The sequence below is a fragment of the Sebastes umbrosus genome, chromosome 6 (assembly GCF_015220745.1).
Source record: "Sebastes umbrosus isolate fSebUmb1 chromosome 6, fSebUmb1.pri, whole genome shotgun sequence".
Taxonomy (NCBI): Eukaryota; Metazoa; Chordata; class Actinopteri; order Perciformes; family Sebastidae; genus Sebastes; species Sebastes umbrosus.
Genome location: NC_051274.1, coordinates 26,802,452 through 26,874,540, shown reverse-complemented (window position 1 = coordinate 26,874,540; position 72,089 = coordinate 26,802,452). Strand labels below are relative to the sequence as shown.

Here is a 72,089-nt window from a genome sequence, read left to right as displayed (position 1 = left end):
GCATCGATCGGTTAGTTAGTTTGTGTTACTGTGTGACTTTCGGATCCGAACCAACGTGCACAGCAGTACATTGCTTAGCTTCCGTGCCAGTACTCCTGTCTGCTTCTCCAAACTGGGAGCGTGCCGACCGCCATCCAAGTTACTGTATGTAACGTTAATACTGTACATGTAGCAGCGTCATCATGCAGAAAACTACATCAGGTCACAAAACGTTTTAGAAGGTCTTTGAATGTTTGTGTTTATGAATACATCAGGAACACCACTGTGAAGCTACAGAATGATATGAAATCCTCAAAAAACTCAAAAATAATGGACCTGCCCTTTAACAATATGGGGGCAAAAAAATGGACCCGCACAGCCTGAAGCACAGGAAAAATCATTCGCTTGTTGCCGTGTACAATTTGGTACATGCTAATTTAAAATGAAAGAAATCTTAGCCTCTCAAACTCAGCGTGCATTTGCCAATATGCAGCGCAAGTGTATTATTTTTCATAGTTCAATAAAACTGCCCCTGAGAAGGACCAAAAGTCACCCTAAAGGCGATCAAATCATCAGACCCTTTGAAAATAACAGCTCACACACACTCGCGGTCCAATAATAGAACATTAATTTCCCAATTTATTTTGTCTCTAGTTGCCAGCCTGCCAGTCCTTCAGGTGTTTTCATTGAGGTTCAGGTTTCTCAGACACTCCGTGAACTGGTAATTAGTTTCCCCTGGCTTTCTGTCTCATAGCCTCTGTGTATGTGTGTGTGTGTGTGTGTGTGTGTGTGAGTGTGTGTGTGTGCGTGCGTGAGTCACATCCAGACAGAAATCAATTTCAGGCGGAGATCTATCAGCTTTTGTAGCCAGCGATCCAATCATCAAATAATGCATCTGATATCACGCTGTCGAGGTGGTCTGTTCAGGGAATGATTCACTCTCTCTCTCTCTCTGTTCACTTTCTCATTCTCTCTCTCTCCGTCCAATTCTTGTCTCCACCACCCACACACCTGCAGTATCTCACACATCCTGTCTCACACACACACATTCACACACACACACACACACACACACACACCGCGAGGTGATGGATAGTATTTGGAAACGCGTCTTTACCTCAATATCATCAGAGGGAAAACCCTCCTTCAGATCCTTTTACACAGTTAGATATCATCAGCCTGAGATGTTCGCAGCACGCCGGGAGATATTTCCAGATGAAGTGTTGTGATGTATTTATTTTTCTCCTAAACCTGCTTTGTCTGCCTCTAATCCAGTTCCTACATTTCCCAAGATGCACTGAAATTGCATCCAACTGCTTTAACAACAGGTGGAAAGAGCAACAGTCAGAGTGATATTAGCATAGTAAGAGGAAGAAAGAGGTTTGTTTTGAAGAGTAGAGCTGCTCTTTAAACAGCCTATTCACAGGAAAAGGAGTATGAATACAATAATGCGCAAGGCATTTAGCGTGCAATAAGAACGCCGTTCTTGCATTTGGCGTGTTTCATTTGTACACCATGTAGTCTGTACTGACTGCAACGTAAATGCATCTTGGTAAATATGCTACGCTCAGAGCTAGTGACGTAGAATAAAAAGTGAGAAAGACCGCTTATAGTGGGGAGGTGGATGGGTCCAACAAACACGACTTTCAACCAGGAGACCGGTGTTTTGTATTGTAAGTTATGTTTGTTGACCTTTGCTGCGTGGCATACAAATGACATGCGAAAAACATAGAAATGGCGTCCTCACATGGAATTTCCGAGAAAGTCCGATAAGGACGGTTGTTCTTTATTTACGTTAGTTATGTTGTTACGGTTGTTAATTCATGTTGTTTATTTTAACACAAAACTATGATCTTTTTTCTAACCTTAACCAATTAGTTTTGTTGACTAAACCTAATCAACCATGTGATATTATGTATTTCTGTAAGCGTGATACGAGGCTGATATGAAATGTATTTATGAAACATAGTTTTGGTTTAGAAATGTCCACATTCAACGTATCACGTGTTTTTTTCTGGCGACTGGGGTCAGCTGTACTTTGAGTTTAATACTAATAATGCTAACATACTAAACATTGTGAGATTCGGTTTTAAACATTGTGAAAATGAAACGTTTTTTTTCACATTTCTTTAATTGCATTTTTAAAAACCAGACATGTATTCCTTGTATTCCTTCCTTGCTTCTTCATTATATGTATTCTGATGAAGATCCATATGCAGATTAAAAATGCCTAAACATTTTTTATAACTGAAAAAACAAAAGACTCAGAGGACTGACGTATGCACTTCCTGAGTGGTTTCTAGTTAGTGAAATATGTTCTGCAAATATGTAGGAAAAAAAGGCAGGCTCACACACACACACACACACACGCACACACAGCGTATTACCACTCTACAATGTGTTCTGAAAGTACTTCAGAGACCGGCATGCTTCCCTCTGAGTGTTAACAGGTTTTCTTCCTGCTCCATTTCAGTGTGTGTACGCATCTGTTTATGTGTGTGTGTGTGCGTATGTGTGTGTTAAGAGCTGTGCGCGTTTCTCCACTTGGAAACTGGAGTGCCGCACACCTGCAGCTTGGCATCATGAGGGTGTGTTTGTATGTATTTTTATATAAATGCGTGGTTTTTGTGTGTAGCCAAGCAGCAACTGTGTGTGTGTTTACCAGTTGTATTCAGTGAGAGTATGTGTGCTGTGTATAGCGTGTGTGTCTGTGTGTGTGTGCGTGTGTTTGTGTGTGTGTGTGTGTGTGTGTTTTGGGGGTTAAACATTGATGTCATAATGCATTGAGACAGACAGCCTCTCCCACTGTGACGTCGTCATGGTAACCACATGAAGACACAATGCTGTAAATATCTCTATTTACCATCAGTTAACCACACACACACACACACATACACAAGCCATGGACATATGGTATGCATGCTCACGTACAATCACACCCCCCTTTTTTCTCCCTCTCACTCGCACAAGTGTGACACACACAAACACATAAGCACTTTCACACATATGTTCAAAAACAGACACACACAAACTCACCATACATTTCACCATCCATCCATAGCAGACCTTACACGGTACGCACGTCTCTGTCTGACAACACACAAACAATTATCTTTCTATCCCAGCAAATTATCATTCGCTCATTTACACACATCACTAGCTCTCTTGCTTCGTTTGCTGCCTCTCTCTCTCTCTCCTTCAGGAGAAAGGTCAGCTCTCACCAGGAGACCCACCGGCCTGTCAGAGAGACAGAGAGAGAGAGACGGGGGAGGGATGATGCACGGCCAATGCTCAGCTGGCTAAGTCTGAAAACGCCAGTTCTGTGTTAATATGACAGAGAGATCAGAAATATACCCCACCACACTGAAACCAAGCCTTCAGGAAGAGCGCCGGCCTTTGAAGCAAATTTTACAGAGTGGCCAAACGGTAGAATTACAACTTACGTGTCGGTAACGTGATGCCATTGGGCCCAAAAAGACTGTTTCCCATTGACTTAAATTAAGAAAGAGACTTCTGACCATAAGCGGATAATTTTTTTTGCGGTAAATCAATTTCCCAGTACGAACTTGAATAGTTGAGGTCCTAAAAGTTGTAAGATGCACTAATTGCCAAAACCAGTTGTGACATTGGTGTCACAATCTTTACGGACACATTACATTGTAGTCAAATCTTTAGTTGAATAATGTTAACATAACGCCAGCTAACGTATAGCTACATCAAGAGGAGTTAGCCTCATGTCAGATCACCAACTGGTTTGCATCCTTATTTCTGCGGTAACGTTAAAGAGATTTGGAAAATGACAGATTGGGTTGGTTGCTGACATATTCATAAGATGACATGAATTATTGTTTGCAAGAAAAGATCAATGCTAACGTTCCTTAGTTTATATTATCTCTGTCAGGCTACGTGCCGCCCTGAAGTAACTCTTGGTCTTTATTTATTTGGATATAAACAACATCTAAAAGGAAGAAGTTACCTGAGTGAAAGTTATAATCGTGAATATGTCGTTCCATCGCATACTGTAGTCCTTGCTGTCGGCTGTTGATCTATTACACACTGCGGCACCCGGCTAAACGGAACTGGCATCATCATGTGTCTTTTTGTCAAGCTTGTCCAACCTAGCAACAGTAACTAAGGGGGGTGCGGGACTTAAGTTCGGTCAGTTGACTTAATGTCTTCTTTTTCGTCCTATTTTGATTCCCACATAAACAAAGCTATGCATCGCAGCCAACCTGTGGTAAAGGGTATGGACAGACCTGGTTACTCTGCTGAGTCTCGGATGGAAGAACCTCTGCTCGCTGTGATTACAGATGTATTATAAACTGGACAGTTCCGGTCCTTGATTATAATTGGCTGAGCTGCATTCAAAGCCATTGTAAAATACTCTATAAACACACAGCTATAAGACCGCATTACATCAGCATTACTGCGCCAAACAAATAGTTACAAAATGTCAGATTTTGTTGTTAATTTTGATTTAACGGGTGGGCTAAGTGTGGATGAGTGGTGGAAAGAGATGGACAGGATAGAGGAGAGAGATAAAAAAAGAAATGAGACATACTGAAATTACTGAGAGAGAAATTGAAGAGCTGGAAAAGCCATGACTGTTTTCAGACCTGGTGATTACAGTGATTATTTGTGAATTTCTTGTTTTTAAAACTTGGTCACAACGATGTAGACGGTACTGTGATGGTTCTAATCCGGCATTATCTGTTGATGAATTTTGAGTTGGTGTTGCTGATTTCTTTGTTGCTAACCCGCCGTGGCCATCACTGCTCAGACTAATTATCTTTGTTCAAACTAAAACTTAAACTGGAAACATACCACAAAATGCATCACTTCCTTTCAAAACCTCATGAAGACAAACAAACTTACAGAGAAATGCTGCCGCACTGATGGATGTCATTTTAAATGAGTATGATCACTCTACCAAACATGATTTTACCACACAGCTTCTGTAATTACCAGTTAGGTACCGTAAAGGTTTGAGGCGTGTTCATGCTCCCTGCTGATTCACTGGTGATTCATACATACGTAGCTACTCGACCGCTCTTTAGTGTAATTGGTCAACATCAAAACGAACAGAATGGGAAACTGTCGAGGGAGTAGATGTACCCGCTGAGTTCATGTAAAACGAGCGAAGGCAAGATATGAGAGACTATTATTACTGCTTCAAAACAAAATGTTGAACTCCCCGCTGCTACAGAAAACAACAGCTGTCAGTTACAGTGACTAAATAAGCCTGTTCTGCGTCTTAAATACATACAAAAAGCCAAACATATTTCCAAATGTGGTGCTTTTGTTTCTGATTTAGTGAAATGCATTTGGATGGGCAGATAAATTCCAATTTCATCATACTGGAAACCATAATTGTTGATTGTTATGACACAAACTAAAATTGTATTGAAACATGTAAGCATAAACTTTCCATTGCTTTGAACGTGGAAATTAATTCTTGATCTCGGAAAAATAATCTTGGCTCTACTTACGAGCTTTTGGAGATTTCAACCACATCTCACAGTCTTTATTCAGCAACAGCAGTCTGCTCAGGTTTCATCTCTTAACCTGTGGTTAAAAGCTGTGAAAGCTCGTTAATGGCCCTTGGCTCTTAGATTATTTTATTTCCATCGCCCCTTTCATATCATATTGAAAAACCAAGACTACTCAAGGCAAAAAGGCCACCTCTCACTACACTTTAAAGGAATACTTCACCCACGAAATATATATTTGCTTATCAATTACTCATCCCGTGTTACATTGAATTCTTCACAAATTCAAGGTAACATGGGGTGAGTAATTGATATACAAATTGTAAATTTGTGGGTGAAGTATTTCTTGAAGTTTACTTTACTGCCCACGGAAGTGTGTAACCAGCCTGGTCGCACCAATTGTCGTATGAATGACACGGTAATTTGTAAGTCATTTCACATGCAATAACAACAACCCGATATCACGCTAAAGTGTGTAATAGACCCGCCTGTCCACCAGAGAATAGCGAGTCAATGTCACGTTCTGCCTTGCCGAGAATATTTTACATATATTAATATTACACACGTGTATGAAGGTGCAATACCAGCAGGGGGCGACAAAACCACTCACTTAGGTTTAGGAAAAACATCATGGTTGACCTTACAATAAGTACGTCAACTAAGTACAATACTTACGGAAACAACATAACATAAGTAAGGAAAACCTGTCATAAACATCACTAATGTAACTTACAAAACAGGCAAAACGTGACACTGACACGCTATCCTCTGGTAGACAAGCGGGTCTATTACACACTTTGGCAAGATGTCCGGTTGTTCGTGTCCCAAAGTGTTGATGAGTTATTTTGAAGTTACATTAGTGAAGTTTGTGACGTGTTTTTTGTACTTATGTTACATTGTTTACGTATATATTTTACTTATTTTACGTGCATATTTTAAGCCCAAACCTGATGTTTTGCCTAAACCTAATTGTGGCTGTTACCATAGTCTTGTTGCTTAAACATAACCATGACTGTTTCATGGTAATGAAATGGCGTTAAATGACACATGAAAAGCCGTTTCACAACAATATGCCTGTATATGACACCCAAAAAGCCTAAAATGCGTTATCATGACACGCAGAATGTCCTTAAAATGTCATGCTATTTATACGCCTTCCCATGAGATCAGCTCGGGGTAACAGTGCTTTCTAATGGAAAAAAGAAAATAATCAAATAACACTGGTGATACCCTTTAAAGCTGCAGGCATCCTTGACTGTCCTCTACAGAGACTAGACAGGATTTTCCTCTTTTTCATCCTGTTTTTTTTTCTTCTTCTTTCTTACATTTCACCTTGTCCTTTTCTGTTTAATCTTCTGCTTTTAGGGAGATGTATTCAGGATGTGCAGATACCGAATGTACGTCTCCTGATTGTGCTTTATAAACAGTGTATATGTGAGTATTTTTGCATCGGTGTAAACAACAAAATCTAAAAGTAAATCTACATCGACCATTATACTTACTCACTCACTCACCCAAACATGCACTACAGAGCGGAGAAGAATAGAGAAAAGAATAAGACCTTGAGTCGGAGAGGGAATAAGAAGAATAAAAAGATGAATTTGAAGGTGGATTTGATTCCCTCAGACAACTCCAAGGAGACTGACACAGGTGGAATATGAATGAGGAAAGACTGTGTGTGTGAGGGGTGTGTGTGTGTGTGTGTGTGAGGGGTGGAGGGATGGGGGGGCAACGAGAGCGAGTGGTGGCAGAGAGACCCAGAGAGTGAAAGAAAGAGCCGTTGAGAGAGAGAGAAATGTCAATGAGAAGAGGGAGAGAGGAGAAAAGGAACAGAAAAAGTGGAGAGAGAAAAGAGGGGAAGGGGGGTCAAAGAGCCTTAAAGAAAAACTGACGAAGAGTGGAGAGACAGACTGGTAAGCTAATGACAGAAGACAATAAGAGAGAGACAAAAGGAAATGATAGACAAGAGGTAAAGAAATAGTGCTGGCATTAAAGAGACAGGAGGGAGTGAGGGAGAGAATTACTAAAATGGTGGAAAGGTCGTAGAAGAAAAAGTCAGACGATGGGGACTTAAAGACCATGAACACACAACACAGTCTCACGGCAGTTTGTGAAATTTAAGTTACGTTTCAACAACTACTTAGTTAGGTTTAGGAAAAGATCGCGGATTGGGTTAAAATAACACCCCAAAATGGCGTAGCTTAAGTACGGAAGTTACGTGAAATAACTACTTAGTTAGGTTTAGGTAGAGATCATGGTTTGGGTTAAAGTGACGCTGGAAGTGGAGTAACTTAAGTACAGAAGTTACATGACAAAAACTACTTAGTTAGGTTTAGGTAGAGATCTTGGATTCTGTTAAAGTAACGCTGGAAGTGGCGTAACTTAAGTACGGAAGTTACGTGACAAACAAATCAATGTTGGCCTGTGGTTTCACATGAGACACAAACATCGGTCTCCAGGACGCAAATCCTGTTTTTAGACCCACTCATCCACCCCGACCTCCTCCCTACGCGGCGTTTGCCGCTCTTTATTACATACGTATTGATTTCAGGCTGACCATCAATAAAAAAATGTGAAATTCGTGTCTATGTACACGAATCAATACATTAAATTTCGTGACTTTGTCACGAACTGCTGCGCTACTGGGCTGGTACACAACAACATACTGTAGATTCATTTTAACATCATTTTCAACTAGTGATAATGTTCAGAAGTGGTTAAATATGACAATGCTGGTAGTTCGGGCAGGAAAAACTGAGCATTTGGAAAATTCTGACACATGATTGTCGTGTGATAAACCCTTGTGGCCTTTGTGGAGTTTTTTTTGCCAGCAATGTTCAGAAGCCAACATTGTGTCAGATGGAAAAGTTCAACGTAGCGTAATGGAGAAAGTCGGATGGAAATGCAGAAGATGAAGAGGATGAGAAACAGTAAAGTGGAAGAGTCAAAGAAGGGAAGAAAGAGAGACTTTTAATGTCACAGAAAAGCAACGGGAGAGAAATGGAGAAAAGATGGGAATAGACAAAAGAGTTAGAAGAGGAAAAAAAGACATGTAAGGTGACAAGAGAACAGTAACAAAAGAGAAAGACAGAGTGAGGAAAAGGCAGCCAGATGTGCATAAGAATGAGAGAGAGAGTACAAAAAAAAAGGCAGACAATCAGGAATAGAGCGAGACTGACAGGTCGACGGGAGGGATGGAGGAAGGGAGCTGGTCTGGGGATCAAACCGGTCTCAGAGATCATTTGACAGGAGATGAAAAAAAAGGAGGTGATGAGGAGCGAAATGGTTCAGATGAGCAGACAGGGAAGATGAATGTAGAGGAGGAGTGGAGGTGACGAGATAAAAGAAAGACAGGAGGAAGAAAAAAAAAAACAGCGACGGAAGACTTAAGTACCTGGTGTCACCTCTGCTGGTGCATGACGCCACCACTCTGCAACAATATGAATGAGGACAGCGTGGGCTGCCTCACCTGTATAGATATATGTGGTTTTGTTTTTCATGGTGTTCCTGCTTTATTAAAGGCTCTGTTTTAGTGCGGAGAAAGAGACAGGAAGAGGAAGAAAGGGAACACAAAGTAGCAAAATTTCCCCTCATGTCACAAATTACTTTAATTGCTTGACCGAAAAATGAGCAACAAAACTGGTGTTAACTTTGATTACAGGTTTTAGTTGACATTTTGATTTTTAGTGGTGCTATCAATACATCATTAAAACCACTATAATTAGGTTTAGAAAAAAACAACATACTGTAATTGGGCTTAAAAACTACTGTTTGTACAGTGAAGGCACGGGACACGGAAATTGGTCTTCTGGATGAAAGCCTTGTCTTTGTAGGTTGGATTGCAATTACTCGCTAAATGTGTTGCTGCTTGTCGCTTTTTAGAAATACAGTCGCTAAAAGGGTCTGAAAAGTCACTAAATCTAGCGAGAAAGTCGCCAAGTTCGCACAACTGACCACATCAAAACAGGAAGGAAGTGGTAAAGTAAAGCTCATGTCTTGCTTAATTTAATTGGCAAGTGTGACATTGACGAGCGGTGCGACTCCATGCCTGGCTGAAAATTTGAGAATATATTTAAAGTTTTATGTGCATAAAAAACCCACTAGAAAAAAAGTGACTCAAGGCACAAGCACCAGATTCAATTGTTATCAGTCCATTAAATAGACGTTATTGGTCTCATTAGGGGCCTACTATGCCTACTACGTTGTAAAAAGTGAAAGCGAAACTTAAAAGCAACACATTCTAAGACATAAAACTGAATGAAACGTTACGCTTTGAACACAAATAAAATGACTGCTTTAGGTTTAGGCAACAAAACTACAACTTCTTTAGTTTTAGGCAACAAAACCACTTAGTTAACAGGCTGTTAGTGGCTTAAAATAACTGTGTTTCAAACAAAGACAACAGCCCTGTGTTTTGTGTCTCATCCTTCGCCCCCGACCTCCAAACCCATATGGAGTTTCACGTTGTCTATAATACAATGCCAGACTTCCGCTTCTGCTCCGGTCATAATTAAAGTCTCTAGAGGTCGCTGTCATGTTCTTTTATACCTTCTTTCAGTGATCTACTCTGTGAAAAGATGATAAAACCTAATATTGGGCGTAATAGGCCCCTATTGACCCACATATATGGTGCTTATAGCGACCGATAATGCCTATTCAATGGCTTGACAACAGTCTAATCAGCTGGCACGAGAGGAGCACAAGAGAGGATTGCATGAATTCTGTGATACAGGGTTGGATTTGGAGGAAAATGTGATAAGACAATGGGTGTTCAGACAGACAAAGCTTTTAATTTCCTGCAAAGACAGACGGTGGAGTTTGTTATATGGAAATTGAAAAATCCTCTCAAGTAGAGAAATAAACAAAAACGTACAAACAACCTTGACAGGGGCACTGATGTTGAGCGTTGGATAGAAGCAGAGACAGATTTTGAAGAGAATTTAGTGTCAGTAAAATAATCCATTTGTTCCGCATGGGACATTTTTTAAGCCTGGAGTTACCACATCAAACTTTAGGAGACAGAAAATCTATCATTTGGGCAACGGAGCGGAGCCTGAGCAGAAGTGAGGTGGCACAAGAAAGCACCAACTTCTAAGTCTGAGTGTGATCAGCTGAGACACCTGTCAATCATTCATTCTGCCATTTAACCTGGTTTAGTAAACAAATTATTCAAAAATGTCCACTGAGACACACATAAAAACACATATACTAGTGTTTAAAATGTAGTCAGAGTATAAGAGTAAGAAAAAGAAACTAAATACTAGGGGCTGGACACAAATATTCGGTTATTGGGTAGGTAAGCGATTTTCAATTTTGGTATTCGGATATTCGTTGTTGTTATTTTTTAACCCCTCGGGATTACAAACATGCATAAAACACACCAAACCTTTTGTAAAATGCTTATTCAACAATACAAACAAAAATACTTATTAATAGAATAACAGAATCCTTAAAAATTAATACCTTTATTTGAACTCAAAGACAAGTGTTGCAGCGCTATGCCGTCCATCTCAGCTGAGAACAGGGAAATGTCTGGCTAAGTCCTTTTTGAATCATGTCATAGAGACGAGCAAAGAGCCCACGTCACCGTTGCTTATGTCAGAGCAGTGCCGGGATCGGCGGTGCGTAATGAGACAGCAGCCTGGAAACGCTGCCGTTTAGGGGGTAAAGAGCCCGCAAACGTGACTACACCAAGCAACAAGCTCCGGTGCTGAGAAATGAAGCTGATGGCAAAAACTGCAGTTCTTCAAATGGCCACTTGAAGCTGACTCCAAAAGCAAGTTAATCCCCATAGACCCCCATGTTAACATAACCCAACTTTACAGCAGAAATAAACATGTTTACAGCCTGGTACAAAAAATGTTTTTGGTCTCTATAGCTAAATTACCCGTTCATGACAACCGTACGGGGGTGAATGTTTATATAACTCACCCGTTTAAATTATATAAAGGCTTAAAGTTTGGCATAATGAGAACGTGGCAGCTTTGAGTGACAGATGGGTGCCGTACCAGGTCGCTAGCTGCTAGCTGTCTGCTCTGCTGCGTCACCTGGGCCGCCTCAGCTCCACCGACGATACACCTCTTTGCCCATTTTTGGATAAGCTGTGAGCTATGCTGTGTCATCACTGCTAGGTTGGCGACGGCTGGAGCCACCCATTTTGAGCTTCAGAACGGCTCTTCGGAAACCTATGGGTGACGTCACGGAGACTACGTCCGTATTTTACACAGTCTATGGTCTACACTGAAGAAAGGAGATGCTTGGCGTAGACACAGCAGCCTCAAAACAGTGCCGTTTAGGGGGAGAGAACCGGCAAGACGCTGAGCGCAGACAGAGGCGTTTGCGAACTCATCATGACACATTTTTGTTCAGAAAAAGCATGTGTGGGGGAAGCCTCTGATTGTGTGACAGAGGAACTGTACTGCCTACAAGCTCCGGAGCCCAACAAAATGGTATTTGGGAGAAAATACACATGACAAGCAACAATCCTGAGCAGATGAATGAGATGAGACAAAAGAAGTAGGCTGGAATCACACTTTGTCACAACACGGTACTGGCCTTGAACCACTGACCCGCCCTGATACTTCCCAGGCTTGTTCGCCTTTTGACACATTGAGTGTCATTTCCACGTCACACCATCGTAAAGGTGTGAAGGATGTGTCAATGTGAGCAGATAGCAACACAGCGTGTGTCCGTAAAAAGCTGAACATGACGTTGGATTTCCATCCTTTTGTTTTTAATTAGACACAGAAAATCCTTTATGATTATGAACTCACTGCTGTTGACATAATAGCTGCAACATTAATTGAAAAGTGACACAAAGATAAGGTAAACAACATGAAGCTGTTGGTGAAAAAAGGTTGCTGCTCGCATTTCACATTTTCAGGTTTTTCTTCGATCTGGATTTTCTTTTTTTTATGTGGTGTTTTATTGGTAGTGCAAGTTTTCTGACCCTCAGGCCGGCAAAATCCATTCAGTATCCTTAATAAGATTTCAAAGATTCATAGTCATCAATCTTCAAATGAGCCTGCCTTTCCAAATTTAAGAAAAATTGACTTTTTGAAAGCACAGCGAACAGCAGGTGAAGAGAGAAGGTGTTCACCTCTGCAGACACACAAAGGAGCAGCTCATCACTCTTCTTACCAATTCAATTTAGGGGACAACCGAGGAAAGACTTCTCTTACGGCCCATTTATTTAACATTTGCTAAGGATGAATTCTGCTGATAACTATATGATTATGAGCCACCCTCGACAGTCTGCCCTGTCTGCGCTGTAACATACCTCCAGGACATCCTGTCTGAAGAGTCACTGAGTGAAGGTCAGACATTACCACCCACAAAAACCAGATCAGTCACATTAATGTGCGGAGGCCAGGAAGTAGTGATTCAAGATGTAGTGACAGCTAAGTGTGGGTGGACTGGTTGTGTACGTGCACAGGCAAAGTAGTAACATTAGAAATCCACACAATGCCCTTTAGCAATGTGCCTGCTACTTGCCTCTGTCACGGAGGCATTGTTTATAGTGCCGTTTGTCAGTTATCAGGACATCTCGAAAAACTTGCTCATAGATTTTTGTTGGAAACTTAAACCACGTGACACAAGAAGAGCGATTAGTTCAGATCCAGAGACAGCTAGTCGTAACTAGCCCTGCGAGGAGTCACTACGTCATTAAGGCTGTCGCGGAGAAGGAATTTCCCCTGCGGTGACAATGATTGGCTCAACAGCGCGGTATGCGGTATTATTGACACTGCAAAGGACTTAATTTATCCTGACTTTAGTGCTCTATAAATAAGCTTTATAGTTTTTAGGTATATGGCTGCTTTATAAAAGACAAAGATGACAGTTTTAATACACAGAAGGGCAGTGAGGCGCAGCGTTTTTTTTCAGCTGAGACGCTTTGGTTGCAACTGGTTGCTATGATACGGAATCTCTGCAGCAGTAAATATGTCGTAATTGTAAATGTAGGATGTGACAGACTTAGCTAGGTTTAGGAAAAGATCATGGTTTGAATTAAAATAGCTATGGAATTGGCGTAACTTGAGGTATGGAAGTTAAGTGACAAATAAATCAACGTTGAGTTTTGGTTTCACACAGGATACGAACACTGGTCTCCTGGGTGAAAGTCTGGTGTATTTGGATCCACTCATCCACCCCGACCTCCTCCTTCCTACGAGGCATTTGTCGCTCTTCACACTATTGATTTTGTGGGATATATTCGAATTACAGTGCATTTCGTAGGTATAGCTACGTACGGTGTATGAGAACAACCTGAACATCTCAAAAACTGACAAATTTGACGACCTAAATCATGAACTGGGGCTCACACAGTCTTCACACTGATTAAGAAGCTGTAGATTCACGCTAGATGTCAGCTATGATCACTGGTGGGAAAACCTGTTGACTCACAGAAAGTGACAAAGTGACAAAAACAGAAAGCTCGCCAGTGTCAGATCTTTTTCCTTTGAGTGAGTCCCTTTGGTTTTCTTTGGAATAAACAATCACAGACCAGCCAGATTGGTAAGCATCAAAGTGTTGTTTGTGGTTTGCAAATGTCACCTCAGACTGTTACCTGGTGCTGCTATTCGAGGCTGCCAATGCTCAGAGGTGCCTTTGAATTTGAACGAACCATGTGCTGTTTTCATCCACTCATTAAATTTCTTTTTTGATAAAACTCTTGCTAAGAAACGTAGAAAACAACAGTTCAGTTAGTCTATACTGTGTGTTCCTTTTATGGTCAACAAATCCCCTGAAAAGACCAAAACAAACAGTGCGTTAGTTCCTCTCCCAACACTCCACAACGTCCCTAACCTGTCTGTGCGTTCACCTCCAAGCCTATTAACTATTAAATAGAATTACAACAGCTTACATCTGTGTCTGTCCAAAATATCATCACTTCATCATTTTATCCCGTCATTTTAGACATTTCTGTTAAATTGCCATAATTAGTATATCAATTCTTGAGTTATGGCAAAAAAAGTGTTTTGTGAGGTCAGAGACCTTTGACCATCAAAATCTAATCATTTCATCCTTGAGGGGAATCCCAAGTGGACGTCTGTGCCAAATTTGAAGAAATTCCCTCCAGGCATTCCTGAGATATCGTGTTCACGAGACTGGACCGGACGGACGAACAAACCAAAAACAAAATGCCTCCAGCTATGGCTATCGCCAGCATAGAGCCATAAAAAACATGAATATTTGAAAATAGGTCCCAAATACATAGTTAAAATCTTTTAAAAAAGGCTGAACTATTTCCTCAAACAGCTGGGTACTGCAGTTTTTAGCAAATATTACTCAAGCAGGATTAAAAAAGTGCATTTGCTGGGAACTATTTTCAACGTTTAATACACATTTGGTGCTCTAGTGTGCACCAAAGCAGGAGGACGGTGTATGTGGGATCAGCTCAAAATAAACTACTGTGTGTGTGTGTGTGTGTGTGTGTGTGTGTCCCAGGCGGCAACCTCCAGGGTTTGAGAAGTGAAGCCAATGCTTAAGTCTCTTAAACTTGTATTCTTTTTAAACAGCCAGCAGGGGGCGACTCCTCTGGTTGCAAAAAGAAGTCTGATTGTATAGAAGTCTATGAGAAAATGACCCTACTTCTCACTTGATTTATTACCTCAGTAAACATTGTAAACATGAGTTTATGGTCTCAATCGCTAGTTTCAAGTCTCCTTCGATACAGCATGATGTTCATTTAGTAAATTATGGTCCCATTTAGAGTCAAATAGACCATAAAGCAGAGGATGCTTTAGGGCGTGGCTACCTTGTGATTGACAGGTCGCTACCACAGCGTCGTCCGGTCTGACAGTTGTCCGTGTTTTTGTCTTACATCTTTAACCCTTTCACTGTTCAGTTCATGAAAATAAATTGTGTAACATTTTGGTCGCCTAAAAATGTCTTATTCCGGTTGTACTCAGCTCCATCCTCTCGTGTCACTTCTGGTAGCAAAAAATCCCAAGATGGCGACGGCCAAAACACGAACTCAAGACTTCAACATGGCAGTCCGCAAACCAATGGGTGACATCACGGTGCCTACGTCCACTTATTATATACGGTCTATGGTCGACCCAGTCTTTGGAAAAAGACTGCTTTAATAGAACTATTATTATAAAGAAATAGTGGACACAGTAATTGAGTGAAACACGCTGAATCAAGACGAGAGGAAAGAAGGAACGTGAGAGAAAATAGAAATGCAGGGGGGGGGGGGGCGAGGAGAGATGGACAGTGAGAGCAACAGAGTGATGGTGAGTACACCTGGCTGGTGTTTTGAGGATCGACTGGTATCACTGGTGAACAGAGGGAGACACTGAGGGAGGCGAACAGGATGGGGGGGAGTAGGGAGAAAGAGAGGAGGAGGAGGAGGAAGAGGAGGAGGAGAAGAGGGCGAGTAAAGGGAGTAACGGTCGTCTCCATGGTGAAGCAGTGGTCGTCATGGTTACCCACAGAGCCCGGGTCAGCGGCTCCAGGAATGTGCATGCTGTTTGCACACACACGCTCACACATACACACACACACACACACTGGTCATTATTTTCTCCCCCTCTGTGTGTGTACATGTGTGTATTATGTGTGTGTGTGTGTGTGATGACAGATGAGCTCCGTTGTCAGAGTCGCCGACGGGTGTGAATGTCTACACTTCAGGAGGTAAGAAAAGAGGTGTGTGTTTTTAGTGCGTGTCAGGATGAAAAAGAGCCATTGAGTGTTTGTTATTTCATCTTTTTTTTTTTTTTTTTACTTCCTTTAGGGGATACTAATACATGTTTGCCTCTGGTGAGTGTTGCGTTTTGTTTGTGTAGGTGTGTGTGGCCGGGTCAAATAGGTTCATAGCAAGGAGGGGTGACAAGACAACTGTGACTCAACTGAAGCTACCACATGCAGGCACCATGTGTGTGTGTGTGTGTGTGTGTGTGTTTAACACAGCATGGAGCGTGAGTTAACCAACATGCACTGCTGTGCTGCCATTGCTGTATCAAAAAACAACCAAATCTTGGTGGTTTAGCATACACACACACACACACACACACACGCACACACACACATACACACACACAAACACACATCTCCGCCTCCAGACATGCTCACCCGAGCACAAAATCAGAAGTTCAAGCAAGAAATTCGCTCACTATTTTCCCAACGTCTTTCCACAACATTTAGGTTTCAACTACGATTCACATGGTTGCCGTGACACGCAGGCACGCCACACACATGCCACACCACACTGCTCTAACGTGCTCTAATGTGTTTGGATGCATGTGACTGTTTCTTTGTGATGTGCCTCCCAGTTGAACCGGCGCACCACCGGCTCTACTTATTCTAACACCCCACCTGCTTCTAAAGCCTCTGGATGCACTGAACTGTGCAGCCGTCTACAAACACACACAGCTGAAACACTGGAGGATTTAATGACCAGAAACACTTTAGTCTATTAAAAACTGTAATATGAACAAATCTCACACTGGAGTAACTGGAAGGATAAGTGTATGATAAACGCCTAATTGGCTTTTTTATCCATACTACCAGTCATTTTAGTAGCATGACTAAAAGAAAATAACCAACAAGTTGCTAATTATAGGCATGTTAACTCGCTAATGTCAGTGTTAGTTTACTAAAATTAGCATGTTACCATGGTACCACCAACACATTTACAATGATATCCTCACTTGATAACAGCCTACACATAGGTGGAATGTACAGTATAAAAGCGGAGCCAAGTTTGACAATGTACTGTAGAGATAAGCACATAGACTGTATATAAGAAGTAGACGTAGTCACCATGACGTCACCCGTTGGTTTGTGGACTACGGTTTTGAAGCCTCAAGTTCGGCATTTTGTGTTACAATTAGCCAACAGTTGGCGTCGAAACGTTAGTATTTAATAAAGTTTACTGCCTTAAATCCGTGTGCTCCAGTATGCTTTGGAACTGCTCTCTGAAGTCTCTCCTGGTACAAAAGCTGTTGTTGCCTGTTGGGCTTCAGTTTGCCATGTTACTGTATGAGTTGAGCATATTTTTATGCTAAATGCAGTACCTGTGAGGGTTTCTGGACAATATTTGTCATTGTTTTGAGTTTGTTAATTGATTTCTGAAAATAAATATATACATACATTTGCATAAAGCTAATATTTGCCCACTCCCATGTTGATAAGAGTATGAAATACTTTACAAATCTCCCTTTAAGGTACATTTTGAACAGATAAAAAAATTTGCGAATAATTTGCAATTAATCGATTGACAGCCCTATTATAGAATCTTTTTACACATTTAGTGTCTATAGAACAGCTGACCTGTTCAAACGCACGGAGAACGTCGGCTTTTTCTTCCATACTGCAGCCGTTACATACATTTATGAAAGATCAGTTCATCTACTCTGACAGGTTTCATGACCTGGGGGCAAAGCGAACCTATCAAAAAGGTTTGGTGAGAAGTCATACATCCACAGATAATCAACAGGGGGGTGGTTCTGTACTTCCTGGATAGTCTCATGTAGGTCTGCGGTGCTTTGAAGGTCACTGACAACAATACACAGCATGCCTGGTTGAGCCAGCCAGAGTACTACTATTAGTACTCAACCTGCTGCCCTTTAAAGCGCTGACTGAACATTCAGGAGGGATTTCTACTCCAGTAAGTGTTGCATTGTTCACTCACTTCCACACATCAGACCCCGAGAGTTATTTGAGCACTTGAATAATTTCAAAAGAGCCAAAGGACGGGAAGAAATTGTATTTAACAAGTGAACAATAATACTGTTGTCTCCTTTAGTTAGAGCTATGAAATTAGGTTTTTCCTTGATGAAAAAATATTTTCAGTGCAGAAATCATCATTCCTTAGACATTTTCTTGTTACCTATTAAAAGCCACAATTTTCAAAGCAATGAGAGAAATATAACTTTTGCAATTTGCATCAAAGAGTTCTCACGTTTTTTTTTTTTTATCTGTGACTTTGCTAGATTTCAACACTAGTAAGACAATGTTGAAAAGCAGTGACAATGAAAACAACAAAACCTTGAATTGGGGATCCATTGTGTGGCGAATCCAAATCCTTAAAGCACAAATTATACTTTCCTTATCCACGTAGCTGCAAGGGTCAGGTGTCTAAAGCTTTACACAAGACTCTTTCTTATTAAAGGTATAATATGTTATAGTTGTTGGTTGGTGTTTGTAAACACACGGTATTCAAAATTGGCCACTCCTCCACGGCTCAACAAAAGAGAGAGAGCAGCATTGGTCGAGCAAGCTACAGAGTGAATGAAGAGAGGGAGCGGCGTTATGATGGGTACACACTACACGGGAATCAAGGTGATTTCGGGTCTGATTCCCCCTCCTGACAATATATATATCCTGACAGATATTCCTCTGTGGTGTGAGGTCTGTTAAGAGTGTTTTTTCACATTCCCCGATCGGTTCCGAAGTCCATCCCGGCCGCACCGATTTCAAATCATAAATATTAAACATGTTCGATATTTACGATCGGCTACCCTGTTATGTGTGGGGAACCCCGAGGACAGCTGATGATGCAGTCATGTGGGATAGAACAATAGCCAGTTGAGAACCAAGCTGGCTGAAGCGGAATGACAACAACCGGCCGCCGCGGCTCATGCGAAATGCGAAGCATAAAGTAGTAGTAAGATGGATTCAGAAATGGAGGACCAACTTGTTGATTTGTAGCAACAACCTGAGTTGAACAAAGTTCAAAGTAATGCAAAAACTAACATAGCTAATTCTTCCTGCCAGGAACTCTTTTTGTTCATTTGCTCACCACACACTATAGGGACAAAACTGTTATGTTATGTAAATTTAACATAACAGGTCGTTATGTGTGGGTTGTGTGGGGTCACTCACATTTTCAACATCTGTTAAGATTTGAAAAATGTTTTCGTGGGCCAACCTTTAGTGAGAACAAAGCAGTGAATCTGATTGTTTCACTGTGGTTATGTTCTAAAGCACAAATAAACACGACTACACTTCGGCACAAAGGCTGTTTACAGACGCCCAGAAACATCCAGAACACAGAAAAATAAGAAGAAAAGAGAAAATACAGGCAGAGGGCTGAGGCACACACTTCTAGTGGGTCATAAGCGATGATTGAGAGGGATTATTTTAGTCTATACATAGTTTTTTAGGGAAATTCCTGCATGTTATACTCTCTAAACCTTTACCGACAACAAAGTTACACCTGAACTTGAACTCTCTTCATCTTGACCTTGACCGCGCTCTGACACACAACTCTGTGACCCTACGATCAACCTTTGACCTTTGTGACATCATTCATCATCAAACCCTTGTGTGTGTGTGTGTGTGTGTTTGTGAGAGTCCTTTGAATGGGCCTGAATGGACCTCCCACTTCACCTTTATTGTCACTCTATTCAGTCCTGATCTGGGCTCTCAATGGTGCGTCGGGCCCCATCTGTGAATACCTTGGGCCACACTGCATGATAGACACTGAAAGGCATTAAATACATCAACATAGACATCAACAGTCTTTCTGAATGTCCCAGTTGGCGTATAATGCCGATCCTTCCATTAAATTTTGGACAAGGAACTCAAATCTAATGTCTCGTGTGGCGCCGAGGTTGGCCCCTCTGCCAGTTTTTTTTTTATGTTTGTAGGGTCACACTGACTGTCTCCAGTGACAGATATTGTAAAGCATTAAACACGTCAAGATTGATGTCTGCATTCTTGGAAATAAAAGGCAAATCAGACATTTTAGTCAAACGTCATTTGTGGTGCCAAGTTGACTCCTCCAGGGTCGCCGCCTGTCCTCAGAGAAACATAGAAAAACAACAAAAAACTGTCACAACTGAGGACAATTATTTAAAGTCAATAAAATGTTTGACATTCATGTCACTTGAGGCGCCGAGCACATTCTGGCTTTGTTTGTGGTTACTGGGCCACGTTTTCAGCAGCCGACTCATAAAATGCTGATAGATCCCATTTGAATTTTTCAGCACCAAAACCACTCCACTGTTGTTCATTTAATGATATTGATCTTTTCATTCTCACACTGTTTGGATAAGTTGTTGGTGACAACACCAACACTGTGAGCCCAGAGTCAGATTTGTATCTATTCTCAAGCTGTCACATTTTGTTTACTTTTGTTTTGTCTATATAAAAAAAAAAAGAATCAAATAAATCAAATGAACACTTTATAATAACCATCATTAATAAATGGTAAAATGATAGTTAATTAAACTTAGTTAATACTTCTTTTACTGTTGACAAACAATGAAATGATAATTAATAATGACTACTAACTATTAGTAATGCTATAATTTACGTTATTTATAATGTAATGGAATTTATTGTTGCACGCATTACAACATTTTATGTACTACATTAAAGCTGAAGTAGGCGAGATTGGAGCAAATATGATTAAAAAAAGTTATTTTTATAAAACGGTCGCTATATCGTGACAGTAGTGCATGAGACAGGTAACCTGAAAAAAATCATGTGCCTCTGTGTCCTCCGGTGCTCCTAACGGCATCTGCAAGATTTCACAGACTGGAGGAAAACAAGCAGTACGAGCTGATCTGAAGTCTGCTGTCCATCTGCCGTCTATGAGAGTCGGCTGTCAATCACTCGCGAACTCCGACCAAATGGTCCAACTTTGCAGCACTGATCAAATATGTATCAATATTCTGTTACGTTAATGCCTATTTCTCGCCTCAAATGTTTTCAGAATCATCTTGTAGTGCACGGTTTAGCTGTAAAATGTGAAAGTTTGTGACGTGGCCGCCATTGTAAAATCTGTTGAAGGAACGCCAAGTTCCGGCCAATAGGAACGCTCTCTCTCTGAAATGGCCTGTGATTAGTCAAAGTCTCCCGTCACGGGCTAGATTTTCTAAAGCCTGAAAACAGAGTCATGAGGAGGAGCAGAAGTCTAGTTTTCTCTCAGAGCACTTGAATTACAATATGCTGAAAGGTTATTATGGATTTTTTGCCCAATGATGCCACAAATATACTGCCTACTGCCACTTTAATGCATTTAAGAAATTATGGCATTAAAACAAATTTGCGTTAATGAGTTATTATTGCGTTAACTTTGCCCTAATAATTTATAATCTAATTATTTTATGTTATACAAAGTAATGATAAATTAACAGAAACTATAGCATTACTAATATTTAGTAAGCATTATTAATTATAATTTCATTGTTTGTTAACAGTAAAATACTATTAATTAAAGTTTAATAACTATCAATTTACCGTTTATTATTGACGGTTATTATAATGACGGCCTGGTGTGTTTGAGGTAAACAACATTCCAGTCCGTTTTCAGCACTGGGAGGAGGGCATGAACCATTAGCTCCCAGAAGCAGAGCCCATTCCTCCACTGTCTGTCGGCCTGAGAGGAGAGAGAGCTGGCAGGCAGGCGGGATAGCTGGCTTCCTGGTTCATTGGCTGGATGGCTGGCTGTTACACTCTGGTGCACAGAGATGCCAAAAAAGTGGGCATGGGAAAGCCTCGGGGGGGGCCGGGGAATAACAAATGATGCAAAAAAAGGCGACCTTGTAATTTAAATGCAATTGTGAGGTTTTTTTCTGTTTTGTCTGAAATATACAGCCGCACACAACAAAGTGAGGTTTGTCTTAAGGAGGTAATGACTCGTGCGTTGTACATTTGTGCTCCACAAATCACTCAAAGATGAAAAGCTGTGCTACGCTTTGAAAACCGCATTATTATTTGTATCAACACTTTAGTGAAACAAAAATTGCATTATGTTGCAAGGACATTCTGTGTGTCTATTTTTGTCACACACAACTTCGTCCTCCGCTGCATTATGAGAGCCGGATAAATTGGATTTTTTCTAACCAACTGGTGGAGGAAGTGGAGGATTTCAAGGTAATGTGCCAGAGAGGGAGAGATGCAGAGATGAGCAGGATTTAAACAAGCACAGAAAATGTGATTTTTAACTCTGTGCATTTGCAGATGTGAACATTTCATTGTTGTGTAATCAGGGAACACTGTGTGGATTGTCTGACGGTGAGCCAGAACGAGTTTAAAAAACAGAAACTCTTGATCTTAATCCTTTCGTTTGAACTGATGTATAGGGAGAAATCTATTTTAGAGGAAGCACAGAGACCAATTTGCCCCTCTACCACACACTGCTGGTCTCAGCCAGGTCTGGTGCAGCATCCTCTCTGGACTCAACAAGTTTTGGCTGCAGACTCACAGCGTTTTTTCCTCCATAACATCTCCATGGTTAGATGTGTGGCGTTCCGGCCAGCCAGCTGGCGCAGAGACACAAGTTACTGAGCAACATCCACAGAGCAGGACTTTGGAGCTAAGATGGCTGCCGCGTAATACTACAAAGGCCAAAGTGTGGGCGCTTACACTGACTGGCGTGGTGAGTGCCAATCCGCATTCTGGCACCAAACCGGACTGTTTGTAATTACAGAGTTGTGGCTCAGAGTGGACACCAGGTGCTCTGGGCCAAACAGTAAAGAGCAACAAAGCATTTGAATGCTGCCAAAGTCCCTGACGACATTTTGCCTCTTCTATACCAGGATGAAAATGACTCTTCTTCATGTTTGCAGCTCTTCTGTTTACTCGCCAACAAGTGGGTTCAAACAATTTGACATATTTCATCTTCACATTTTCATATCCGTCCAAACTGTCCATAAAGGGCTCCATTACTCCTGCACTCACTCTTCTTTCTGTCCTTTTTTCTAAATTGAGGCAGGATCGGTTGGCAAATGGCAGCAAATTGCAACTATTTGATGTTGAGAATGAAAAAAGATTTTATTTTGCATATTTAGGGGTTTAGGGAGGGTTGTATGAACTTCACCTACCAGATGGTTGGATACACAGAACCATCTGAGAAGCCGTCATTGGAAACTGTTTAGAAAAGGGCAGGCACTTTCAAAAAAAGTACTTGGCAAGTGATTGGATGAACCATCTGTCAATCAAACTCTCGCCGAAGCCAGTCGGGAGAAGAGAGAAAACATTGTTTTCCACTGAGAAAAGCGTTCAGTGCCGTTCATTCTCTCTTCTTTCAATGAAGAAATATTCTGCATTTCTGATATAACTGATGCTATTGCAGCTCAAACCACAGTGGCCTAAAGGCAGTCATTAATCTTGTATTTTGGTGTTATTGTATCTCTTGTAGCAAACAAATGAACTTCAGATGTATAAGAAGTCTAGTTTCTATGTAAAACTTGGGAAAAAGTTTATCTACCGTGACTTATAGACAAGCATTTTCTATAATACTTCCAGTGCGTCTCCTGTTTCCACGGGGAGAGGAGCGTTGCTGAACCGTGTGTTTGATGACTTAGACTCGACAAAATAAGGAACAAAGATTTGCTGTGACTTCAACAACCGTAACTAGTGATTGCCCTGATGCACACAGCCTACTACGGACTGGAAACAGTTCAATACTTGCTTGTTTTGCTCCATGCATCACAGTATGTTAGGGCTGTTGTACAAAACATACTTTGCTTTCAAATTAAATGGATCTCTGTGATCTTTGTTTGGGCTGCAATCTGGAGCGTGTCATACAGGATACCTGGAGCCTCAAGTTTGGTCCATAGGATTGCCGACACAAGTGTAGTCTAGAGTCCCCGTCACACATGCAGCCCACCCCTGAAATGTTAAGGAATATTTTCTGCATGGGGTCATGTGTGAATGGGAGCAGGGATGTATCTGTACCACGTATTTCCCACCTCAAGACCTCGTAACATTTCAGGGAAAATGCCAGTATGGCTGTGTTGTGAATGAAAGCAGTGACATTGCAGGGACAAGCATGTAAATTGTTATGTCCATCTGACAAAAGACACTTTCACAAGACTCCGCTGATTATGGTTTAACAGGTGATTTGACTTGTCTCGCAAATTTGTTGAATAATATATACATTACAAGAACATAAGCACCGGACAAAAACAGCTACACGACCTCTATGTTAATAAGAAATGTTCTCCAACATGTATACGTACGGTACATCTGACCTTGCACCATCTTCTTCTGTTGAGTTGTATGGCTTTTGGCATCCATAATGCTGTGTTCACACTACGAGTGACAAAAGCAACAAAACGACCAAGCCTGGCCAGCTAAATTGTCAGCGAGTCGCTGTTGAAGTGTTGCTCGAGCGCTCGTTGACATATTATGTCGTTAAATAGCACTGGGAACTGGCTAATGGCATTTTTTTAGATGGAAGGGAACAGGGTAAAGCAAAAAAAATGTGATTGGTTGACGTGTGTTGGCCGTCAGTTTTTAGCTTCATTTCAACGGCTTCTATTGAAAATGACTTGTAGCCTGTTGCTGTCGCTCGTAGTGTGAGCACAGCATTAGTGTTGCATTACCGCCATCTTCCGGACTGTCCCTTGCCACATCTATTCCAGCATTGCCATGCTTGTGTGAAAAGGCGCAAGACGGAAATGTTCCTGAATGTAGTGCATGTGTGAATAGAGAAAATCACTAGCGCTGCCTGAAAGGTTATCCCAGTAATTTACAGAGAAAAAAAAACACATGACCGACATTTGACGAGTGACAGTGCACCCGGTATGTGTTGATCTAAATTTCTATGTCAGCTTGGCAGCGTAACAGATGGAGAGCTGACCTGTGGAACCTCAACCACGGTTTCCCTGCGACCTTTTGGGTGCTTTAAACCACATAAAACACGGTTGAATTCGTCACAGATAAGTGGTTTCTGTCTGACAACAGAGATGGGCACTGTGGCCAAAAACTGCAAATAGCAGCAGAGGGAGTCTGGCCAAACAGGCACTTTGGAGCTGAGCGCTGCCCAGGCTTCATGCTTCTCACTGTGAGTGAAGCTTAAAATTGTTTATTTCACTGTAGAGGAAACCACTTTGTGCTAAATATTGCTATACCTGCTAAAAATAACTTGAGAGTGTAGCTACCTTTAATGAAACGTCTTATCTTCGTATCCTTCAGTGTAAATTAGTTAGAAAGACAGACACAGTTAAACGGTCCCCTGGTGTCCTTAAATTTGTCATCCACTCAGCATACATCAGTATGAGAACACTTCAACAAATTACATTAAAGTGCTGCTAGCGAGCAGCATCTGTCAGAAAGTTGTCGTGTTTGGTCTGCTGCTGCTGAGCCTCTCCATGAAACACACAGATGGGGCATCGCTCGCCTCCGTACTCAAGTGCTTGTTCCTTAAAAGCTGAACCGCCTCTTGAAAATCTCACAGATCGGCTGCTGTCGAAACGAGTATTTCGCTCTTCAGCTCCTCTCTTCTTCTTCTCTCTCTGTGTTTGGTGTGAATTAATTTGAAGAAGTTCAGACACCTCACCTCATCGCAAAGATCTGTAGGCAGGAAAGTGGTATCTTCTTTTCATGTGACGCCTCATCGGTCTCATCTTCAATCACACCCACAGACAGTTTGTCGTCTTTAGTCACAACGACTGTGGATCGGTTCATGTTATTGCATTTGTGTACTTAATTTGTTTAGGCCCAGTTACACGAATACAAGCCAGCCCGGGGGTTGTTTTCAAAGTGAAAACATTATTTTCCTGTGGAATCTGTGGAAGACAACATTTTACAACAGAACTGTTTGCTCCCAGTCAGTGGGAGTGAAAAACCAATACATCCTCTGTGAAACCCAACAGAGCAGTGATGTATGGAGACACGACAGTGTTCCCAGCAGCAGCTTATGCATGAAGCACATTTTACACCATTAGAGCAAACGTGAACCTTTCAAGGTTCTCTGAGAAGTCGAAGATGTTGCACACACATCTGCACTCATCTGCCTCATACTCATCTCATCGTCAGGGCTTACAAACGTTTGCCACCTACAGTGGTCGAAACATGTTGGCCTTTTAAATGATTTAGCCACTACAATAAAGGCTTTTTAATATATTCTCTTACACGTTGCTACTTTTTTTTATATTTTTGAGTGCCTGGATTGTCTTCCTGTTTATCCTGAATTTTTCCAAGAGCACCCGACACGTTTTGCCTTACGATTGAACACAACCAGTTATCTCTCTTTCCAACAAAACCATTTAGTTCGGTTTTGGAAAAACGTCATGGTTGGGCTTAAAATAAGTACGTAAACTAAGTAAAATACTGACAGAAACTACATACCATAAGTACAGAAAACACATTACAAATGTGACAAACTTCACGTAACTCACAAAACAAAACACAACAAAATTTAATTTGTCTAGTACTTTAGGTTTATGTTAATACCTTAAAATCTAGTGAACTCATCGCCCTCAGCTGTACTTATGGTGTTTGCTACCTAGCTGTGGTGTTAAAGATCAGAGTGGAAACATGTCAGAAAATGTATGTTGTTTTCTTATTGACATCAGAGCTGAAGTGTATCTGTGTCAGTGTCTGACTCTATCAAATAAACTAAACCAAAACTAAACTCATCAAGTTCAAACTGCATTTTCCACGCCTGGTTTAATGAATCAAACTGATGATGTAAACGGTCTAAAGTTGAAATAATCCCCTTCACATTCACCCTAAACATGCTCCGTCTATCCAGCAATAATCCTTTTGTATTTTGTGTCTGTGTCTCTCTCTGTCTGTCACTTTCTCAATTTAATTTCTCAGCTTGAATCGCTGCACTGGCACGGCTGTTAACCAGACGAAACAATGCCAAAGTGGTTTACGAAATGTAGAATTTCTGCCAGCCTTCCTTCCCCTCCCTCTCTCTTGCCGTTTCTCTCCTCTCCCTCCTGTTTACCCCCCTGCCAGCTCCCCCCCCCTCACCCTCCTCCTCCTCACCCCCCGCCGTCCCGTCTTGAAGACAGCGTTGCGTTGCGGCTCTGTGCTCCTAAAGAGCTGAAACTGTCGGCCGGGGAAGCGGTGAAATGGAAAAATTTAATCGCATTAAGAGAAAAACCTTCTCTTTTCATTTGTAAATTCCTGGGACACGCTTTTTTTTCCACCCTCTTTTTTTCCCCTTTTACACCTACCACTCCCTCTCTCTCTCTCTCTCTCTGTCCTCACCCCGACACGCCGGCTGAGCTCAGAAAACATCCGCCTAGGCCTCAACACACACACACACACACACACTTACTGTATAGTACACACTGACACACACAATACATGTATGAACACACACTCAAACACTCAACTCCCCACTTTACTTTAGTCGAGGATTTGACAAACCAGGATGGAGGCCTGTTGGATGGGCGCCCACACACGCACACACACACACACACGCACACACACACACACACACACACACTCACACACACACATTGTAATTCCTTTCCTTTTCCCCTTTAAATGAAACAGAGATCAAAGAACATTTCACTGACTCCTCCTCTGGTTCCTCCCTCCATCTTGCTTTCCCTCCTCCAAATCAGTCATTGTACCTCAACGGTTTTTCCTTCCTCCATCCTCCCTCCTCTTCCTCCTTCCTTCCTTCCTTCCTTCCTTCCTCATTTTTCCCCCACTTCTACTTCTTTTCTCCGTCCTCAATAGAGAGGCGAAGTCCCACCCCTTCCGGTGGACCAGCGTGGGACCTTATTTTCAAAAAAATATAGTATAGTATAGTTACGGCGAGAGACAAATATTTTTTTTATCCTGTTTGAATTGCGCCATGAATCACACAAATGATATTTGTCAATTTAAAAGATAATTTTACAAGTCAAAAAAGTGACAGTTTGTTGTAAAACTGTTGAAGTATCAGACTGAAAATACGTAATTAGAAAGACGACACACCCAAAAGTCACACAAGTGTCGTCTCTCTTGCTGAAGCTTCGATGCCTGTGTGTTTCGTACTGGGATGTACTCACACCAGCAACGAGTCTGATCGTTCTTTCTCTTCCCGACTGATAAAAAGAGGAGTCGCTGTTGAAAATGATGATGGCATGGGACATGTTAGCTGTTAACGAGCTAATGTTAGCTGTATTAGCAAATGACTATGCCCTACTTAGCTAAAGCACCTGCAAACATAATAACGTTACTGCATAGCTCTCTGATGTATCCACATTCCACAAGTTACACAAGTTGCATCCTGTGAAAATGCTCTTCATTTACAGAAATATATAGTTGCACGTGTAATGTTAGGCATACTGAGTGTCAGGATCCCACAGCTCCCATTCTTCCTGCTGATGCTTCACGTCTTATTGTCTGTATCCTCAGTTTTTCGGTTCGGCAGCTTATAAAAACTTATTTACCCTGTTAGTAGTGCATCCCGCCATTATTCCTCTCTGCTTCCTTTCTTTCTGTTCCTTCTTTCTTTTTGAAGAGCCGTGTTCCGGTTTCACGTTGTGTCCACATCCGCCTCTATTGTGAACCAGCTCCAGACACACACACGCACGCACGCACACACACACACGCACACACACACACACACACACACACACACACACACACACACACACGCACACACGCACACACGCACACACACACACACACACACACACACACACACACACACACACACACACACACACACACACACACACACGCACACACACACACACACAATCTTCATTCCAACAGTACCCGCCGTCCCCACCTCTCTGTGGTTATTGACCTCTTTCCTCTAAACACATGCACTCACTCACACACACACACACACATACACACGCTCACACACGCACGCACACACACACGCAAACACACACTCACACACACACACAGTGCTTCCATGGGGACGAGCCACCTGAAGAGTTGAGGATTAACGGACTAGTTCAAACAGCGTCAAGAGCTTTTTCTCTCAAACTCCCCTGTAGAAACCCCCGACACGGGCGCACGCACACACGCACACACGCACACACACACACACACATACACACACAGATCGCATCTTAGGAGTTTGCTTCCAAAATGCGATGTTCTGTTATGAAATTATCTCCAACAGAAAATTAAACTCATCTTGGATTAAGAGTTTCAGGAATTTGCCTTTGAACTATCACCTTTAAGGCTGCGATCAGTAATGTTGTTAATCTTCCTGCAATTATGATTTGCAGCTTTAATTCAAGTTTGATTAAAAAAGGACAGCCTGTCCTGTTCTCGAAAATATGTTTTATAAAAACATTTCATATCAGTCTCGTATCACGCTTGCAGAAACACTCAATGCCACGTGGTTAATGTTGTGAAACAATTGATTAGGTTTAGGCAACAAAACTACTTGGTTAAGGTTAGAAAAAAGAAGGGCTGTTCCGAATACCATTTTTTGGGCTTCGAAGCTTCGGTAAGAATTATTCGAAGCTATTCGAAGCTTCGCAGCGCAGCATGCTGACATGTTCTTCTCAATCCACGTTTGGTAACTTTCTTCTCTTCACAACAATAGTTTCTGAAAACATTTTAGGTTAGAAATAAGCCATGCAGTTGCTGAATCTTTCTTTATTTTAGATCTACAGTGGTTAGTTTAAACATTTTTTGGGAGTTTCCAGAGGTGGCGAGTCGCGCCGGACACCCCTGATTTGCATCAAGTAGCCTCGACCTCAACTTCATGCAAATGAGGAGCGGCTGAACGTGATGTCCCGTCTCTCAAATCGCACCGCAACACTACCAGAATGCATTTCCCGGCTGCTTACATAGACAATGAATGGGAAGCGTGGAAAGGACGGAGCGTGTAGAGATATGTACCATGAGTATGTGAGTAAGTTGGGATGAGAATGTGTTGAAAAGGAAAGCTTCCTTTTCTCCTTCAAACTCTTGAATTTATAATTCAAGGTCTGTATTTGAAGAGATTTTATTAGAAGCACCCTTAAACCTGAATAAAATGGTCTCATTCTGAAGTAAAACGTGTTGCCATCTAACTGTTGTCGGTACAAGTTGAGATGACAACACACAAGCTGCAGCTTCCCCCCCTCCCGCCTCCGGTTTCTCTCTTTTCTCGTTTTTTTTTTGTATGTCAGCTCTAAACTCTGCGGCTGGTGTCCCCGCTGAACTCGATGGTATCTATTGTGTGTAAAAAAGACCAGTTAGCTTCACATTCCTACTGGATACTGTCACACTAAAAAGCACAATAGAGGTGCTTTCACACTGCAAATCTTTTAGTTCAGAGCCGCAACGTCAGCCAAACTGTAATACCACTCACTCTGCTGTGTGTGTCTGTGTGTGTGTCCCTGCTCTTTCATTTGCTCGATCCATCCCTCTCTCTCTCTCTCTCTCTGTCCATCAGAGGGAGCTCTCATGCAGCCACATCACTCCATACGACTCCACCTAAATGTTGTTCTGTCACCATCAGAAATCATGCCATGTGTATCTTTACTGTCGCAACAACACTGTTTAGGAAGCAGGTCGTAGTCAACAAGCGTGTTTTTTTTATGACGTTGGACAGTGTGCACTCTGGGATGGGCTGGGACATAAACAATATGACATAAAACCAGTATGACATCACTTCCATCCCCTCTATCCACATGCCTGAGTCCAGCTTCCAGGAGTGTTGAAAATGCCACATATAAAGGTCTCGGCGAGCAGCTCAGCAGCTTCGTCTGAGGCATCTGTGCAGCCTTTAGGTTTCTATTAAACAGTAATAACTGGAATCAAACATCAGGATCTCAAACGCTGATATTTCATCATCCGGCTATATGTGAATTGATTTAATTGTGCAAAAACCTGCAAATCCTTCCCTGCAAGCTGCTCAATGCCTCCTAGCTCCTTATCTCCCTTTCTCCTTTCTTATCTGTTTCCTGCCTCCTTATCTGCCTCCTGTCTCCTTATCTGCTCCCACTGTGTCCTACTTCTATCCGTATACGCCGGCTTTTGAGATCACCATCATCATCATCATCCCCTCGCTGATCTGCTTCCAGGGAAACATGGCCTCAGGGCAAAGCGGATGACCTGAGGGTATTGAATACATATAATCTGACTGGCGTGCGGGTGTGTATGTGAGTCTATGATGGTCTTTGTGTGTTTAACCTGAAGGTATTGTTGGTCACCTTTGTATAATCCCCGTACTCCGAGTGCCGTCTGCTCCACCTCGAAGAGGGCAGAGGACCTCCTCACGCCAACATGACACGGCTACAACGTGCTGTACAAGTTAAAACACCTCTACATACTTGGCTGTGACACACAACGCAATCAGAGCAGAACCAAGAGGGATGAACACGCAATACAGAGTCAGATGGACATAAAACAAACACTGGCTCAACATAAAAGGCACTAAATAAAACCAACAGCACACTCAAACACACAAAAATGTGTTATGCTCACAAACGTAAAATAATACAACTTAAATAATCAAATTTCACGTTTAGAAATTTGAATTAAAAATGTGCTTTTTAATGTCAGGGCTGACAAGGTGAATATCCCTCCCTTATAACTCTCATACACCCTCCGTACCGAAAATAAATGCACTGTAAAGGCCTTTTTTGTGCGACTATTTTGCAAGCAATATATTTTTTCAAACTGTTGTTTTTGTCATCAGTACTTTCACACAGAACTTGATTATTATGCGGTGAAAAAGCAACGTCATTTTTTTCCAAATCAGGTAGATGTTCTGAGCTTTTGCACTGCAAATAAAGGCATCAACCAATCATGTTGTGTGGAAGGGGTTGAGTTGCGCCTATATTTATAAAACAACAACATGGAGTAGTCCGAACCAAGGCGGCAAACTTTATTATTTCTTTCAACCTTGACAAAGGCAGCGCAGACCAGATCTACTCCTTCCATTCTTACCTTTCACAATAAAAACAAATGCCAAGTAGGTCATAGTGGACGAATGGGTAAAAAACACCAAACTTTTGCCCAGGAGACCGCTGTTCGTACCCCGTGTGAAACCAGAAGTCAACATAAAAGCCATTTATTTGTCAAGTAACTTTCATACTTAAGTAACGTCACTTCCGGTGTTATTTTAACCCAAACCAAGATTTTTTCCTAAACCTAACCAAGTTGTTTCCTGTGAAGACGGAAGTTTATTCAAACGCACGAAAAATTAGGAATAGCCTTTTGTAAGATATCATACGAAACCGTTGTATGAGGGTATGTTGCAGATTCCAGATATGTAGCAGGGTAAACATCATTTCTGCACATGTATTCAAGATTTCTTCTTTCCTTTTCCCTCTAACTTCATGTAATATTTTTGAATATGACATAAATATCATTTGTTTGAGAAGTATGATGTATGATGTACTTTTTCTCTGTACTTTATTGAATTGTTAACTGTGGATGTTTTATCATGCTGGTGTTTTGGATGAACCACACCTACCCCTGCATACTGATGTGCTGGATGTATAAATATGGTTGTGGTTTCAACTTCTCAATCATTTTGACCCGATGAAGATCCAAGTAGGATCGAAATGTAGTCAATAAAAATTACCTTTTTCTTTACTGACGCTGTTCTGATAGCCTCGCACCTATATGATGTGTATATAATCAATCTTCTTCATCGAATATGTAGCAGGGTGTCATCTACCCTGGTTATTTTACATAGAAACAGATATAACTGCAAATTATCCACATGCACAAAGACAAGCAAAGAGATAAATGAAATATATCTGGAGCGCAATGCAACAAATACAAAAGCACTGATGCACAGAGAGGAGACACGCTGGATACAACAACTGGAAAACATGCAAGCACGCAGGCACAACACAAATGCTGACATTAACATAGGCAGTATCCATGTATCGCCTGCTGCTCAGCATGTGGTGGATGCTTTTATCCAGAATTCCCTTTGGTGCAAATGCATGTATTTTTAGTGCAGGAAACCTCAGTGGGAATAAAATAAAAGGTTGGAAAATGTAAGAACCATGCATGAGCATTAGCGAGCTGCTGATACTGTGAGGAACGCACTGAACTCCTCAAATACAAAAATATGCACAGGGAAGGGTGCTAATATATAAAACCTTATATATGCAACATTTTAAGTGGAATAAATCACTGCCATATTCATGTTCATGTTATGTGTTGATATAAAGACCTTTTCTTTGCAATTCTGTTGCTAGGGCAACAGCTTTGGTCCATGTTTACTTCCTGTCAGCTACTGCATTAACAAACATTACAAATACAAAGAGACCCACTTAGAATGTTTATGTTGTCAAGTTTGAAAAGGTTTATAGAAATGAGTCTATCAAAAAGAGGACTGCCAGCCTTTAAATTGCATTTTGTGTTAACTACATTTTAATTAATGTGCCGCAGAAAACATGTACAGCACTAAGAGAATCACAAACTGTGCCAGTTAATAGGGTAAAAATCTAAAGAAAAGACCCGCAGCGAGACAAGGAGGAGAGAAAAAAAATGGGAATTTATAGAAAAAGCATGAGAGCACAGGTGCGATTCTTTGACCAGGTTATTAGCTATTGTGTGCAGTGACAGCTCTAATGGAAAAAATGACAGGTAACTTAACGGAGAGAGATGGAATGCGAAAGGTATGGAGGCTAAATAAAGGACCGGGAGGGAAATATAAGAGGCAAAATGAAAAAAGACAAAAACAATGAAGGAAAAGATGATGTAGTGAGGAACAGAATATAGGCAGAAATGAGGCTGGTAGATGGAGAATATAAATATGTGATTTGTTGCACAAAAGCCAGACATGGTGGAGCTGCATATTTCTATATTTTGTGCACGTTGACCAGTCTCCAACACAAATAAAGCCCAAATAAAGTATGTAACATGTGCCCATTAACGCTGACAGTCTGCATGACAGACGTAAGAAAATAATCAACTTATAATAATGTCAGCTTAACCTAAAACCACAAAAACAAACATGATACAACCATTTGAACAGGATTGAAGACGCAATGAAATAAAAATAGATTCTCCAAATTATATTCCAGTGTCCCTGTTTTAATTGTTCAGTTGTCTTATAAATACTAATTATATGTCAAAAAGATCATTTTTGGGTAGTTCTACAACAAAATCCCTCTTCTCTTCTCTTCTCTTGTAAAACAGTAAACAATTACAATGATTAATAGCGTCTGAAATATCAATACTCTAGTGTATTTTGAAAGGGGTAGTGAATGACTCAGCACAGTATCGTGCTGTATTCAGCCACACCTGCTTCAAGCAATCCAATCAAATCCTTAAAGGGATAGTTCGGGTGTTTTGAAGTGGGGTTATATGATGCAGTAGATGACGGTCGGCACGCCCCCAGCTTGGAGAAGCAGACTAGCACAGTGAGTAGAGCGGGTCGTCCTTCAACCCCAAGATTGGCAAAGTGTCCTTGAGCAAGACACTGAACCCCAAGTTGCCCCCCTGGGCACTTTACAGCAGCTCATCGCTCTTAGGGATGGGTTAAATGCAGAGGTCGAAATTCATGTATGTACCTGTATGTATATGACAAATGTATTAAAGTTTAAGTTTGAGTTACCGCACGAAAGCAAAGCAACGTACTGCTGTGGACGGGGCTGGCAGCAAAACTTATTTTAGCCATCTAAAAGAAAGGCCCACCTAAAAAAATCACTATCAATTTAAGTGTACGCTATATTTAAAGTGTGTTCTGCTGGTTTACCTTGCCGTGAGACGGCTTTACAGTCTATGTTTCCGTCGGGGAACTGAAGCTGTTATCTCTGCTCTCGCCAAAGCAACCAGACTTCACTGAAAAAAACTGTAATTTGACTTCACAGAACACGGGATGTTGCTGGTCTACCGCTGCCTCGATCGGTTAGTTGTTTGTGTTATAGTGGCAACAGCATAGATGGATACAACGGCTTCAGTTCCCTGTCAGAAAGACTGACCATACACGGTCTGGCCATATACTCGGTTTTGACCGAGTCTTGTTAATCAAGCACCACCAACAGGTCAAGATCACCACTGGTTCAAATCCTCACGGGGGTGCTAGTGTGGCTCTAGACTTTGAGTCTTGTGTAAACCGGAGAGCTTTCTGATCATACATTGTGTATGCAAATGACAATAATACATGAGGGCAGGAAACTAGGGAGGAAAAAGATGCTTCAACAAAGAGAGAATGTAAAAAAAAAAGTAAGGATAGAAGAAAGTGAAAGAGCAGAGGGAGGAAAGAGTAAAGAGGGAGCGGTGGTTTATTGCTGTGTCACACCAACCCAGACGGTGTTTTTTTTTCGTGGCTGCTGAATCCTTGAAGTAAAAGTTCAATATGAAACAACAGAGAGTCAAGTGTGGAAGAAAAGAGATTAGGGAGAGAGGGATTTGGGAGGGAGAAAAAGGAGCTGGAGGGGGAGAAGAACGAAGAAGAGGGGTAGGGGGGATAAGGAAAGAAAGAAATTTAAAAAAGAAATACAGGTAACTGAAAAAGAACAGAGGGCGACTGAGAGGAGTTAAAAAGATGAGGAAGAGGAGGGCTAAGGAAGTGAGGGGGAGGAGGAAGAGGAGGACAGGTGTTATCCTCCACAGCTCGGGTGTTTGTTTAGCCAAGAGTGGTGGTAGAGCAGAGGATTATGGGATTATGGTCAGTGTCGCTGGTCATGTGAGTTGGCGTGGTCGCCACTGACCCCGCTTACCTTCTCTCAGTAAGGAAGCTTAGTTTGGCTGTGAAGGTGAGGTCACACACACACACACACACACACACACACACACACACACACACACACACTGCCCACCCATCACTCTATCTCCTGCTCAGACGCTCAACTCCTCCTCTACCTCTCTTTCCTGTTTTACCTCTTTTCTTTCTTAATTTCCCTCCCATCATCCCCTCCTGACACTTTTATCTCTCTTTTTTAATTCTCCTGTCTATTTCTGTCTCTTTATCTCCCTCCCTCTCTTTCTTTATCTCTGTCTTCCAGATGTCAGGCTTCTTTTTGCTGCATGTTATACATGCGCAGCTTATCCATGCCCTCACAAATCCAGCAGGATTCCTTGTTTTTTCTATCTGGAAGAATAACGAATAAAACAGAAGAAAGAGGGATAAAATATCGTGGTATCAGGAGCAGTGGCTCAGATTATGTCCAGACTGTGAGGAGTAAATACAGGAACAACTCCCGGCCTTGGTAAGTTTGTCTTGACTTGATATGGCGGTAGACATTATGGCATTTATCTCATTTTAGTATTATTTTTGGTCAGTTAAATTCAATTTATAATGATGATTTGATAATCTATTTAAGTAAATTAAGAAAAAAAAGCGATAAAGAAATGATGACGATAAAATGCCGAATTAAAACACAAAGATCTATTAAATCAAATGCAGTCGTATTGTTTTATTCATGACATCTGGTCAGGGGCGAGCCTCATAATCGAACTGAATTAACATTTTGTTGCAAGTCATTATTCTGTTTGAATCACTGAATACAAATCTGAGACGTGGGCAGCCATTCAGAGGTCTGGAGCCAGGCCGGTCAGGGAGACAAAATGTTTCGCAAGAGCTACACAAATCAAAATCATGACATAATTAAGGTAAAATCTGTAGTCCTAAAAGAAGACGTTAATGTCTTAAAAGTAAGAGCTGAAAAGAGCAGCCATTAAAAAAATGGTGTTAAATATGACTTATTTTTATTCCATGTACCCTCATACAATGGTTCAAATCATATCTTACGAAAAGTTGTTTCTCATTTTTCGAGTGTTTTCATACGAATGTCCAACAACACGTGTCAATTTCCGCTCATTACATGCATACAGTCTTTTCAAAATAAACTTTCGTCTTCACAGGGAAGTGCTTAGTTAGGTTTAGGAAAAGATTGTGGTTTAAAATAACTCCGGCAGTGGCGTAACTTAAGTACGGAAGTTACGTGACAAATAAATCAATGTTGACTTCTGGTTTCACACGGGGTACGAACAACGGTCTCCTGTTAGAAACTCCAGTGGTTTTTGATCCCAGAATTCACCCTGACCTCCTCCCTATGTGGCGTTTGTCACTCTTTATACTTCCTGGTTCACAATTACGTGGATTACATGCAAATCAATTTTTGTGGGATATACACGAAGTACAGGTCATTACTTCTCGTAGGTATAGCTCCGGACGGTGTATGAGAACAGCCTGTTTTATTAAAGTAAAAAGGTTTTAATAGAATAGTCACTGACATCGTGGTTCATATTTAACAACTATTTTGAGAATTATTAAATTATTATTATAGATCCTGTTGAAGTTACTCTTTAAGTATTAGAACTGTTTAATTTCAACGTGCCAGTTCTCCTCCTCGCTCTCACCTCAGTAGTGTCAGCGGATAAACGTCTGAACATTTTGACATGAAAGCATTTTTCATCAAGATGTACACGTCAACACATCATATTCAACGTATCATCCTGTAGCTACAGTATCTACTTCTGAAACTGTTCGAAGCTTGGAGACATGAGTGGCATTTCTGATTTAACACAGGTGTAAATTAATGGGTGTCCAGTATATGGGGGTTGATACTGGACGTGATTTTATCTTTGGGGGCAACGAAGATTAACAGCAAATTTTATGGAAGTCTGACGCTCGCTGTTTGTGGTAAAATGGACCAAAGTGCTGGACAAGGAGAAATTATGACCCATGACTAGTATCGATTGGATACATACATCGATACAGAGTATTTGAAACGGTTTCATTACTCATTTTCTGCAGCTTCGACACAGGTACAAGCTGTGCTTTCTGCTCTCTTCTCTCCGACAGCGAGTTGACACACACACACTGCTATTTATCTTCTGATAAAAATCTCAAATTTTATTCCCTCAATGTTGAGTACATTTTTCTCTGTGGTATCGAAAATAGTATCAAATATTGATATTTTTAAAGGTATTGTGTCGAAGCTAGAAATTCCAGTAGTGTGACAACACTAGATGTGATCAGTGCTGGACTGACATCTCCATCCTTTGACTCCAACATCCAGTGGCTCCTACTTTTACTGATGTTTAAAGGTCCCATATTGTAAAAAGTGAGATTTTAATGTCTTTTACATTATAAAGCAGGTTTAAGTGCCTTATAAATACTGTGAAAGTATCAAAACACTCAATACACGGAGAAATACACACGGCCCGTATTCAGAAATTGTGCATTTGAAACAAGCCGATTTCTGTCCATTTGTGATGTCACAAATATACAATATTTAGACCATTACACAGTTCTAAACATAAACATTCTAAATGTGTCCCAGTTTATTTCCTGTTGCAGTGTATGTAAATTACATCAGTTAACAGGAAGTAAACATGGACCCAAGCTGTTGCCTAGCAAAGCAATTCCGTTGCAATTCTGTTGAAATGCACTAAAACGGAGCGTTTCAGACAGAGGGTAAATACAGGTATATTCAGGCAGACAGTATGAGGAAAATAATGTATTTTTTTTAATATTACAGCATGTAAACATGTTCTGGTAGAAACACAAAATACAAGTATGAACCTAAAAATGAGTATGATATGGGACCTTTAATATCCAACATTTTCTAAGCAAACAGAAGGAACTGTCACTTTCCTAACTACGTCCAAGCAGTCTAACGATGCAGTTTGCATGAACATACATCACATATATACTCTACACACACACTGCTCAGATAATATAAATGATATAAAAGATATAAAATCTTGAGGCTGTGAGGACAACTTGTCTACGACCAAATGTACTATAACTCCTGAACACTTAAACCGATGTACTATATGTTGACTTGCTGTAGCATGGCTGCACTGGTTCTTTTCTTGGCGTTAGATTGGAGTGACGCAAATATCGTCCTAATCTCAGCTGATTTCACACCCTGATTGGATCCTACCGGCGTTTCCTAACGGTTCATTGAGCAGCAGCAACAAACAGAGAACATGGGGAAGTAGAAAACCAGTAATTTACCCCAAATAGGCCCTTTTTGCAGCAGCCATTTTGACATGTCATTTCAGGGTAAACACAGGTGCAATTAATAACATTAACTGTGGCCCTGTTCCATTTAGATGGGCCTTGGCCCTGGCATTGTAAATGGAATGAGACAGTTATTCATTTTATCAGTTACACCTGTGTTTACCCTGAAATGGCTGCTGTGAAAGGTACCTACTCCTTCCTTTAAAGGCTCCATATTTTAAAAGATAACACGACAGCGCTCCCCTATTTTTTCCCTAAAACGTTTTAAAGTAGTAGTAAAGTCTTTAGATATACAGCACAAGTGTTTCACTAAATAACAGGTTTTTAAACAAGATCTTGAGATCTAAATATAACATAATAAGCAGGGTTTTATTGCTGTAATGGATATTTTTTTTCTCCTGAAAATGAGATTTTTTAAACACTGTTTGATGAGGACGAGATCAAATCAGACTACCAGCAGGTTGAAATAACAGATTTATTTCCGTGTGTTATTGGCACAGCGTGGTGTCTTTCATGGGAGAGGAGCAGACAAATGAACTGTGAGATAAAAAATGAACACATTGGAAAATTAAATAACGTACATACAAATTGAAATTGCTGGATTTGTACGCTCATTAATTTCTTCTTGGCTCAGGGACATACTGTAATAATGACATGAATTATTGATACGTTTAATGATTAAAAGTGTTATAAACATTTTTTTTTGACACTTTTGTTTTATAATGTATCATTTAATGAGTTGATTTTTAAAAGTGAACATCTAAACTAAGTAGAAGATAATGCTCAACGAGGATTTGCGGAGACAACATGATTACGGACACCTCGGAAGGCATTATCCCGCTTATACCATGGTCACCTGCCCAAAAAAAACAAAACATTAATTTATATTTTCATGCGTTTTGCAACCAAGTTTTTCCACAATCCATTCACTCCGTTTCCCTGGTAACACTGAGGGTTTAATATCTGGAACAATCATTACCATCCCATAAGGTTCCTATGCAATGGAAACATTGTTCACTGTTCCAGTATATAGGACAAACCTTAGATACGACTTGGCAACGGGAGATATTTTTAGTCCGCTCAGCTAATACAGAAGAACACTTTGGCTCAGCTACAAGCCAGAAAGCTGCTAACGTTAGATTCAACGTCAATAACATTACGTACGGTTGACAGTTAATATAATTTGACAGTATGTTTAACAATAACACTCGCTAGCTATTCCGCCATGTAATTGTCCCCAAAGCAATATCAAGATTTTCACGAAATGGTGATTAGCATAGTCAATGCGTAGGGTTGACTAACAGTAAATAGAATTTGATAGTATGTTTAACAAGACTGCCTTGCTATCCAGCCATGTCAATGTCCCCAAATTAAAGAGTTTCACGAAATGTTTATTAGCATAACAATAGCATTAAGCTATGATTGCTTATGTGATACAACAACGATTAGTTCAGAGGGGCAGTGCAACATGCAGTGTGTTACAGTTGCAACCCTGTGGTGAGATGAGACACTGAAGGACTAACTTTACACTCAGTGTTGTGAATAAGATATTCAGATTTTTTTGTAGCCAGCGCATTAATTTAGAACAGGGAACAGACATTTTCATTGGAACTACTTAGTCGGTGCATTATCAGAAATTAATGGACACCCTGCAGCCAATCAGAATCAAGTATTCACCGAGACCATGGTATAACGTGTATTATACCTCACAAAGACATGAAGGGATAGCTAGCTAGTCTTGTTGTTGGATTTTCGGGAAAATCTTGATATTGATTTGGGGACAATTACAAGGCTGGATAGCTAGCTAGTCCTGTTGTTAAAAATACTGTCAAATTATATTTACTGTTTGTAAACCGTAGGCAATTTTGCTGTTGAATCTTGCTAGCGTAACGTTAGCTTTCTGGCTCGTAGTTGAGCCGAATCGTTCTGTGAGCTGAGCAGACTAGAAAGATCTCCTGTTGCCAAGTCGTTATCTAAGGTCCGTCCTACTTACTGGAGCAGTGAACAACGTTTCCATTGCATAAGAACCAAATGGGATGGTAATGGTTTTTTTTCCAGGTATTTGCAAACCTTCAGGGTTACCAGGGAAACGGAGTGAATGAATTGTGGAAAAACTTTGAACTTTAGATTTTGGTTGCAAAACGCATGAAAATATAAATTAATGGTTTGCTTTTTTTTTTTTTTGGCAAGTTACCATGGAATAACCCTTGAGGTGTCCGTAATCAGGAATTACTAGCCTGGTCCATTAATTCCTGGTAATGGACACCCCATTGGGCATTATTCCTGTATATATAAACTCACACACTGTATAACCATTAAGGTTGAAGGTGTTTGCTTTGAGCTGCGGAGGCGGTGGGCTCAGGATCAGCCTCGGCCCAGACAGCCAAGTAAACACAGACCAGAGGCTTTGTCTGAACAGATTAGCCAGCTATCACGTTCACCACTACACTGAGTGAGGGATTACATACAGATTGCAGCTATTGGAATAAAAAAAGGTAGCCGTTCGAGACCAGATAAATGCCAGGTGATGATGAGTAATAATTTTAAATAATAATTTGAATTAAGTGGGCAATAAAAGTGAGTCTTGAAATCTCTCCTTAAAGATAATGACAAATAAATACAACTATAAAGCATTATTAAATCAGCTTACATACTATTCTACAGATTTGGAATAATTAAAACAATATTTTTTTCTGCACATTTTTTATGTGATCGATTTAGAAACACTGGGATACTCGCAGGACACTGTGCATACTGTGAACCCTGACCTCCTTAGTATTAGTGGCTTATTATGTTGGTGATCTGGGAGCTTATTCAACAGTTCTTCGGAAGTCGGTGTGGATAAGAACACAAGTTCCATGCTTAAACTGGACTGAGGTGGAGATCTGAGGGATTACCGTGACCTTCAATTTACAAATTTGAACATTTAAAAAGGGTAACATTAAAAATATAATTTTAATGTTGATGTTGGAAATCGTATTTTCAACATCTAACATCTTTGAATATGTTAAACATTCCTGTTCTAGTTGTTAAATACAGAATTTTATGCCTAAAATTGAATGACCCTGCACACCCACACAGGTGTTTTCCCTTTAGCCTGATTAGACCTCAGGACTGATTGACAAATCCCTCTCTCTTGTGGGACACCTTCACATTTCTTATTGGTCCATGGAGTTTGGTGACATCACAATTTCCAGCATAGCGCCACCTGACTATGTATGTCTGACTATGTACTAGTATGGAGGATGAAACCGGCCAAAATTAAAAATAAATAAATGACTTGATAAATAAATAAATAAATATGCCATTAAATGAACTAAAATAATATTAAAAATAAATATAGGCATAAATTAATTGATAAAATGTGACATAAATTGATATTTCTCTTTTAATTTGCCTCTTTATTTATCTTTGTACTACTTCCACCCTTCTATCTACTTGTCTATTCAATTTTCCTTTTTATTTATTTATTTATTTATGAATTATTAAATTGTATGTATTTATTTATTTCTGCATGATTTGATTTGCATAATATCCCCTTGGATTTTCCCTTCGCAGCCCCCTCCTTTGCATAATGAGGTAGAAAGGTATAAAGAAATTTAAAAAAAATTATGTATAAAGAAATTTAAAAAGAAATGTATATAAAAAAAGAATACAGAAATAAATAAGTTTGGGGAAATAAATACGGGGGAATACAAAGGGAAAATCATGCATAAATAAATAAATAAATTAGAAAACAACTAAAAAAATTCAAAAGTTAAAATAAATTTAAAAGTTAATAAAAAATCAATTAATCAATAAATAAAAGGGAAAATTAAACAAAAGAGTAGATAAATAGTAGAAGTAATACAAAGATAAATAAATAAAGAAGCAAATTAGAAGAACAGAATTTAATTTTCTATTCATAATTTATGTCACATTTTATCAATTAATTAATGCCTACATTTATTTTTTTATTTTATTTGTGGTTCAATTAATGGAATATTTATTTATTTATCGAGTGAGTGATTTATTCATTTATTTTTTTATTTTGGGAGTGCTGAGCCTTTAAGAGGGAATGGGATACTGATGTACTATCTTCTTTTCTCTCCTTTAATACTTGTGTATTTATTTGCACGTAGAATAATGTTACATGAACCCCTTGGCATTTAGAGTCGCACTTTGTCTCCACTAGACATTCGACACATAGTGTTAAATTTCCCTTTTTAATGGCTTGTTAGAGAGCATGCAGCTATCTGCGCTGGAGAGAAGGGTTTCCACAACTAACAAGCTATTGCTGGACCTTTTTCACAGAAATGTGACAAGGTCCTGGTGAAGAAAAATAAACTGGAGAACATGAAAATGCTACAGCCCTTTGTGAACACCAGAGGAATGGGACACAGTGGTAATCAGTTTGACTGTAATTAAACCAAAAACATAAAAACATAAGCCGTGAAAAAGACGAAAGGCACAGAAAAGGAAAAACCTGAATAAATGAGTGGAGAGATATAACAAGCGTCTTCCAAACAGGGCACCGCTTCCTCAAGCAACGGTTCGTTTGATATCTTATGAAAAGTTATTCCTCATTTTCTGTGCCTTTTCCGACAAATGTCCACCAACGTGTGTCAATTTCCACTCGTTATATGCATGCAGTCTTTTCAAAATATACTTCCATCTTCACAGGGAAAAACTTGGTTAGGTTTAAGCAACAAACCTACTTAGTTAGGTTTAGGAAAAGATTATGGTTTGGGTTAAAATAACTGCGGAAGTAGCGTAACTTAAGTACGGAAGTTACCTGACAAATAAATCAACGTTGACTTCTGGTTTCACACGAGATACAAACACTGGTCTCCTGGGCATAAAACTGCATGTTTTTTGCCCCAAACTGTATGTGATTATCATAAAGTGGGCATGTCTGAAAAGGGGAGACTTGTGGGCATCCATATAAATCATTTTCATTCATATATCTTGAGGTCAGAGGTCAAAGGACCCCTTTGAAAAAGGCCATGCTAGTTTTCCCCTCCCTTTGGAGCGTTATTTAGTCTCCTTCCTGACAAGCTAACATGACATGTTTGGTAAAAATGGATGCCTTAGTTTCATGTGATATCAGTATCTGTACTCTAGCTTTAAAACCCACTTAAAAAGGCCACTACAGCCTCTGAAAGACAGTAATATCGGCCAGGATTGACAGCAATCTCACGGGAAAATTAAGAGAAAATATAAGAGAAATTTAAGAGAATGTTGCGGCCCAATACGTATTTTACTTATATATAAGGACAGCATTTATACTTCTTCACTACTGTGCACAGCCTTGCACACAATATGTGACTATTTTAAAACCTGGACCCCAACTGAGCGTCTACTGCATCCTCCTGTATCACTGAGTGTATAAAATATTAACTACAGCAGCTTCCTTCATGACATGTGTGACTCAGGGAACCCTTGAGAAATCTATTATCTGTCACGGATTTTTGTACAACCACTTAAAATGGAGGAGATGACAGTTGGCAGAGAAGATAAGATCAGTTCAGAGGACGATCTTAAGCCTTTAAAATAAGACATAGTGCAGCTCAATAAAGAGTAGTAGTAGCAGATATCAGGAGATTCTTGTAGGTAAGAATACAGTAAAGCAATAGCAGACAAAATCATGTTTGTTTGTGGCGGTTTTTCAAGATACAATAATTACTCAGGATAAAATGTGTTTTTTTTGTGTTATGCTGATGTGTTAAATGTCATCAGCAACATATAATGATAATTCTACTGACCTTCATTGTTTGCTGCTCATTATCTGATCATGACCATATCACACTACAGACTGAAGAAGGTTTGACTTCTGCTATGTGTTTTACAGGAACATGATTGGCTGTGAAGCCCTGAAGGGGTGACAGCCTGAGAGGTGGCCGCTCCAATGGCGTGGACCGAGCCGCGGCCGCGTCCAGACCCAAAGCCAGAACCAAAACCGACACCTAACAATCTCAGGACTCAGGATTCATCAGCCATCCTTCAAGTCCAGCCTCCAGTTTTACTGCCCCTCCTTCTCCTGCTTGCTGCCTTTGCTGACCTGGGTACCGCCGGTCCAACCCAGCCAGCTTGCCCGCCTCTCCTATCTGGACAGCCTTTCATCATCTTCTGGGGCATCCCTGACTCTTCCTGCTCCGGTCGGCCAGATCCAAGATCTTTCGGGATGGAAAAGGAGGGCCGTGTGGCCGTCTTTTACGAGGACACACTGGGGAACTACCCTTATTTTATCGACAAAGACACACTGGTCAATAAGGGGCTACCACAGCACACACGGCTGGACAATCACCTCCAGAAGACACAGCAGGACTTGGAGGCAGCTTTACCTGCCCAGAGGTACCTTGGACTCGGGGTGCTGCGCTGGGCGGAGTGGGTCCCCCAGTGGTCAAGGAACCGAGATAGGCAGGCGATGTATCTGGAGGCGACGAGGAAAATGCTGAAGACTTTCTTTCCTAACTGGACCCCGGAGGAGGTGGAGAAGTGGTCACAGGTAAGGGAGAGGTGATAAAAAGGGAAGGTGGTAGAAGGAGCGGACAGCAAACGAGGGAAGGAACGAGGGAGAAGAACTAAAAAGAAGGGAACATGAAAAGGAAAGATAAGGGAGAGGTTGAGGGATCAAGAGTGGAAATGGAGAGGAAACTTTCAAAGTTGATGGCAGATGGTGGAGTGCAAGATGACGATGGGAAAAACACACTCACATAAGTGTTTCTTCTTCAGTCAAGGGAAAATCTTTGATGCAAACATCCAGCGGTCACTAATAACGCCACTATGGTACCATCTGCTTTGGTCATTAAACCAAAGTATCATTATTATGTTGGCAATGATATTTTATTATGATGTTATGATGAGAGCACCTTTTAAAGAGGGAGGAAGGAGGGAGGAGTGGAAAATGAAGTGAAAATGGGGAAGTATGGCACGCAGGATGAACATGAAGGCACCACATCACAGGAGGAGGAAGAGTAACAGTATGAAATTACTTAATGTGATGACTCACCTTGACAGAATGGGCCTTCACACGATTTACTCAGCGCAAACGTGGCGTCAAAGTTACAACAAAGGGTAAACACAACTTGACTTTGAACACCCTCTGCACTGAACTTGGATGCAATTTTTTGCTATTTGAAACGTAAGTGAAGAGAACAAGAACGTTTTTGAACGCATGTGCACCACATTGACGTGTCTAGAAGGTAACCCACGAGTTGGGAAACGATGAGGTTGCAGATTACAACTTCTCCTGTGTGCCAAGCGTGTAGAACAACTACAGTGGCCGATGCAAAAACGCGAATGGCCCTCTCTAGAGCCAGTAGTTGTAAAAGTAGAGTGCGTAGTGTGTGTCTGTACATGGGAAGTGAATGGTGAAGCGGCGAAGAGAGCGGCGGCGATGGGAGCAGGTAACTTTATCAACTCCGGTCCAAGCAGGAAAAGTTAACAGAGTCTTGTTTGCCCATGGTGGACTCTGTGTAGATATAAACGGCTTATTTAAGGTAACGAAAATACAATGATTCTTATTATCACTATTGAAAACAGACTTATTAATATTATATTCAATTTCTGCCAATAGATACCCCTAATTGGTACACAGTTCCTTTAAGGTTGGGATAGGTCGTCGGGCAGCGAGTCTCAAAAGAATTTTTGCAGATTTCAGTTCAGATTTCGCAATTTGAGGGTTACCTTCTAGACACGTCCGACCCACAGCCACCAAAGCTGAAGTAGCACTCTGTAGCACATTAGAACAACCGATTTTGCAGCTGGAGAACTGCAGCTTTCTTTGTCAATATAGCACGCATTGAGGAATATATTGCTGATTGGACATCCACATAAAAAAGTGCCATATTTCTCTTTTAAGTTTGATGATTTGGCTATTTCATATCCACTATTCACAAGTTTTTAAATCACAAAACATAAAATGTCTGGAGGGGACTGAAAGAGGATGTATTGATCTTGTCACAGGTGGACTTCGAGGCAGCTGCCCAGTCAGTAATGATGGAAACTCTACGGGAGGTCCAAAGGTTAAGGCCCAAAGCATTATGGGGCGTCTCCCCTTACCCCAGCTGCTACAACGGCGATCCTGCCCAAACCATGTTAGCCAATTACACCGGCCAGTGCCCTGCTACGGAGATGGCCCTTAACGACGAGCTTCTGTGGCTATGGAAACGATGCTCCGCCCTTTACCCTCTCCTCACCCTGGAGAAGCTGCAGGTGGGTCACCACTGTGTTGATCTTCTGTGTATCTTTTCATATTTATGTTTTGGGATAAGACAGTTTATAATCATGCTGTCAGTTAAACTAAACTTACTATAATAATTACGAGATAAAGTATATAGAGAGTACAGAATAATCGTAATTAAAGAGATTTTTTTTTTAAAGCCATGCGCCCTTATAAATACTTAAAGGGATAGTTTGGGTGGTTTGAAGTGGGGTTGTATGAGGTACTTATCCATAGTCAGTGTGTTACCTACATTAGACAGTAGGCGCGCCCCCAGTTTGGAGAAGCAGACAGGAGTTACCGCATAGAATCAAAGCAATGTACTGCTGTGGACGGGGCTGGCAGCAAAACACATTTTAGCCACCTCAAAGAAAGAAAAAAAAAAAATCTATATCAGTTTAAGTGTACGCTATATTTAGAATTACAGTCTATGTTTCCGAGGGGGAACTAAAGTCGTTATCTATGCTCTCGCCAAAACAACCAGACAAATTAGAAATTTTATCTTGCAGAACACGGGAGTTGCTGGTTTACCGCTGCCTTGATCGGTTAGTTTGTTTGTGCTATTGTGTGCCAGTTCTGTCCACAGCAGTACATTGCTTTGCTAATACACTGACTATGGATAAGTACCTCATACAACCCCACTTCAAAACACCCAAACTATCCCTTTAAACTTGGCTGGATACAAGAAGGAACAAAACAGGTTTTGGAGGAAAGAGAGATCAAGTCACAAAAAGTTGTGAAAACTACTCAAGCATGTCCCCTGAGCAGCTAACAACATCTACTCAGCTGCAGAAAGACAACTCCCAGGGTAACACCAAAAACCGAGTGAAATGAAAAATGCCATATCTGGTTCATCAGTGAGGTTTTGTAAAAAAGTTACAACACTTATCCTTGTCGAAAACCCGTGCATACCAGCTTCTCTGTGAGCCCCAGAGATGCACTTTACTCTAAACCAAACTGAGTATAATTCACATATTGAATAACTGTGCTGTACCTGGTTTTGTAGGTAAAAATGTGTTGCAATCTGTGCCTTTTTTAACAGGGTGGGACCTCTGGAGCTAGGCTTTATCTCTCAAGTCAAATCAGAGAAGCACTACGAGTATCATCTCTGACTGGGAGTGCGTTCGATCTTCCTGTATTCCCACTGGTCAAGAGTGTCTATGCCTCAACTAACACTTTTCTGTCACAGGTGAGATATTGACGTCTGGTATTTGATCCAAGCGCACTCCTGCACCCGCATTAATGATAAAGCAGAATAAATGGAAAGGAAGGACAGTATTTGATTCATGTTGTATCATAGCAATTATTCCCTGATTTCTAAAGTACAAGTACAAAGAGACCAGTTGAAAAAGAAGCTTCTTTGTATAATTGCTTGTTAACAGGCAGACCTGGTCAGCACCATAGGAGAGAGCGCTGCCATGGGAACAGCCGGCGTTGTCATCTGGGAGAGAAGTGAGACTAAGACGGAGGTATACATTATATACTATATATTATACATTTACATAAAGTGCATACACCCACGAATATATCTGCACTTTTATCCACTGATATTTATAAACACGATAAATACACACAGTTTTACCGTTTTACTTTTTTTTCATCTCACTAATTAAATCTCCATTGATGGCTTTGTGTTGGCAAAATATTTTCTTCTTCAACATAAGACGACATTTACTGTCTATTTCCCAGAGAGAGTGTCAGGACCTGGCGCAGTTCGTCCGTAAGGTCTTGGGACCCTACTCCATCAACGTAACCACGGCGACTCGACTCTGCTCAGCCTCCCTGTGCCAGGGAAAGGGCCGATGCGTCCGTCAAAATCCAGAAAGCTCCGCCTACCTCCACCTCCCACCCCCATCCGAAGTGGTGGAGAAGGTGACGGAAAAGGTGAGAATTTAAAAGGGATAGTTTGGGTGTTTTGAAGTTGGGTTTAATGAGGTAGTTATCCATAGTCCGTGAATTATGTTATTGTCGTTGGCACGCACGTGTTCACATAATAGCCTGTTTCCACACATCTTTACTATTCATTCTGTAGCCTGTTTACTCTGGTATAACAGCAACTTTGGTCCATGGTGCATTGATATAAATTGGCTGAACTAATGTTGTAGCTACAGTAAGGTGTATGGAATAAACAACTGTGTGTACATTATGTCTTCAAGTTACTGCATTATTTGGGGAAATCAGGCGTGTAGGTTAACAAACACATGATGGTGAGATATAAGATGCTGGTACAATGTGCTGAAAAGATCTTTAAAGTTGCTAAATGCATGATTGGGAGCATTTCTATTGCCTCCGCACGGCTCTCAACATGGCGAAGGCTGAACCAGTAGCTCACAGCTAGCAGTGCTAACAGCGCTAACATTGAAAACAACAAGGATGACAGAGCTAACAGTGTTAACTGTGGGTGAGCATCGTTGGTCGGAACGGTAACCGTTGCATGAGCATAATGCAGAGAAGCGGTCGCGATCTAGCCAGTGGGGCACGCTAACCTGCATGAACATGCACCAAAAGCACGTGCGGCCGGCCCGGCAGCGTCAACAAAGCACAGAGAAACTCTGATTACATCACACACAGAGGGAGAGTGACTTCATTCTCTGCTCAGGTAGATATTACTCCTCTATATCTTTACATAGCCAATAGTTGTTTACTGCTATATTAATGCTCTGGATATCATATAGAGAACCTTTAAGAAAAGCTCTGATTGCCTCTTTGAAACCAGTCATGGTACGTGGTGAAAAGCCAGAGTAAAAAGACACAAGCTCTCAACTTATGTTCTTTCTGTGTGGAGCGTTGGAAACAGAACAACTGGTTTTGAGTCACGACTGACAGAGATAACCAAGACCACAGCAGGGAGTCCGGTTGCCTGAGGATCTTCTGTGTTTAGACAGTAAGAAAGCAGAGAGGGAAACAGAAGCTGAGACACAATAGAGAAAGATCCGCTGGAGCACTGAACACAGGAACATTGTGTTTTCTGGGAACACTCATCACTTTCTGGAAGTCTCTGAATGGGGCTTCATAAAAAGTACAACACAATATGAAGTATATTGCTGTAACTGCAGAACACTATGAAAAGTTTCTTTCCTTTTGAATTGGAGCCCATAGGCCTACTGTGCAATCTTCAGTTTTGAGACGGATATAAAGTGTTTCACTCTTTCTTATGAAAATGACAGCAGTGATGTTTGCTAAAAGCCACTTTAGACTCCTTGTAGATACAGACATTTCCAACACATTATCTTTCAAGTTATTTGGCTTGTTTTACTCACGGATCGTGGTGACTTGTTTGGTTCGTCGGGATGGCTTGATGTTGAATGGCTCGCATGGTTAATCGAAAATAAATCGAAGTTGTTCAACACATTCAGCAAAGAAACATAGGCCTTTACAACAATCAAAACCAAATCAAAGAGGCAAACCTCTAATAAAATGATAAGCAAACTTAGATTGTCTTGGCAATAAATGTAAATGGTTAAGTCTCTCGTCTGCGTCTTCAGCCACAAATTGCCCACACCTGACTCTGTTAATTGGCTGGAGGGCCGTGGGATTTGTAGTCCTATAGTTTTCTATGGCCTACAGAGGTCACCACTTGGTGGAAAAATTGTTTTGACTATTTAACCAAACAAAAATCTAAACTGGCTCTAACACTGATATTATGTTCTCTCAGGTGGAGGAAGCAAAAGCCACAGATCAGCCGGACATAAACACTAAAGCAGCTGAACCAGACCCAGCTGAGATCTGGAAGAAGGACTTCCAGTGCCAGTGGTACAAGACTGCAGACGGTGACGTCTCAGACCAACAGTCCCCCAAAGACGGAGTGTCGGTTGTGGGCAAAGTAGAAGAAAATGACGGAGATTTAATGGGGACTACTACTGCTTCTACCACCTCTACCACCTCTATCACAGAGGCAGCTTTTGTTGTAGAGACAACAAAAGCTGCCTCTGTCATTGAGTTAAGCGTAAGCAGTTCGCCTGATACTGGAAGTCCAACGCCTTCACTGGAAGTAACTACAGACGGTGGTACGAGTCCACTGAGCGCCCCAAGCCTGACTGTTCTGCTGTTGCTGGTGGCTGCAAGTCTTTGCTTGGAACATTAAAATGTGAACAAACCAGCCTTCACCTGGAAGGTCTGGGCTATAACTGCAATATGAGCCCTTCTGAAGTGCCCTTGAGCAAGACACTGAATCCCTGCTAGCCGCAGGTGTGCTGCTTTGTAGAGTATCATAAATAAAAAGGACAACAAACTATGTTCAGAGCTGGAACTCCAACAAACTACGATCAGAGCTGGAACTCCAAACCTATTACTCAATGTGCCAAGAGACAGTAGTGGTACAAACACAGGTCACATGTATGTAAACCCTTTAAGAGAAAGGTGATGTGACAAACAAGATAGACTAGACTTCGTTATACTGTGACCACAGATACATGAACGCAGTCTGTAAAACCTGCACTGGGGTTTTTATTTTCTTTGCACATTTTGTTTGTACAGTACATTTTGCAGTATGTGTCAGTCCTTTTATTTCCTAATTTTAAAGCCTAATGCACTCATGAGTTTCTCTTCCCATTAAGTAGATTTGTTGGGTGTTGTGTTAAAGGGCCTGTTCACAAAAAAAGAAAGAAAGAAATTATTTAAATTTAAATCTTTGGCCTTCAAATGTTGCATATTGTCAAAAACTCCAGGCTTTCCATTGTTATAAATGCAGTATCTGTTAATTCAATGGACATACCTTTAAATTCAGAAAACACAGCACTTCAGTCCATAATAGGCCACCTGCATATACTGTATATATTTACTGTATGCATTTATTTTTGTAAGTCGATGACTATGTTTACATGCACAAAATATTCAGTTTGTTGCCCCTACTCATACTCGCCCCTATGTCGTATGTTCTATCTATGGCTACACCCTTTAAATAACTTTAATTTCCCTTCTTATCCAACTGAAGTCATATTGCTCATAATGTTTAAAAGTAGGTATGTTTCTCCTTCAGACCAGAAATGTGGGCTTTTCTCTTGCACATGCATCTCTGCAAACTGTCGACTATGTTGGTTTGTGTTCAACGCACAGAGCTGGACGTAAACAGGCAAGAGGCCATGTGTCGCAAACTAAAAACCCCAATTGAGAGACATATTCTGAATGTGCTATATACATGTCCAAAGACTGCTCCTAAAACCTGAATGATATCAGCATATTCACGTCTTAATTGGAAAATGCTCCTTTCGGAATAAGGCATAATTCAGAATATCCAAACGGAATATGCTGTTTACATGACACGGATCAAATTCAGAATAGCCCAAAAGAAAAACCCACATTTCTGGTCAAAAACAGAAACACATCTACTTTTAAACATTATGAAAGACTTGGATATCAACAGGTTTTTGGATATGCACAAATATCGCAACGCCGTCCTTTTTAAGAAGGTGATGAAGGAATGATAGAGGGAGGCTGTGTTCGCACGGTCGAACAATTCCACCACATCGGAGTATGCACGGCTGCATGACATGGGAATATTAGTGAATTTTAATTTTCATTGGTCATGTAAACAGTTTAGTAGGAATATTGTCTTCTCCTGAATAAGGGCAAAAAACAGAATATTGTGTGCATGTAACGTAGTCAGTGTTGTTTATATCTGCTTCTTCCCATCTGTAAAAACAAAAGACGGAAACGTTTGGTTTTTGCAGCTCATGTAAATTTATTTGTTATTTTTCATTAAAATATACACTCAAGACGAAGGGTATCTAAATCGTTCTTTAGTTACAGAAAGAGATCTTATCTACACAGGTGCATCTGATTGTGCAACAGAAAATGAATTAATCAAACATTTACATTATGAACAATGTCATTTCCTCCCATAATCTCCCATCTCAAGGATCCGTTCTCACTACTAAGACTCCCAAAATGTCTTTATTTAACCTCATCTGCAAAAGAGCATTTACATCTTTACAAACATGTTGGAGTAAATTTCAATATAATTAAGGGATCTTTATATTCTTTAATGTAAACATTTTAAAGCCTTTCCTCTTTGATGCTTTCCCAGACAAATTTCACAAACTTTTTGCCACCAAGGTCGAGGAAAGTGACAAAGAGCAGATTTTACACAGAATGCAATTAGAGCTTTTTGTGAAGCCAATAACACGATCTTTTCCCATAAAGGTGTAAACACATTAACAGGTGCAGTAGAGACATTTCAGACATCAATGCAGAGCCAAGGATAAAATGTGTACTTTGCTTGCAGTATTTCTCCGATAATGATAAAGTTTTGTAGATGAAATATCCCAAAATCCACCAAATGAGTTGGCTGCCATCAGTACTAGGTACACGTACGAGTAATAGTACGAAAATCTAGTACGCTTACAATGATCTACTACAAGGCTACCCACCAGTGTAATGACAAACATCTTCACTAAATCAAGTATAATGCTCCATGAGAGTAAATGGCTTTAGTTGGTAAAGTAACAGCCAAGCAACACTGCAGTTGTTCAGTGGTTTTTATCTTTGAGTAAATTAATAAACACTCACTCCACGTTAGTTCACATGCGAAGGCTGCGTCCCGACTCCAGCAATGTTTCCCAGATTTGATCCTCCTTTGCTGAAAGTACCCAATCTTTCCAGTGTTGAAGAAAACAAAAGCGAGGACATGCTGCACAGACATTTAACTGGTGTTTCTTTCTGACTGTTAAGTACAATCAGTTGAATTTCACTTACAGGACTTTTTTTCCACCCCCAAGATTCAAAATATGGATGTACCGTCAATACAGAATAAATGCAGAGTTTTGTTCCAAGAGAGTAAAACTTTTAAACAGTAACAGCCAAAACCACAGCTAAAACTTATTCTTATATGGTAAATTGAACCGTAATTTAATGGATTCAAAATGTGTTTTGAAACTGAGCTCTTCTAATACTTATTTCATTTCTTTAATTTGGCTTAACCAAAACTGAAACAACACAATCCAATTAATAACCCTCTGAGCTGTTTGTTACCTACTCGCATGTCTGGAAATTAAATTAGATTTTCAGTGACTTCAGATTTAATGAGAAATCTTCAGGTTGGTTAATTTATCAGCCTTGTTTTAATTGTTTTTTTTTGTTTTTTTGACTTTTGATGACATTTAAAAGTCAAACCATTAAGTGCAAAGCTTTGCAAATTTTTTAAAGGTCCAGTGTGTAGGATCTGGCAGTATCTAGCGGTGAAGTGAGGAGATTGCAACAAACTGAAGCCTCTCCCGTGTTGGAGAGCTACGGTGGCCGACGCAAAAATGCGAATGTCCCTTTCTAGAGCCAGTTGGAGCAGAGCCAGTGCGTAGAGAGTGTGTGTACATGAGAAGTAAGTGGTGAAGCAAGAGTGAGAGAGAGCGGTGGCGACGGGAGCGAGTAGCGTTATCGACTCTGGCCCAAGCAGAAAAAAGTTAACAATGTCTGGTTTGTCCGTTCTGGACTACTGTTGAAACATAGCGGCCGGCTCTGTGGAGAGGACCGGCTCCCTATGTAGATAGAAACGGTTCATTCTAAGATAACAAAAACACAACGATTCTTATTATCAGGGGATTATACACTAAAGAAACCATACTTATTAATATTATATTCAATTTCTGCCAATAGATCCCCCTCATTGTTACACACTGGTCCTTTAAAGCCACTGTGAATGGTGTGATATATGATGAGATATTTCCAGTTATGTGCTCGAAAACATCTTGGAGTGCATCGGTTTTAGGACACATGGCTGCTCGTAGCTTTAAATTAGAGAAGCAGACCTGTGATTTATAAAGGTTGCCAGTTTTTTTAAAGTGATAAACAGTCAGAGAGAATCTGAGTAGAGATGTGAAACTCTTTCTGTACCTTTGACATCTATCCTCGAGCAGCAGCTCCTAATGCTTCAGTTGAGCTGTTCAGTGGCCACTAGTGGAAAACAAATCTGTCTGTACTGGTCAGTTCCCAGTGACAGAGTAGCAGTGTAGTTGAAAAAGCAAGCATGCTGAGAAAACTGAATAAATAACATTTAAAAAAGACAGACAGACAGACATGGTGCTCAACTCCCCTCACAGCCTGCAGTGAAAGAATCGGATCTTCGGTGCATAAGATTAAAAAATAGACTTTCTGTTCCAGTGCAAAAGTCTTCTGATCAGTTCATACTGGCCTCTCCATCAGTGAAGAGAGAGACGGAGAGAGAAACATCGCCCCCATGTGGGCAGGAAAGGTTAGTGCAATCTGAACAAAGCGGGCTGGACGGATCATGACACATTATTCCTCCTCAGACTGTAAACACATCTTCAAGGATCTGTTTGTATGTGTGTGTTTGTTCAGGGCACATGACCGAGTGTCTCCAAAACAGGTTAATCTGTGAGATTTTGTTTCACGACAACTTCATTAGAGAAAGTGAGAGTGCTTTTTAAAAAAAAAGAAAAAGAGAAAGCTCAACCCCGAGAGCAAATCAAGCGCAATTCTGTTGAAATCTCACAACACAAACAAGGTCATCTTCAAGTGATGAACAAGCGGAGGGACTATATCATCCAGCATGACTAGTAGCGATGGTTCCAGGAATCCAGAGGTGCACTTAATCTTCGCTGCAGTGTTTGTGTGCTACCTGCGGAGCGGTGGGTTTACTTGCAGACGGCCTCGCTCAAGATGTGCTTGATGTTGGATCTTTGCAGCCGGGGAGTGTTTTCGTGCCGGGCAGGTGGGGCTACTTGCAGATCGCCTCCAGGGCGTCCAGGGTGCGTTTGATGTCACGGATCTGTGCAGCCAGGGTGTGTATGGGCTGCATGGAACGATCCAGCTCCTCGCAGCGAGCCATCAGTGTGTACATGCCCTGTGGGAGCAAAAATACAAGACAGGCAATAAAAAAGATGATGCTTCAGCCTTCAACCTTCAATTCCCTGAGGGCACCGGCGCACTCGGCCAACTTTACTGTCTTTCAGAGGGTAGAAGGTGGTATCATATGAAATTAGAAAAAACCTAAGGAATCCTTCAGTACCAACCATGTCATACTGGCATGGCCACATTCAGTGACCTCAAGATATGTGAATGTAAATGGGTTCTATGGGTACCCACGAGTCTCCCCTTTACAGACATGCCCACTTTATGATAATCATATGCAGTTTTTTTCATGCAGTATATATGTGTTATTTTCACTTATTCTAAAACTGGGGTATTTGAATACTTCTGCATACTGGGGTCCCTAAACAGTCTTGGAATTGCATAAATTGGGTATCACTGTAAAGCTGAGACTCTTGTGGATCCAATGAGCCCAACTGTATTCATGTGTGCTGATGTTAGTCCCCATTTCATTGTAGTGAGACCATTTTTTGAAACTTGACATCACTAAAATTACCTGTTGTGACCTCTAGGATAATCACAGCCTCATGAAACTTTACAACCACAAACTACAGACCTAGAGCATTCAGAGGATGGATGGCTTTCCGAGGTAGTTTGACAATAAGGGGGTTTTTCGAGCAGTTTCCAGAACAGAAGTGCTCACCATCCAATCACCGAAAAAGGCAATTGTTGCAGAAATCTCCAAATGTCTAAAGTTTCTGATACCAAATCACAGCATCGCTTTTTCTATGATATTCCTCAAGGTCTTGGTGTCTTAATGTGGTAATTTGGAGGGATTATTGATAATTTTTATCAATTCTCAAGTGGTAAAAAATGGTTAAATTCAGCACCAAATCTGTGTAACAAATGGTATTAACCCAAAAATTGCTGCAACAACTTATGAGACATAAGTGAGCATGACAATGGCCATTATATACTTCTATCATATCAATGTAAGCGCTTATACACTCTTCCCACTTATTTTAAATACTGAATTAAATCATGTTTATTTCTTATTAATGACTAGAACAACTTGACACAGTGCTGAGCTGCATCTCAAATTAATCTTCAGGTTCTCAGCTTTCAGATGATGTACACCACTTCTATGTGACATCTACTGTTGACCTGCTATCTCCCCCTAAAGACCCCCTGTACCCCCCTAAAAAAGACAAAAATGGGTCTATGTGGGTCTCTTAGAGTTAAAGGAACACACACACAAATACACAGTGTCACCTTTATACTCATGTCCACAGACTCTCCCAGGCTGTCAACAGAGTCTCTGTAGGTCTGGATGTAGCCCACACTCAGAGCTGTCATCTGCATGAATAAACAGACGGACAGAGAGATCGATCAACTACGCAAACAGAAATATACAGTATGTGAGTGACAACACAGAATGATGAAGCTAAATGAACTGACAGAGTTTCAGACTCACATTCTGGATGGTTCCATTGAGGCTCCGCATCATCATCTCAACACTGTGAGCCACTTCCTGGGAGTGTCTCTGAAGGTCCACGAGGACAGTGGGATCAATGGGAGGGATGTCCGCTGGTCTCCGTGACGACCCCCGGCTTCGGTAGATGGGACCCGAACAGTCCGCTGGTAAGAAATAATTAAGAAATTAGATGGATAATATACACAAGCAGTGCTGCAACTAATGCTTATTTTCCGTTGATTATTCTATAAATCACTGGTTCCCAACCCTTTTTCTTAAGGGAACCCTTTTCTACCATTGAGTAAGTGACATATTTTATGGATATTTCATATTATATTCAATGCATAACAATTACAGAACAGAACAACTGAGAAGCTGTACAATTAACCCAAATAGTGAACGCAATAACGGCAGGAAGTTTGAGTAAAACGAGTGATTCTGATGAATTTTGAGCAGATTATTTCCTGTGAATATTGCATCAGAGAGGAGTTATTTTTAGGAACTTTTAATACAATTTTCTGTATTATGTATTTTTTTTAACAATCATTCATACTTAACAGACTTCTTTTTTTTTTGACAATTTCAGTTTTTTATTTTCCCTGATACTTGGCCATTGTTCTATCAGCTCTTTGGTTGTTTTAACTGCATAATTTTCACATTTTTAAGTTTATATTTTAAATAATAATCCAAACTTTAAAAAAATAACAATTTCATTTAGTTTTCTTCACAGGAATGAATGAAATGCTGAGATATAGGCCAACTGTATATATATATATTTTTTTAAAAAAAAGGTGTCTTGTAAGTCCTCACAACTCCCCTGTGAAGCTTTGGCGACCCCTAGTGGGGGTCGGGAACCTCAGGTTGGGAGTCAGTGCTATAAATAGTATAATCCATTAAAAAATGCCTATCACAAGTTCCCAGAACATTAAAATAGCCTGCTTTGTTCAAACACCCAAAATCTATAATGATTTAAAACAGATGAAAGCAGCAAATCTTCCCATTTGAGAAGCTGGAACCAGCTAATGTTTACATTTTTGCTTGATTGATGACAAAAGATTAATTGATTGTCAAAATTGTTGATGGTTACAATTCTGTCTATTGACTGATGAATTAATTCAGCACAGACAGACAGAGATAGGCAGAGAGTGATGCAAACCACAAACAGGCAACAACATGTGTGCAAGCACAAGTTAAAAATGACCTCAAAGAAAAGAAAAATAAACAAAATAACACACAAATTACACGCATGAGCAACTGAAGAATTATTCCCATTTGAAGAAACAGCTGCTCTAACAAAATCACTACCAGCACAGATGATTTAAACAACTTATGGCACTTAATTAAAAGAACGCTAGTGCTTTGAATCGTTAAATCTTTATAAACAAAAGACGTTTGTGTCCAGCGGACCAAAGAAAAAAAGCAGGTCTCCGTCTCTGAAAATGATTCCTGTCAGGCTGCAGCAGTTATAAATCCCTCCAGTCTAAACAAAGTCTATCCTAATTGAATCAGCAGGTGGAGGGAATGAGCTGCCACAGAGGGCATATTGACTGTGTTCTCTGTGTTTAAATTGAGTGGCCAGTTTAGCTGACGCCTCGAATCCAGAGGGGTTTTTCTCGGAATGAAGGGCAGCGGTTCAGGGTCTTTTTCCTGGCAAATGTGACAAGACAGATGGCTGTTAATGGACAGGCTGGACTTGGACAACCTGCTGATTTTATAGAGATGATTTAATGTCTGAAATTGCTGCACATGTTTGACCTTTTAGAAAACTATCTCTATTTCAATCTCTGTGGGGTTGAGTCTCTGCTGCTTGTTAAAACATAGACTGAGGCTGATTTTATCAGCTAGAAACAAGTAGGAAGATGGGCAGAGCAAGGGCAAAGTGAGTGTTTGGGAGATTTTTAGATGAATAATTAAATTGAGACAGAGAGAGGACTCTAAAAATGATGCAGCTGGCTGGGATTCAATGAACAACTCTGAGATGTTCATGTTTAAGAGAAGGTTTCTCTAACCAAGAGTCCACCTTCAAATTGTAAAAATATCATTATAATGTAGTGTTACTGAAACAAACAGTGGTTCTCAACTCTGCCTTTGCTAAATTAGTCTCAAAACTAAAACCTGTAGAACAAGAGAAAGACTCACTGTTTGAGTACAAACACCAGATAACGTATTGATCCTTTTTTTGTGCTGCTGCCATTAGTTTGTTTGTTTTAGAGCTGCAACGATTAATCGATTTGAGTCATCTTTTAAGAAAAAATAAGTAAAACTTCTCTGATTCCAGCTTCGTAAATGTGAATATTTTCTGGTTTCTTTACTCCTCTATGACAGTAAACTGAATATCTTTGAGTTGTGGACAAACCAAGACATTTGAGGACATCATCTTGGGCTTTGGGAAACACTGATCGACATTTTTCACCATTTTCTGACATTGTATAGACCAAACAACTACCAGAAAGTAATCGACAGATTAATCAACAATGAAAATAATCGTTAGTTGCAGCCTTAATATGTAATATGCAGCCTTGTATGATCAAGAACATAAGAAACAAAAATGGAATAGATCACTACAATATGAGACATATCACTCTCAAATCACTGAATTAAATACAATTTGCCCAGAGCAGGGTAACTTAACAAAGCTGCTGCATTGTGAACACTGCAGGGCGGCAGATGATACATGCGAGCATCCATCAGTTCATCATGAGACAACAGACAATTAATTTCCTTAAGGTAGTGCATTGGTTCTCCATTACTTCTTATGGTTTAGACATGACCAAAGTTATGCATAAATGATGAGTAGTGGCTGACTGTTAGCCTCTGCAGGGAAAAACTGCCTGTGAATCTGACTGCAAGTCAGTGACCCTGCACTGCAGTTTCACTGCCTGTAAAAAAGCTATTAACCTGCTGAAAGGCCATTTCTGACACCTCCCTCTGCAGAGGAAAATACAAACAGTTCATCTGCCTGACCCTCAAATATAACGCAGCTATGAGAGCAACCTGCACGATGCACATCCTCTACCAGCCCAGGCGCTAGTAAATTATTTTTTTTTTGCATTTATGTATACTTTAAAATATTAAGTGGAACTTCTGCTATTTGGGTTATGAATTATAATAATAAAAGAAGAACATTCCCTTTATTTATTTAAATAAAATCTTGTGAAGTTTGCTTCATACTCACAGTCGCTGCAGTCCAGACTGGGCTTGGAGCTCATCTTGATTTTCTGCTCCAGGTTCTTGGTGATGAAGTGAGTCAGGTCACCATCATGGCTGACTGTCCCCTCGAGCTCCAGAGCCGAGGAGATCGTAGCCCGTCGGCCCTCTGACTGGCCAATTCTGCCCCCTCCCCGGGCCCCCGAACCACCTGTGGAGAATACGCCAACATCAGCTGAATAAAGGTGTCAAATATTCCCAATAATTACTGACTTGCTTAAAGATGGAAGACCTTATTAATATAGTTACGATTTCCACTATTTTTCTGTTAATTTATTGATTTACTGTAAGAGGTTTTACATGTACTTATCAATAGAATAGAGGTAAAGAGATGAGGAATGGGCCAAAGTGCAGTAAACACAAAACCCAACCTGTCTGACAGATATCTACCTCCACACGCTTGGCTGATTTCATCCAGGCTCTTGCTGTCCTGCATCCCCCGGACGTTGCGTACCCAGACCTGGGCCATGACGTGGGGAGGACAGGGGATGTCGTCTGAGGGAAGAAGAGGAGGTGGAGTAGAGGAAGAGGACGAGGTGCTGGGACCAGGAGCTGAGGAGGAGTAGTGTCGTGCAGCCTGAAAATGGAGTAAGGGGAAGTGAAGAAGAGAAGTTCAATTATTGCTTATTAAATCATGCTGATTATGAAATTAGCCAAAGAGCTACACATTTTTCTTGCCGTTTATGATCATTCTCTTAATGGAGGACAAAAGTTGCCAAATCAAAAATAAATGAATAAATAAATAAATGACTTGATGAATAAGTAAATAAATAAATAAATAAATGTCATTAAATGTAAAAATAAATAAATAAATATAGTTGTGAAATGCAAATTGAAAACCGTGCATAAATAAATACACTTAAAAATAAAAATGAAATAAATAAAAAGATGTGAAACGTAAATAAATAATACAAAAATAAATCAATAAATAAGAAATAAAAAATCAATAAAAAAAAATAATAAAAATAAATAAATGAAAGGGAAACTTAAACAGAAGAGTAAATAAATAAAGGAATTAATACAAATATAAATAAATAAAGAAGCAAATTAAAACAGAAATATCAATTTATGTCACATTTTGTCAATTAATTAATGGCTACATTTATTTTAATATTATTTTTGCTACATTTGAATAATACATTTTATTTATTTATTGAGTCATTTATTTATTTATTAATTTATTGTTTTTATTTTGGCAGGTTCTGTCCTCCATATCTCTCGTCTTTGATGGACAGCTTGTCTCACCCTCAAATTTAGCCATTTGGAAAAACTATGATCAATTTGACTGTCAAACGTAGTTGGTCAATGCGTTGTAGTTCATTTGAAGCACACTGAAGTCTCAGCATTGAGTCTATTTAAAAGCAAGAAGTTAAGTCCTGACGGCTCCACAACATTTACTTGCATTGACCTTAGTTCAGATTGTGCTCATTACATTTGTTGACAGTTATTCTCTCTTAATCCCATGATGCCCTGCACTCTCTCTGGTACACATAATCTAATAAAGATGAATATAATCCTACAGCCCACTCACCTCCACCTCTGTTCTCCCTCCTGCACGCTGGTTAATCCACTTTTTTTCATTTTTCTCATCATCCTCCTCATCCTGTTTCTCCTTCTCTCCATCTTCTTCCTCGTCTCTGCTGTCAGTGTCTCCATCTATAGCCTCCGTCTCTGTCTGCTGTCTGTCTGTAGCGGCATGGCCTCTTCGCTGAGATGACTCTTTGGAGTGTGCTTGCTGTGCTGGGTCCCACAGCAGAGCTGCACCAGGAGGCTCAACAGTGTCAGAGGCCTCGTGAATGTCTGAGTCTTTGGAGCCTGATTCTGAGTCTTCTGAGTCTCCTGTGCATGTGGCAGCAGGAAGGGAGGGCTCTGTCACATGAGAGGTGTGTAACGATAAACTCCCATTATTGTACGTCTCTGTGTCCAAGCGGCCTTCGCCATCGTAAACTCTGTCCTCCACATCTACGTGGTTCTCTGTGTGTCCAAGGGCTCTGTCCTCCGATGCCTCCCCATCACAGGGCACTCTGCTCCCCCCATATTTCACCGAGACCGGAGCGTGAGGGCCGTTCTCTGAAGAGACGGGTGTCACCACCCCGTTAGCTGTTTCTGGCACTTCTGTGCCAATCACAGGGGAGAGACTCATCCCTCCACCTGCTGGTGAAGAAAGAGAGAATAGGTTATTAAATCCATACATAAACTGGCTGCAAATAATGATTATTTTCATTATCAATTAATCTGTGGATTATTTTCTCGATTAATCGATAAATTGTTTGGTCAATAAAATGTCAGAAAATGGGGAAAAATGTAGATCAGTGTTTCCCAAAACCCAAGATGACGTCCTCAACTGTCTTGTTTTGTCCTCAACTAAAAGATATTCAGTTTACTGTCATAGAGGAGTAAAGAAACCAGAACATGTTCACATTTAAGAAGCTGGGATCAGAGAACTTGAAGAATCAGAGTTTTTTTTTTTTTACTCAAACCAATTATCAAAATAGTTAATTAGTAAACAACTAATTGAGTAATCGTTGCAGCTCTAATTAAATTAGAGTGTTCTATGTCAAAAGGGTTTTACATGTATCACTGCTTACTAGGGCTGGGTATCATTATAGCAGACCAGTGTCAATACTAACGACCTATGGATGCATTCGGGCAAAGCATAGAGATGTTACAAGATAAGGTGCAGTATATAAATGTGCATTATTTAAGTTAGATAGACATCATATCAAAATTGTAGACTACCTCCCTCTCACCCTTTGTAACGTGTCCCACATTGTCTCACACACAAACATACTCTTTGTCCCACATTTGGTTTTGTTGAGATCTGGTCACCTTAGTCAGCAGTAGCTTGCACACATCTATATTGTGTTACACTAATCAATAGAGTAGTTCTCTATCAATGTGCAAGCCTATTGATCCAAAACAAGGAAGTGATACACCATCAATAGAGATGAGGAAAAATAGCATTATACCACAGATATTCTTAACCACAGACATTTTAACCCTAGCTGTGTGAAAGTGAAGACTGTAACTCAAGCAAATAATTGAATCATTTAAATGATTTTGGTCTCGTATTATTTTCTTATTTCTTATCACTGACATCATTTACAACTATCTATCTATCTATCTATCTATCTATCTATCTATCTATCTATCTATCTATATATTGTATCTATCTATCTATCTATCTATCATCTATCTAACTAACTATCTATCCATCTACTGTATCTATCTATCTATCTATCTATCCATCCATCTATCTAACTATCCATCTAACTATCTATCTACTGTATCTATCTATCTATATATCTACATATCTATCTAACTAACTATATGTCTATCTAACTATCTATATATCTATCTAACTATCTATATATCTACATATCTATCTAACTAACTATATATTTATCTAACTATCTATCTATCTAACTATCCATCTATCTATCTATCTATCTATCCATCTATCTGTCCATCCATCCATCTATCCATCTATCTATCCATCTACATAACTATCTATCCATCTATCTATCCATCTATCTATCCATCTATCTATCTATCTATCTAACTATCCATCTATCTATCTATCTATCCATCTATCTATCCATCTATATAACTATCCATCTATCTATCTATCTAACTATCCATCTATCCATCTATCTATCCATCTATATAACTATCCATCTATCTATCCATCCATCTATCTAACTATCCATCTAACTATCCATCTATCCATCTATCTATCCATCTATCTATCATCTATATAACTATCCATCTATCTATCTATCCATCCATCTATCTAACTATCCATCTAACTATCCATCTATCCATCTATCTATCCATCTATCTATCATCTATATAACTATCCATCTAACTATCCATCTATCCATCTATCTATCCATCTATCTATCATCTATATAACTATCCATCTATCTATCTATCTATCTATCCATCTATCTATCCATCTATATAACTATCCATCTATCCATCCATCCATCTATCTAACTATCCATCTAACTATCTATCTATCCATCTATATAACTATCTATCTATCTATCTATCTATCTATCTACCTCTCTATCTATCTATCTAACTTTTCTCAAGCAAACAGCCAGTAGAGGTTGAACAGAAATCAAATGGACAAAGACTATGTTACATAAGAGACAAACAGGAACAAAGACATGAAGAAAGACATAAATAAACTGTCCTCAGCGTTGAGGAAGTTGATGTGCTGCTGCTGTCATTAGCCGCCTAGCTTAGCTTAGCTTAGCTTAGCTCGATGCTAACGTTATAATGTTATTGGATGCTGTTTAGCTTAGCTTAGCGCGGCTAACGCTAGCTAGCTGTCTGTCCGGGGCCTTTAAATCACAATGTTTCAACGGTTCCTCTTCTATTGTCTCACATTGTGACACAACACAGAGTAATACATAGTAAAACACGTTATTTATATATCGATAAGGTCTTATATTAGAGACACAGAGCTTCATTTATTGATGAAATCACTCACCAGTCGTTTCCTGTTCAGATAAATGTAACCAACAACCGAGTCCGATATGAAAATCCTTCCCCCGCGAATCTCAGAAGATTAGTTCCGCCTTGCAAAAATAAAAGCAAGAAGAGGAAATAGTGATTTTCTTTGAATGTTAATGATGTCAGCTCACTTCTATTCTATTCTAATATCATAGAGTAACTGATTTATTGTAAAAAAGAAATAGATTTTTTTTTTAATTTTTGTTATTTAAAACAGACCTAAATATTTCCAGAGTGCTGCTGCTGCTTCATGCTGAGCAACATTTAACTCCCACATGTTGTAGCTGTGTGAGTTTATTCTTTCTCTATCCATCCTTTCCTTTCATTCATCCTGCATGTATCTCTGTTCTCCCACAGATGGAGACAAACACCACAGTCCCTCAGGCAATAACTTCCCAAATATGCCTTGTACAAAGTATTTCCTTTTATAATGTATTATAAAAGGAAATAATAATATAATGTAATTGTAATATAACTTATTATTTTTAATGGAGCTTTCCAGCAAAAATAATTTCACACGATTATACTTGGATAATCGGCGTGACAATAAACATCTTGAATCTCGAATCTTGAATCTTGAATCAATAATACAAGTTGAATATTAGTGATTTCATAATGAAAAATGTATAGAAGCAGCAGCGTCCTGATGGTCTGACCTCTGACCTCCTGGTGAGGGCAGTAAACAATCAACACATGAGTTTCCTTAATCAAAATATGACATACTTGTTAACCCTGAAGATATTACGTCTCTAAGGATATATAAAAACACAATTTGAGTGGAAGGTGTATCTTTTGTACATCTTTTACAGCAATGTCATAATACCCAAGAATCAGCGTGTCCTGGTTTGACTTTGTGTCTTTGTAATAGAGCTGCAACGATTAATTGATTAGTTGTCAACTATTAAATTAACCGCCAACTATTTTGATAATCGATTAATCGGTTTGAGTAATTTTTTAAGAAAAATAAAAGGCAAAATTCTCTGATTTCAGCTTCTTAAATGTGAACATTTTTCTGATTTCTGGTACCACGGTTTTGCACTGCGGCTCACGTTACACAAGTGTGTCGGAAAACTACGGTGGCTGTAAGGTAAAGTAAAAATGTGAAAAGCTCTCTTTAAAGCCAGTGTTTGGTTTGTCTGTTCTGGGCTACTGTAGAAACATGGTGGTGCAATATGGCAAGGAAGAAGACCTACTCCCTTTGTAGATATGAAGGGCTCATTGTAAGCTAACAAAAACACAACAATTCTTAGTTTCAGGTGAATATACACTAATGAAAACATAGTTATGAATATTTTATTACATTTCTGCTAATATTTCCCCCGAAATGTTACGCACTCTTCCTTTAAAATAAGTTTCCTGCCTGCAAAAGGACAACCAGGGCAAATGTCAAACAGTTGTGTCTATTTTGAATTCACTGCACAGCACTGCTGCTCTTGTTTAGCCTCATAAACCATTGATGAATCTAAGAAATGTGTTTGAAATTATTTAAATTGACGGTGAAGAGACAGGAGAGGGGATTTAAATAATGAGAATGCCTTGGTTCAATGGAAGCCGGGCCAGCGTCTGTGGCTTTTAAAAACCCTTCACTGTGGCCAGAGATGACTGACGCTGCTGCAGAGGAGGATTCGAAACCACACTGTCACCACATCTAAAGATCTCATAAAATTTCCAATCTACCCCATCCATCCAGGCCAGCTGCTCTCTCTCTCTCAGTGGGGATTTAGCTGTTTTATCCCATTTGTTCGCTCTCCTTTTGTGCCAAACATCAAAGCTTGAGACATTTACCTAAAAGTCAATTAGACCTCTGAAATATGCCGATGGTTTCCAGAGATCCCCAATAGAACACCCAATAACTACTATGACCTTCACCAGATTTTATTCTTCTTTGTGAGGAGATTACTGTCAGAGAGAAGCTCTTTTAACAGACAAGTAACTGCCACAAGAAAGGCCACATTTAGGAAAATGAGGCAAATCGAAAGCACGTGCCTTCAAACAGATGTGGTTTTTCCATAATAAAAGCCGGAGACTGCATGATGCACATTGGCAACCGAAACAACAGTGAAGGCCCATAAATCATAACTCATAAAACACAAATATTAATTGCATCCCAGTTCAGTTGCAAGTCAGACCTGACATTAACCTGCTCCTACTCAAATGAGACAGTTTTTCCTCACGCAAAACCAAAACTAATGGTACATTCATGTGCTCCTCATCAACTGCCAACACCAGGAAGTTGCCCTAAAATGGCAGACAAAAGGGTATATAACAGAAAGAAGGGGCCACACACTCTAAAGTCCAATGCAATCTTTTTGTTTTAAAAGGTCAAGTATGTAGAATGTGGCGGTATCTAGCGGTGAGGTTGCAGATTGCAACCAACTGAAGCCTCTCCCGTGTGCCAAGAGTATTGCAGAGCTACGGTGACCGACCCGAAAACACAAATGTCCCTCTCTAGAGCCAGTTGTTGTAAGAGTAGCGTAGGTCATTTGGAGCAGAGCCAGTGCTTAGAGTGTGTGTGTACGTGAGTGATGAAGCAAGAGAGAGAGAGCTGCGGTGGCGACGACGGGAGCCAGTAACATTATCGACTCCGGCCCAAGCAGGAAAAGTTAACAGAGTTTGATTTGTCCGTTCTGGGCTACAGTAAGCCCCCAGGAAGAGCGCCGGACTGTGAAGCAAATTTTTATGTTGGCCAATCGGCGGTACTACAAATTCTGTGTCTGTCATGTGATACCATTGGGCAAAAAAATCCTTTTCCCATAGTCTTACATTGGGTAAAAGATGTCTGTAACTCAGCGAATAATTTTTTTTGTTGAGGTAAATCAACTTAACAGTATGAACACTCTAATAGCCCTTATTTAAATCATTAGGTCCTAAAAGTTGTAAAATGCACTAATAGCTGAATCCAGGTTTATTTTCCTTCCTCCGCACATGTAAATGAGACACAGATCGCGGCTGGACCGAGGGCTGGGAGGCGGAGTTAAAGGAAACACAACTGCGCCTGCTCTATGGGCCCAATGGATGCGGAAGATCTACGGATGATCAGGTTACTTTATCACTCAGCAGTCGAGCCATTTTGGCTTCATGCGCCACTGAGCAACTCTCATTGGAATGAACGGGCGACCGCCTCCAACGCTCTTAATACATCCATGGTTCTGGGCTACTGTAGAAACATGGTGGTGCAACATGGTGGACTCCGTGGAGAGAGGACCCGCTCCCTATATAGATATAAACAGAATGAGGAAAAACCTAACCCAAAAAAAACGCTTTTAACAGGGAAAAAATGTAAGAAACCTCAGGGAGCGGAACAGAGGAGGGATCAAGGACGAGGAGGGTGACAACATAATGAAATTACAACACAGACACTCCATAGAAGTAAATGTATTCATCAGGAATGCTCAACTGGAAAATCTAGTGGTTACAAGCCATCATCAAGTAGAGAAGTCTGTGGAAGTATGTGCATATTCAGCAACCATGAAGTCCTTAAATGTCCAGTGTAATTACTTTGAGATTCACAGAAAACCGTCAGAGGCAGTTAGCTATAAAAATTCAATCTTCAGCACGAGCAGACAGTTTCATTCAACACTGAGAACTTCACTGAGAGGGATACTGCGGTGAAACCTCTTATTACACCTAAAAGGCACTTTTATGGGCAAAATGGTGAAAGGAAGACTTTCTGGTCGACTGAGTGCTGGGAAAAAAATGTCAAATGGGTGGATGAGTCACTCTGTGTGGCGTATGCCAAAAGCGTCTCCTCCTGACTGCTGGTTTCCTGCGCTGAAATGTTGTTTGGTGCATATTCCAACCATCCTGTATGTTTAGTCCTTTAGAGGGAATGGAAGATGCCAATAAATATAAAACCATTCTGAGTCACCTCACTTTTAAAATCTAGTTGTTGCGACAACTTGTCATCATATAGGTGCTGAATTTCCTTTATTTTGGTGGTCACCCGGAGCTGATAAGTCCAACTCCAGGTGCAGGTCCAGGTGGTTTGGTGAAGTGAATCCATCATTTAGTCACAGGAACACACGTCTGGAGACATCTGTTGAAATCGTCACTGACAATGCCAGGCCCCGCTGGGTTTTATTCCAAATCTGTTGCAATTTGTGGTTTGAATACCGCCTCACCATCTTCATGAGGTGCAAAATGCTGTAGATGGTGTAGAAATGTTAAACTGGCTTTGCTGTTTAATTGTTCCCAGATACATTTATGCCCAAACCCCCCCACAGCTGTCCTCAGACTAGGGCTGTTACAATATCAAATTGTCACTGCACGACACGGCCAAAAGAATTCACGATAACAATAGCATCTATAGAAAATTTGAAAAAAAAAAGATGCTATCAGTCAGATTCATCTTTATTACTATTGTTTATTGTGCTTTTAGTCTCTTTTTTGGCAAATCAATTACAGGCCTACACTCAAAATACGAGTATAGTGAGGTGGAGAGAGAGTCTAGAACCATAAATGATTCATTTATTTTATGAATAAACAGGCAGATTTTCTTTCAGTAGCCTACATGCAAGAACATCAAAATGTTTGTCTAAAAGTGTCTGTGATCTAAAAAAGATGAATAGCAACTAGTTTCCAAATACTGCTCACATGCCCAAACAAAAATAGCATTTTCTAAAAATTACCCTCCAAAGAGTGCTGTATTCATCGTGGCCTTAAAGGGTAAATTGATACCGATTAGTCAAAAAGTCTGAGTGTTTATTGAAATGTGGTCTAGTCTTCAGTGGTGTCCTTTTGCTATATTACAGTATAATAGGAGAGTCACAAGATAATTATGGTATCACATGTATACTTTGTCAGACAGTGGAGGCTTGTAGGATACGGTGGAGATTGAATGTCTCATTCCTAACAAAATACAGCACTGCAATACACTGATTTCTTTTTAATTCGTGGTTTTCTGTGTTGCTGTGAGATCCTGTTTCTCAGACGGGAACACTTATCAGTCAAATCATCTCCTGAAGGAGATTATTGTCCATGATTATGCTTACAAAGTGAAGCTCGGCAGTAAAATAAACATAAAGCCACAGATGCACATAGTAGACCAGAGCCTGTCATGTTTCCATAGTAGCGTATAGATAACATTATCAACAAACAGAAGAAAACAATGAAGTATTGCTGCCCCCCCTTCGTTACCACAAGGGTTTGGAAACAACTTAAGTGAAGGTTTGACATCCGGCTCGATTGGAACGCATCTTTCGGCCAGAAGATTGCTCAGCAGAACATACCAGTTGTTGAACATTAAAACGAGAAAGTACTGTATGTGGTCACTTTGGCAGGGATGGATGGTGGTTTGGTATCGTACGGTATGTTACTGTTTTGGAGTGAAGACAGTAATGGACAGTGTGGCTGAGAAATAACAGGAATGGAATGAATCTCTGATTTGTGTCAAAGCATGTACAGTACGCTTTAAAAAAATAAATGTCAAATATGTGAGCTGGTCTACTTCTCTGACAGCCGTGTATAATGTATGTAATGTGAAAAATGTTGCCTTTTTATAAACAGAGAAAAGCAGCCATGGGGCCTGAATATGTGCTGGGTGAGGGTTTACATTTTTAGTTTAATCATCACTCAACCTTGACAAACATTACATTGTTTAAAAGCACAAAGCCTCACGACTCTGCCTTTGTAAGTCGTTGTAAGATGCCAATATCGCTGCAATAACATCTGCTTAGTTTGCAAAACAAAACAGAACAGTGAAATGTTGTGTGAATTTGGTTCAGAAGCTTTTAGACTGGTAAACTCCAAAGAGTTTCAGAAGAGACCAGGATCATGATCATTTTCAGGCTTGTGCTTGTTAAAGGGACAGTGTGTAGGATTTAGCGGCATCTAGTGGTGTGGTTGCAGATTGCAACCAACTGAGTACACCCTCCCATCACTCCTTCCTTTCCAAGACCGTCGTAACCTGAGCCGCCGAGTGCAAAACCGTGGTAACGCCGTTCGCCTCGCTCAGAGGACATCCTCACCATAATAACACTACTTTAGGTTTTGCACTCTGTGGCTCACATTATCGTAGTTTCACAAGTGTGTCGGAGAACTACGGTGGACTTCAGGCAACGTAAAAACGTGAAAGGCTCTCTCTAGAGCCAGAGTTTGGTATATCTGTTCTGGGTTACTGTAGAAACATGTCGGAGCAACATGGCGGACTCACGCCGCTGACAATACCGACTTACGTGACTGACGATACCGATGAGTCCCGTGACTAAAGACTGGCGTTATAAGTCAACGGTAGTTGCTCCGCTCTAACTAGCTTTGTTTGAAGGCATGCCAAACACGCTGCTAGGCAGGTATTATGCAAATGTGTTACTTGGTGACATCACGTTACAAAAGAAATGGCAGGACTTTGCGTTTCCGACAGTTCAGGAGCAGTATTTCTGTGGGGGAGAGGAGTTCCCTTTGGCGTGGACTTTGGGCTTTGTAACTTTGCAGACCTTTTACATGCACAGAAAACTATATAATGCCCTAAAGGAAAGGGGAAAAGCACAAAAGCATAAGAGCTCCTCTTTAATATGGTTTTCACTTGTATGTTATACAGTATGTAAGGGATAATGTACAGTGAGTCGTTCATTGTTGAAATGAACCTAACTGACTGTAGAACGTCGTGATTGACCAATCAGAATCGAGAATTCAACAAAGCCGTGTAATAAACCTGTATACATGTATATATTGTATGTGTTTCTATGTAGTTCAGTATCTGGATATATTTCTTATTAGCATAATAAACCACAAAACACAAACATACTCATTTGAAAGCAGACCTTTATACATATTTACAAACATAAAAACAAAGTCTCCGCACATGAGAAGAGATCAGTTGAGGACAGTTTCGTTCCGTCTGCAAAGAAGTCGTTCTGGAAAATCACATATTGACACTGAGATGTAATTACAGCAAAACAGAGTGAAACACAAGAGGCCATT

At 40.4% G+C, this 72,089-nt stretch overlaps 2 protein-coding genes across 3 annotated transcripts; one reads left to right on the top strand and one right to left on the bottom strand.

Annotated features, from left to right (window-relative positions):
- The first annotated feature begins 35,608 nt into the window (after nt 1–35,608).
- Nucleotides 35,609–53,021, top strand: si:dkey-72l14.3 (Glyco_hydro_56 domain-containing protein). 2 transcript variants are annotated; one of them, XM_037773889.1, is made up of 7 exons: nt 35,609–35,785; nt 44,834–45,490; nt 46,951–47,199; nt 48,249–48,395; nt 48,589–48,675; nt 48,896–49,090; nt 50,862–53,021. In XM_037773889.1, the coding sequence occupies exons 2-7, from the start codon at nt 44,891–44,893 to the stop codon at nt 51,288–51,290; spliced, it is 1,707 nt and encodes a 568-aa protein (XP_037629817.1). In that variant the 5' UTR covers nt 35,609–35,785; nt 44,834–44,890; the 3' UTR covers nt 51,291–53,021. The 2 variants fall into 2 exon arrangements, with proteins under 2 accessions (XP_037629817.1, XP_037629816.1); XM_037773888.1 differs by lacking the exon at nt 35,609–35,785 and adding an exon at nt 35,829–36,238.
- A 1,684-nt stretch (nt 53,022–54,705) lies between these two features.
- borcs6 (BLOC-1 related complex subunit 6) lies at nt 54,706–65,510 on the bottom strand. The gene is made up of 8 exons (XM_037773781.1): nt 65,391–65,510; nt 65,149–65,236; nt 62,179–62,801; nt 61,038–61,224; nt 60,616–60,798; nt 57,441–57,604; nt 57,239–57,322; nt 54,706–56,000 (listed from the first exon to the last, which is right to left on the bottom strand). Exons 3-8 carry the CDS (start codon nt 62,788–62,790, stop codon nt 55,875–55,877), a joined length of 1,356 nt encoding a protein of 451 aa, XP_037629709.1. The 5' UTR covers nt 62,791–62,801; nt 65,149–65,236; nt 65,391–65,510; the 3' UTR covers nt 54,706–55,874.
- Nucleotides 65,511–72,089: the final 6,579 nt, after the last annotated feature.

Coding starts and splice junctions, on each gene's coding strand:
- si:dkey-72l14.3 (XM_037773889.1), top strand. CDS start 44,891: ATGGCGTGGACCGAGCCGCGGCCGCGTCCAGACCCAAAGCCAGAACCA. Junction 47,200..48,248: donor TCACCCTGGAGAAGCTGCAG/GTGGGTCACCAC, acceptor CTTTTTTAACAG/GGTGGGACCTCTGGAGCTAG. Junction 49,091..50,861: donor TGGAGAAGGTGACGGAAAAG/GTGAGAATTTAA, acceptor ATGTTCTCTCAG/GTGGAGGAAGCAAAAGCCAC.
- borcs6 (XM_037773781.1), bottom strand. CDS start 62,790: ATGAGTCTCTCCCCTGTGATTGGCACAGAAGTGCCAGAAACAGCTAAC. Junction 61,225..62,178: donor GAGGGAGAACAGAGGTGGAG/GTGAGTGGGCTG, acceptor CTCCATTTTCAG/GCTGCACGACACTACTCCTC. Junction 57,605..60,615: donor CAGTCTGGACTGCAGCGACT/GTGAGTATGAAG, acceptor ATTTCTTACCAG/CGGACTGTTCGGGTCCCATC.